Raw genomic sequence first — 72,089 nt, 5'->3', positions numbered from 1 at the left:
AGCAGGTCAAAGAAGATCAAATGACTGATTCAAGGCTACCTGACCAACAGAGACACCGTCACAGCCAGGAGACACCTTTGTGCTTCATTCACCAGTAGTTTATTGCAAAGTGAAGTTTTGGTTCAGAACAAAAGGGAAGTAAGTCCACTAAGAATGAACTACTGTACACAAATTACTGAAGTTGACGCAACAGATAGTAGCATGTATTTAGTATCAGCTGTAGGTGGTTCTCAAAGTCAAAATTTATTAACTATTCAAATGTTCAAGCTGTACAGACTTTTTTCAGATGTGCATACAACATACTTATAACAAAGTTAATTTTTATAAAATATTATTTCCTTAAGAACTGAAGATGCTAAAAAGCTCCAACCATAAATTAATCAAATATTTGATGCCCATTTAAAGATACTATTAAAGATCTGACAAATACTAAGTAACACAGCTGAATGAGGAAAGTTATGACCCAAACGACTGCATACTTTAGTAATCCCATATTAAAATAGAAAATGTCACATAAACTGAGCTGATTTGAAATATTTTTATTAGAAAATAAAAGCTATGTCCATTTAAACCATCATTCCTAAAACAGCTACCAAACAATATAATTATTACCTTAAATCCCAAATGATAATACAATCTTTTCTATCCACATTATCTTCCCCATTGGTTGATACAGTACCTCTGATCTTTCCATGACATATACAATGGCCATTAAGGATGACAGTTAACAGTAGTTATGTATATACAGTGAAAATAGTAAAACTGACCACACACACAATTGAATACTCTCATTGAGGATAGGGTCAATAAAAATAATGGTTAAAACCAATACGTATTTCATCTGTTCAATCACTTGCTGTCTTTAGCAGTAAAAGTCAAACAACACACACGTATTTTTTTTTCCATAAAATCTTCACATGTTGAAAATATTTTTTTAATCCAAGTGCAGATAATTAACAATGAAAAGACATTTCATCTTCTTTCTTACATCCAGGGACTTTATCAGACTTAAATTCACTAGGTGCACAGAAAGAGCAGTAACTGAAAAGGCAATTTGACCATAAACTGTTTGCAAGACAGAAGTGTTCTATTTTAAGGCAAGTATCTTTATCACACACATACATAGCAATTTATCCACTGATGAATTTTATCATATGACAGTATCAACCAAGAAAGTGAGGTATAACTTTACTCAATATAAGTACAAATGTCAGAAAATGTAAAGACATTCTCAATGTACTTAATGTATTTTACCCATAACTAAAGAACTCTTCTCAAAGTTCTTATATGCTCAGAAATACCCGAGATTCTCAATTCTAGAAAAAATACTAGAAATTAAATACTCTAATATCTTTGCATAAGGCTCTCCATATAAGGCTACCTTTGATATAAGGCTACTTCGATGTGTTTTCTGAAAATAGCAAAAATGCGCACCAAAATTCAAGGTATTCTGAAACTAAAGAAAGAGGTCTTGGTCTTGTGAGGGATAGTGAGGTGGTTAGTTTATTGATCAAACTTAAGCTAAAAATCAAATTTAAAATGCATCAAATAAAAATGCTTCCTGACAGGGAGTGGTGGCTCATGCCTGTAATCCTAGCACTTTGGGAGGCTAAGGGGGGTGGATTTGCTTGAGCCCAGGAGTTTGAGACCACCCTGGGCAACATGGCAAAACTCCATCTCTATAAAAAAATGCAAAAATTAGCTGGGTGTCATGGCATGTGCCTGTAGTCCCAGCTACTTGGGAGGCTGAGGTGGGAGCATCACTTGAGCCCAGGAGGTTGAGGCTGCAGTGAGCCATTATCTCGCCACTGGACTCAAGCCTGGCGTCAGAGTGAGATCCTGTCTCAAAAAAAAAAAAAAATTCTTTCAACATAAAACTGAACTATCATTGTATAAAAATGGTTGAATGCATAAGTTTTTTTAGTGCAAAACAGACATACATTTATCTTTACATAAATAATTTAAATAGAATATAATCCATAACTTGGTATTCATAATATATTTTAAAAATCTACATTCTGTTACCTTTACAAAAGTAGATCTGTTCTTTACTTTCAAGTTAAAGATGGCCTAAAAGTTTATCTTTGGAGATTTCAAGTCAATGGCTTTCTAAAATGAAGGATAATACAAATCTAAGTCATAGGTCATTTGGTACATTAACATGTAAGCCATCAGTTTGGGGCCCTAAAAGCAAAAAATAATTAACTACTACAAAAAGTGGAAAAAAATGTACTCCAGATTTATGCTCTAGTCCAAAGACTTATAGTGTCTACGTATTTTTAATTATTGAATAGTCTGATGCAATGACATTCAGTGCTAACTGAATTCATGTTCAAAATATTTTCCTTAAAATGAAAACAGAAAGTATTCATTATCCCAAATATGAACTAATAACAAGGTAGGTTTTTTCTTTTAAGTTTAGCCTGGGCATGTTGGCTCACATCTGTAATCCCAGCACTTTGGGAGGCCGAGGCAGGTGGATCATTTGAGATCAGGAGTTCGAGACCAGCCTGGCCAACATGGTGAAACCCCATCTCCATTAAAAATACAAAAATTAGCCAGACAATAGTGTTGCATGCCTATTATCCCAGCTACTCAGGAGGCTGAGGCAGGAGAATCACCTGAGCCTGGGAGGCAGAGGTTGCGGTGAGCTGCGATTGTGCCACTGCACTCCAATTGGGGTGAGAGAGACGCAGTCTTGAAAAAAAAAAAAAAAGAAAGAAAGAAAAGAAAAAGTTTGACAATTACTGCCTCATTTCCTCTACCAAACTCTCAATGACATTAAGAGAAAAAAACTCTGATTATTTTCACCTAATAATTTAATCAAGCACTCTAGAAAAATGTCCTTCTAATGGGAAGTTTGGTAGGAATTTCTTACTACATTTCCAAATTAGATCAAAAGAAGAGAAAAAAAGGGGATTCAAAAAGACTAGCTAGCTTAATAAATAATAACAATAAACATTAAAACAGCTGCGTACTAAGTAATCAGAAAGATCCACAACTCAAATACCACTTCCACAGTGATGTCAGGTGTCACCTGGTTGTGGGGCCTCCTGCTGATTCCTACAGAAACAGGCACGAGGCTGAGTGTGGTGGCTTGTGCCTGTAATCCCAGCACTTTGGGAGGCTGAGGTGGGCAGATCACTTGAGGTCAGGAGTTTGAGACTAGCCTGGCCAACATGGTGAAGCCCCATCTCTACTAAAAATACAAAAATCAACCAGGTGTAGTGGTGCACTCTTGTAATCCCAGCTACTTGGGAGGCTGAGGGAGGAGGATCACTTGAACCCAGGAGGGGGAGGTTGTGGTGAGCCAAGATCACGCCACTGCACTCCAGCCTGGGCGACAGAGCAAGACTCCATCTCAAAAACAAAAAAACAAAAACAAACAAACAAACAAAAAAACAGGCAAGAAGCACCCTCAAGTGCCAATCTCACAGAGTTGCTCCTTTGCAAAAATGTCCTAACAGTTGGGGGAAGAATGTGGTACGAGGGGAGAGGAACTTTAAGTGTAGATACCAAGATAGATGCTTCTTTATTTGAAGAGATCTAGAAATCTGCTTATTTAGCAATTAGCTGAACATGACAATGACTTCAATTCAAACACTCGCCCTTCTAGAGACTGCCACAAATCAGCCATGGCCTCTGCCCACAGAATGATCTATTTTTGTTATAACTGTGGCTAATCCCAACAGCAATTTGAGCTTAGAGTAAAATTCATTTTCTACTCTTGAGTATACCAAACAGGTCAATCACTGTGACATCTAAGTACTTGCTACTTCCTTCTCATCATGTCGAATCAGCAAAATGTCATTAACATGGTGGGCCAGGGTGTGACACTGCACAAAGTCTCTGTGGACCATAGGATGGTACTTCCAACACTTCCTTCTAAAAGAAACTGCCCTGCCCACAGCAATCACTTCACCCAAAAAGACTGCTTCCCCCAGGGCAGGGAGCCTAGCTTTTAAAACCTCTCCCCAACCCAGGTGATGGTAAGACTCAGCTAATGCTACTCTGGAATCTGAAGATGGAAAGTATGAAGAGAATCAACCAGTGGACCTCGAGTAGAGAAGATACAGGAAAAGAAGAAGAGAAATAATGCAGGTGAAAGTGATGCCAGACCCTGAGAGGGAGGAGGAAAGAGAACAGAGCCACCAGACTCAACCAGGCAGCTGCTGTTGTGTCCTTACAATAATCACCCCATTACCCCCAGTGACCTGTGTTTTCCTGTAACTAATGAGTCTATAAATACAGAGAGAAAGATATATTTTTGAGAGACTGCTGGCTACAATTTTTTTCTCTAAGCAAATTTTATTAAGGTAACCAACTAGGGGGGTGGACACGGTAGCTCACGCCTATAATTCCAGCAATTTGGGTGGCCAAGGCAGGCAGATCACTTGAGCTCAGGAGTTCAAGACCAGCCTGGACAACACAGTGAGACCTCATCTCTACAAAAAATAAATAAAATTAGCTGAGCATCATGGTGCACGCCTGCAGTCCTAGAGGCTTGGGAGGCTGAAGTGGGAGGATTGCTTGAGCCCAGGAGGTTGACGCTACAGTGAGCTGTGATTGTGCCACTGCACTCAGGCCTGGGCAACAGAGACTGTCTTAAAAATAAATAAATAAATAAGCTAACCAACTAGGATCGGAGGTTTATTTTCAAAATACTTAAAAATATTAAGCAGGCCAGGTAACGTGGCTCATGCCCATAATTCCAGCACTTTGAGAGGCCAAGGCAGAAAGATCACTTGGGCCCAGGAGTTTGAGACCAGCCTGGGCAACATAGTTAGCCCTTGTCTGTACAAAAAAGTTAAAAATTAGCTAGGTGTGGTGGCACGCACCTGTAGTCCCAGCTACCTGGGAAGCTAAGGTGGGAGTGGGAGGATCACTTGAGCCCAGATGGTCGAGGCTACAATGAGTCATCATGCTGCTGCACTCTAACCTGGGCCACCATGTGAGATTCTGTTTCAAAATAAAACAAAACAAAACAAACAACAACAACAACAACAACAAAGTATTAAGCAAAAATAAAAGACTGATTTTTAGGGCAGGAGTGGTGGCTCACACATGTAATCCCAGAACTTTGGGAGGCTGAGGTGGGCAGATCGCTTGAGGCCAGGAGTTTGAGACCAGCCTGACCAACATGGTGAAATCCCATCTCTACTAAAATTACAAAAATTAGCTGGGTGTACATGCACCTGTAATCCTAACTGCTCGGGAGGCTAAGACATGAAAATCACTTGAACCCGGGAGGCAGAGGCTGCAGTGGGCCAAGATCGTGCCACTGCACTCCAGCCTGGGCAGACAAAGCAAGACCCTGTCTCCAAAAAAAAAAGAATTATAAACATTAATACATTTTTTATGAAAAAGTTGCTATAATTTTCATTACTCTATATAAATTTTAGGAGTTGCCATTATTCAAGCAGCCAATGACTAATAATTGGGGATGCTGCTATTCCTAAGAATAGCTGTTATGAATAGTACTGAATACATTTATTTTACAGTTATGGCAAAGTACATCTCTCTTTGAAAGCTTTTTTTTTCCCTGAGCATTTAAAATAAATATGTAACATTAAAAATGTAATGTGCCCAAAATCTTGGATTATAACTCCGTTAGGTTTGATATACACATCTGCATTGAAGATTAATATTTGCCTAGAACATTCACAAGATTTATTTAAAATGTAGCCATTAACCAAAGGCCTTGGGGCATATGTACAAAATTAGAGAACTGTAAGTATTCAGTCAAAAACTACATTAGAAATATTACTCATGAGAAAATGCTAGTGGGGCTCTATCTATGAAAAGTTAGTCAAAACAGGAAAACTCGCAAGTGAGCTTCCAACCATTTGAGGAAATGTTGCTTGCAGATAATATTAAGCTTTTCCTCCACTGATTTTAGTAACATAATTCCCTAAAGGAATTTCACAGTGATTACACTCATGATGATGAATTACATTTAAAAATCTAGGCTTAGGGCAGGGCATAGTGGCTTCTGCCTTTAACCCCAACACTTCGGCAGGCTGACGTGGGCGGATCACCTGAGGTCAGGAGTTCGATACCAGCCTGGCCAACATGGCAAAACCCCATCACTAATAAAAATACAAAAAATTAGCCAGGCATGGTGGTGCATGCCTGTAATCCCAGCTACTCGGGAGGCTGAGGCAGGAGAATTGCTTGAACCCAGGAGGCAGAGGTTGCAGTGAGCCAAGATAATGCCACTGCACTCCAGCCTGGGTGACAGAGCAAGACTCTGTCAAAAAAAAAAAAAAAAATCTGGGCTTAGTATTAGTGTAAAGGACCCTCAGAATGGGTCTTTCGAGGGCTTTTTGCAGGTACAAGGATCTCTCAGAGCGTATTTGTCAGGGCGAGGCCAGTTGATTGTCATCTCTGTATACCCCACAGTGCCCAGCACAGAAGTGACACTTGTTAGGCAAATGCTCCTGCTTTGTGCACACAAAGGATTAAAATTCAACAACAACAACAAGAAAACCCAAAACTTTTCCTAGGGCAATGCTGAAGGTTAATTAACCATCAAGTCTTGTTTTTGGAACACCTCCTCCATCCCAGTAATTCAGTGGTACTTGTGCTTACTGTAAGTACTCTGGAAAGATAGGATTAAACACTGTTAGGAAATCCAGTTCCCGGAAATTCAGAGCTGTTTCTCAGCTCTTCTGCCAAAATATTCCCAAGACAGGTAAAGGAAGAAAACTGAAAGAGCTCTAACATTGACAATTCAAGGACACAGAGGCACCTTGTATCCACAGCCTCCAGCATTCTCCCAAGAACCTGAAATAACTGAGTTTGAGAAGCATGAGGTCAGGTAAAAAAGAGGCATTACAGTAAACCAACCAACAGAAGCAAGTGATCTTTTATCTCTCATGTCTGTGTGTCTCCGTATCTTTAGGCAAGTGAACACAAACTCAAATTAACTTAGGTTAATGAAGAGAATCAGTTTAATGAACTTAGAAACCATTAAATATATACCAATTGAAGAACTGTTTAAAAACCATCAACAAGTACTTCTATGGCTTCGACTTGGTAAATTTCTTGTAGAGACTTTAAAACTTCAACAAAATGTATTTCCTGATATAGACAGTACAACAACTCAACTCACGAAGTCTGTCCATTTCTTCGTTAAAACACAGAATCAATACGCTTTTATGATTAAAAAAAAAAACAGAATAGAAGGATACTTCCTCAACCAAGTAAAGGGAAATCTATGGAAAAACCCACAACTAATGTCATACTTAGCAATGAAGGACTGGAATTTTTACCCCAAGATCAGGAATAAGGCCAAGATGTCCACTTCTATTTGACGTTGTACTGTAAGTTCTAACTGGGGCAATTAGATAAGAGAAAGACGTAAGATACCCAGATTGAAAAGAAAGAAGTAAGATTATCTCCAGTTGCAGATGGCATGATCTTATATATAGAAAACCTAAAGAATCCTATTATAGCTAATAAAGCATTCAACAAGTATGATGGTTAATTTTAGGTGTCAACTTGACTGGATTAAGGAATAGCTAGAGAACAGGTAAATTATTACTGCTGGGTGTGTCTGTGAGGGTGTTTCCAGAAATTGGTGTGTGAGTCGGTGGGCTGAGTGGGGAACATCTACCATCAGTGTGGGCAGGCACCATCCAGTTGGCTGAAGGGCCAGGGGTGGTGGCTTATGCCTGTAATTTCAGCATTCTGGGAGGCTGAGGGGGGCATATCACTTGAGGTCAGGAGTTCAAGACCAGCCTGGCCAAAATGGTGAAACCCCATCTCTACTAAAAATACAAAAATTAGCCAGGCGTGGTAGCGCACCCCTGGAATCCCAGCTACCTGAGAGGCTGAGGCAGGAGAATCGCTTGAACCTGAGAGGTGGGGGTTGCAGTGAGCTGTGATGGTGCCACTGCACTCCAGCCTGGGTGACACAGCAAAACTCTGTCTCAAAACAAAACAAAACAAAAAAACAATTGGCTGAAGGACCAGACGGAACAAAAAAGACAGAGAAAAGGTAATTTCTTCTCTTTCCCTTAAAGCTGGGGACACTCTTCTCCTACCCTTGGACATAAGTATTCCAGGCTCTCTGGCCTTTGGACTGCAGTAACGAAAATAAAATACTTGGGAATAAGTTAAACCAAACAAATGCAAGACTTGTACACTGAAAACTATAAAACATTGTTGAAAGAAATTAAAGAAGACCTAAGTGAATCGAAAGGCACCTCATATTCATAGATTAGAAGACTTAATATGAATAAGATGCTATTCCCTAATTTATCTACAGATTCAATGTATTCACTGTCAAAATTCCAACTAAATTTTTTTGCAGAAATGGACATACCAGTCCTAAAATTCATATAGTAATACAAGGAATGGCCAGGCACTGTAGCCTACACCTGTAATCTCAATACTTTGGGATGCTAAGGTGTGAGGACTGCTTGAGCCCAGGAATTCAAAATCAGCCTGAGCAACACAGGGAGACCCTATCTCTACAAAAAAAAATTTTTTTAATTAGCCAGGCATGGTAGTACACACTTGTGCTTCCAGCTGCTCAGGAGGCTGAGACGGGAAGATCCTTTGAGCCCAGGAGGAGGTTGAGGTTGCAGTGAGCTGTGATCACAGCACTGCGCTCCAGCTTGGGCAACAGAGTGAGACACTGTCTCAAAAAAAAAAAAAACAGAGAGAGAGAAAGAGAAAGAAAGAAAGATAATAAAAAAGAAACAAAGAAATACAAGGGACCCCAAATAGCCAAAATAATTTTTAAAAAAGAGAATTGCTTGAACCCGGGAGACAGAGGTTGCAGTGAGCCGAGATCGCACCGCTGCACTCCAGCCTAGGCAACAAGAGTGAAACTCCATCTCAAAAAAAAAAAAAAAAAAAAAGTAAGAGAGACTCACTTCCTGATTTCCAAACTTACTACAAAGATACAATCTTTTGTGTTGTTCTGCCATAAAAATCAACACATAGATCACTAGAATAGAATTGAGAGTCTAGAAATAAACCCACACATCTATGGTCAATTGATTTTTGTCAAAAGTGCCAATATCATTACATGGGGAAAGACTGATCTTTTCAACAACTGGATATCTACATGCAAAAAATAAACAAAAAAATTGGACTCCTACTTGGTAACAGATGCAAAAATTAACGCAAAATGGATCAGAGACCTAAAGACAGGCATTAACACTATAAAACTCTTAGGAGAAAACAGGGCTGGGCACAGTGGCTCACGCCTGTAATCCCAGCACTTTGGGAGGACAAGGCGGGTGGATCACCTGAGGTCAGGAGTTCAAGACCAGCCTGGCCAACATGGGGAAACCCCGTCTCTACTAAAAATACAAAAATTAGCCAGGCGTGGTGGCACATGCCTGTAATCCCAGCTACTCAGGAGGCTGAGGCAGGAGAATCACTTGAACCAGGGAGGCGAAGGTTGCAGTGAGCCGAGATCACACCATTGCACTGCACTCCAGCCTGGGCGACAAGAGCGAAACTCCATCTCAAAAAATAAAATAAAATAAAATAAAATTCTTAAGAAAACACATAGGAGTAAATCTTTATGACCTTCAGTTTATTAGCTATGACACCAGAAGCAAAAGAGACAAGAGAAAAAACAGATAAATTGGGCAACATCAAAATTTAAAACGTGTGCTGCAAATGATACATACCACTAAGAAAGTGAAAAGACAACCCTCAGAATAAGAGAAAATATTTGCAAATCATATATTTGATAAGGATCTAGTATCCAGAATAAACAACTCTTAAAATCCAACAACTTTTTTAAAAACGTATTTTTTTTAAAGGCAAGGGTTTAAGTAGACATTTCTCCAAAGAACAGATGAAAAGATGACCAACAGCATTGTCATTAGGGAAATGCAAGTCATAACCACAGGGAGATAACCATTTCATACCCACTGTGATGGCTATTATTTTTAAAAAGGAAAATAACAAGAGTTGGGGAGGATGTGGAGAAACTGGAACCCTCACACATTGCTAGTGGGAATCAAATTGCTCAGCTGCTTTGGAAAACAGTTTGGCAGCTCCTCAAAAAGTTAAACATTAGCATCTAACCTGGCAATTCCATTCCTAGGTTTATATCCAAGAGAAAAAGAAACCTATGTCCACATGATAATTTGTACATGAATGTCATAGCAGCATTATTCACAACAGTCAAAAAGTAGAAACAAGACAAGTGTCCATCAACTAATGCATGGAGAAACAAAATGCAATCTACCCATACAAGGAAATATTATTCAGTCATAAAAAGGAATGACGTACTGATACGTGCTACAACATGGATGAACCTTGAAAACATGACACTAGGTGAAAGAAGCCAGACACAAAAGGCCGGCCACATGTCATATGATTGCATTTATATGAAATGTCCAGAATAGGCAAATCCACAGAGACAGAAAGTAGATTAGTGGTTGCCAGGGGATGGGTGGAGTGGAAATGGGTAGTGACTGCTAATGGGCACAGGGTACATGAAAATGTTCTAGAGTTAGATAGTGGTGATGGTTATACAGCTCTATAAATATATTAAAAACCACAGAGCTGTACATTTTAAGATAACAAATTATATGGCATATGAATTATATCTCACTTTTTTTAAAAAAAAGGCATTGTTAGGACCACTCCATATTTATTTAGTTCCATTTTTAAACTTCTCTAAAAACCCTTCCTAGATAGACTAAAGCTTGTCTACAGAGCCACAGTGCCAAGAACACTGACTGGTCAAGGTAGTCATGTACCCAGGAACTACCCTTATTTCCATCTCTGGCCACTCAATTGCCTCTTGGCAGGGTAAAGACATGCTTAACACTCACTTGTGTGGGATTAAACAGAGTGTGAGTCGCTGAACTGAGAAAGAGCAAAGCAGAAAAGAGCTAGAACAGGGAATAAAAAGAAGGTATCCATCTATCATCCCAGCTACCCCTTAGAAAACTTTTGTGAGGACCATAAAAACCACACTTTCTCAGTTGAAAAAATTCCTCATCCTTAGGTCAAACATTATAATTCCTCAAATCTGATTTTACACATACTGGCTTTTTAATAAAATCTGATTCTGTTTTGACCCTTATACAAGAATGCCCTTCTCAAAAGAACTTGTTCTTTCATACATGCATGAAAAATGAAATTTTTTTAACAATCTCCTTTAGGGGATGATAGGTAACACAACAGAAGGGTGACCCACAGGTTAGATTCCCTAATTGAGTTCCTGTACATATCTACCATTATGTAAAATATGAAGACATTTACAACCCTTTTTTCCCATACACATGTCTGGAAACCTATCTATTACATGAAGCATGGTGCACCTAATTATTTCTTACATGCTATAGTGTTCCTATCTCCACCTTGTACTACAGCACAAAAAGATGCATACATAAAAAATATATATTTGGCCGGGCGCGGTGGCTCACGCTTGTAATCCCAGCACTCTGGGAGGCCGAGGCGGGCAGATCACAAGGTCAGGAGATCTAGACCACGGTGAAACCCCATCTCTACTAAAAATACAAAAAATTAGCCAGGCGTGGTGGCGGGCGCCTGTAGTCCCAGCTACTCGGAGAGGCTGAGGCAGGAGAATGGCGTGAACCCGGGAGGCGGAGCTTGCAGTGAGCCGAGATTGCGCCACTGCACTACAGCCTGGGCAACAGAGCAAGACTCTGTCTCAAAAAAATACATATATATAAAAATATATATATATTTAAGAAAAAGACACACAAACATATGTGTGCCCAGTTTCTGATCTTTTTAAACAGGGTTAACTGGGAATCTAATAAAAAGTGGTTTTGATTAAATTAATATAAGTCAAATCTTAGAAAGAAAGCAACCATGACCCATGATTCTAACTTTAAAACTAGAATATTTATATGATTTGTATTATTCACTGATTTTAAGAGCCTTCCAAACGGTAAGAATTACTGGATAAAAAATATAGGTAAGAGATTAAGCAGTTTATCTCAAAGCAAAACATCTAAGTTTCCATGTCTGGCCTAGGAACAAAAATAAACAACCTTCACATAGATCTGCAAGTTAAGCCTTACACAGATTTTATGATTTGCATTTTACTTCAGAGTGTATAGTATAAAAGCATGGATATGGTTTAATTTTTTTTTTATTTTGCCAAACAGCACTGACATAGGTATGGTTTTAAAAAATAAGTATGTGGGCCGGGTGTGTTGACTCACTCCTGTAATCCCAGCACTTTGGGAGGCTGAGGTGGCCAGACCACCTAAAGTCAGGAGATCGAGAACAGCCTGGCCAACATGGCAAAACCCCATCTCTACTAAAAATACAGAAATTAGCAGGGCATGATGGTGGGCGCCTGTAATCCCAGTTACTTGGAAGGCTGAGGCAGGAGAATTGCTTGAACCCAGGAGGTGGAGATTGTAGTGAGCTGAGATTGTGCCATTGCACCCCAGCCTGGGCAACAAGAGTAAAACACTGTCTCAAAAAAAAAAAAAAAAATTGTATCACTACAATCACACAATAAACGTTCCACTTTTATCACAGCTCAGAATTTGTAACTATAAATATTACTCTCTACTAAGAAAGTAAAATTATCTTGCCCTCTACATTGTAGAGAAAGAAAGCATGGAATTCCATCAGAGCTATAAGATCGAGGTTGTAATATGCAGTTGAAAAACAATACCTAAGTTGAACAAATCATCGTATATTACTACAGCAAATGTCACTGCTTGAGCCCAGGAGTTTGAGACCAGCCTGGGTAACACAGGGAGACCCTATCTCTACTACGAAACAAAAACAAACCAATACACACTACAAACCGCCTCCACTCTGTCATGGGCAGAACTATAGAATTATTTCCAAATAACAGAAATAGTGATCCTATCTAATATAAAATTACAGGAAATTTTAGTTTTAGTTTTAATACAATGCTGCATAAATAAGTACATCAAAGCACTCCTTCAGATATAAATAACATAGAATCACTTACTCCTGGAAGGTGAAAGCCAAATAATATTCTCCCTTCACTTTCGTTTACTAAATATTATTATTATATTTGGTATAGTTTTGTTGATACTTTTAACGATAAACCAAAGAATTCCCACCAAAGCTACTTAAAATGTATTTGTTTAAATTACAGCATAAAGGCAGATTATCAAGTTCAATTTTCTAAGCAAATAATAATAGTAAACTGACAATTGAGCTTATGCTAATAGTCAAACGCTCCAGGACTTATTGAAAATATTTGGAAGATCTAGAAAAATCAGAAAGTTTGGGCATAAGTTAACCACAGAATGGGACAATATAATCATGCTTCTGGATGACATTTCACAAATCTATGGAAGGCTTCACTGCAAATGAGGCAGTAAATCATTAGTCTACTTTCAGAAGCAGAACTGATATGCCCAGGCCTCTGAGTGCAGATGGGCTCTGGAAAACCAGGAAGTGAAACACCATAGGAAAGAATGTTGAACAAACAGAGAAGTAAATGGATGCAACCTTTCCTGACCAAAATGGAACTTTCTAGAACATTCCATTAAAGCTTCAACCCATGTTCCTTGATATTTCTCAGCCTGGTTCTGAGAATGTCCTAAATAATGCAGTGACAACTACCAAATACTTGTACTTATTTGTATACATGTGGATGAGTGCACAACTGTACGGTAATTTTTAAAATTCTACAGAAAATCTGAGTTCCTTATGCATTTGTCTCAAGCCTTCCTTCTTGACATCTAAGGCTTCTAAAAGCAATATATATATATACATATATATATCTTTTATATTTTTATTATAAAAATAAATTGTCAGTTATATATTATTGTGTGTGTGTATATATATATATATATACATATATATATATATATATATATATATATATAATATTTTTGAGAGACAGAGTTTCCCTCTGTCACCCATGCTGGAGTACAGTGGCACGATCTCAGCTCACTGGAACCTCCACCTCCCAGGTTTAAGTAATTCTCATGCCTCAGCCTTCTGCATAGCTGGGATTACATTCATGTGTCATCAAGCCTGGCTAATTTTTTGTATTTTTAGTAGACATGGGGTTTCGCTATGTTGGCCAGGCTGGTTTCGAACTCCTGACCTTAAGTGATCTGCACACCTTGGCCTCCCAAAGTGCTGGGATTACAGGCATGAGCCACCATGCCCGGCAATAATTGCTTTTTAATTCAAATGTAAAAAAAAAAAAAAAGAAAAAGAAAAAAAACGAAAAACATGGGGAATGCCAAAGCCCTAAAGAAAAATTTTTCTTTTTTTTTTGAGACGGAGTTTCACTTTTGTCACCCAGGGTGGAGTGCAAAGGCGCGATCTCGGCTCACTGCAACCTCTGCCTCCCTGGTTCAAGTGATTCTCCTGCCTCAGCCTCCCAAGTAGCTGGGATTACAGGCACCATGATGCCCAGCTAGTTTTTGTATTTTTAGTAGATATGGGTTTTCACCATGTTGGCCAGGCTGGTCTCGAACTCCTGACTTCAGGTGATCCAACCGCCTCAGCCTCCCAAAGTGCTGGGATTACAGGCGTGAGTCACCATGCCCAGCCAAGAAAATATTTTTAAAAGAAATCCTTCATGGCTTCCAAAGTTACAAAATTCTTAAAGGAAGTATATCCAGAGTACTAAGCCAAAAGTCTGGAAATCAAGCTTCTGGGACCTAACCTGACACTAGAGTGACCATGGCTAAATTACAACCCACTGGGAGCAGAGTTCCCTGGTTGCTAACATTTGGATCGGACAAAAGGCATACAATTGGGCCAAAATAGACCAGAAGGTTTCCACAACCCCTAGTTCCAACTTCCTGTGACCCTATAAAATGATTAGACTACGTTTGATTGAATTGTATATTGCACACCATAAGGGAATGCACATTTATGAAGGGTCAGAGGACTCGAAATATTCTATGACACTATGCATTAAGTTTGGAGTTACATAGCTGAACAATAATACAGGGCTAGGAGCTTTCAATGTTTTATTTTTCATTTCTATGGAAAAGAGGTGAAGTGGACAGAAGGGATGTCTGAAATTCTATCCTGAGGCTTTAATATTTCAAATATTGTTTTGCATCTTTTTGTCTGTTTTCTTTAAAAAAAAAAAAAAAAAAGAGGAAAATAAAATGCTATTAGCAAATACCAAGCCAACAGGGAAAATTCTCCGAACACCAACATCCAAATTAATCCCATCTCCACCTCTTCCAGATCACAGGACATCTGGACAAAGGTTTAAAAGCAGACAAATAATTTTGACTTATTGACAGCCATTGTGGAAATAACTTTTCAGAAAGTACGAACTTACAAACGGGTACTTATAAGTAACGACCAAACACAAGAACAAATGCAACTGTTTCAATTAGCAACAAGGACAATACAGTAATAAAAGTCTTGAATTGTTAGTTTGTTCGCTTTCAAATATATTCCCTAATTTTGTGTTTGTAATCCTAAAACTCCCATTTTAGAGAATACAAAACAAGTTACATATTAGATCAAGTCATGTAAATTCAGGTGTAGTAAAATCAGATTAAAGATTAGGAGATTAGGGCTTTTTTCCTCTTTGGGTATTTTAATTTAGGATAATATCTGATTTACTGGTACCAATATAGATATTAATGAAAACATTTCTGCCATAAAAAGACTGAGTTATAAGAGATGCCTATATGTATAGCTAAGAAAGAAGTGATACTTAATGGTTTTTTTAAAAAGTGGCAACATGCCAGGCACAGTGTCTCACGCCCATAATCCCAGAGCTTTGGGAGGCTGAGGTGGGAGGACTGCTTGAGGCCAGGAGTTTGAGGCCAGCCTGGGCAACATAGTGAGACCCCTATCTCTACAAAAAAATAAAAATAAAAAAATTAACCAGCATGGTGATGCACACCTATAGTCCTAGCAACTTGGGAGGCTGGGGTGGGAGGACTGCTTGAGCCCAGGAGTTTGAAACTGCAGTGAGCTATGATCACACCACTGCACTTCAGCCTAGGCAACCAAGCAAAACTCTATCTCTAGAAAAAAATAAATAGATAAATAATGATAAAAGTAGCAACACTCAGGGAAAGTTACAAGAAAACGCTGTTCCTAAAAAAATACAACATCCATGAAGACAAAACCCTAATACATATTTTTTCATTTATGAATGAACTACTCTATCATGTCTCATCGTCTCCTTATAAATGGGTCTCTTCACTGCCACTAGTATTTATCCATTCTTTATGAAAATTGGTCCTTTGGAAAGTCTGGAATCACCAACAAGAAATTTCACACTTGTTACCTAAGGGTAGCATGAAGTCTGTGTGTATATTTGCACATGTACATTATATATATACATAAACACACCTATATATATACACACATATATGGGTGTGTATATATATATGTAGATATATATACACACCTATATATCTGTATATATACCTATATATGTGTATATATACCTATATATACGTATATATACACCTATATATTACATATATACGTGTATGTGTGTGCGTGTGTGTATATATATGTATATAGATATAGATATATAGATATATACCTATAGGTGTATGCTTCTCCTTGTCTCTTCACATAGAAGTTTCTCCCCTCAAATCAGTCAATTGTTTGTGCCTAAGTCTGTAACAGACATTGGGGATATAAAGGTGTATGCATGAGAGAGGATCCCAGCTCTCAAGACAGTTATAATTTACTTGGGAAGATAGGCCATATTCACATAAAGCGGTCCCAGTACCAGTAAAATTGATGGTTATCATATTTTTATTAGTAATATGGAGGTGCTATCATCTGCACATTGCTTGCATGAACCACAAAGCTTTAATCCAAATAGGTAAGAAAAAATAAATCCATGCCATTTATTTCAATTATATTAGAATACAATAAATATACAATAAATAATCGAATTTCTTTTGAGTATGTAAGAAGTAGCATACTAGCAGTAGTAGGGAAAATAAGGCAAGATATTTAATGGCCAAAGTATTACATAAGCTTAGGAAAGGAAATTAAGGGAAAGAAAACAGTTTTGCTATTATTACCTCAGCATGACAATGACAAAGAAGTGTGATTTTTCCAGGCTTTTCTCAGAACCCAGAGGTGTGTGAAGATCAAACTGCTGGGCTAGGTTTCTGGAGATCCAGGTGTTAGCCCTGACTCCTCCATAATTATATCCTCTCCTGCCCTGATTTTCTACCTGTTATAGTTGAGGTTTGAACTAGATGATGGCTAAAATTCCTTTAATGAACACTTCTGGTAACCCTTTATTTGATAAATATATCCAGGTCCTCCATCCTACCCACCATTTCCCAATCCCTGTCTTCTCTACCCCTGACAAAATTACTGTGTACAACATTCAATTTTTTATGAATCGGTCACTAATTATTTGTGTTTATATACACACTGACTTCTTCATGGTAACTGGTTGAAAAAGCAAAATTCTAATTCCTATTGCTAAAATTTAGGTACTAAACAATCATCACGTTTACATTATCTAGTCCTAATAATCTAGCCAGATTAACATGGCGTATTAGTCAATATTCTTACAAGAAGAGTTTTGGTGTAGCTGTGATTCACAATAGTTAAAGATCAGATCAAATAATTATGTATCCATTGCCTTTACTGGCTTAAAATTGACTTAGCTACACAGCAACTAAGAGTACAGTAATATTTAGTTTCTTCCTTTTATGATAATCCAGTGACAACACATAAGTATGACTTTGATACTAAAAGGCTATATAAATATCCTTTCATCTAATAAGTCTTATTAAACCTCTAGTGTTTGGGGGAGGAGGTTAAGAGAAGAAGAGGATGCGATATTGAGTCATCTCAAATTATTCCTATTATAATTTTTATGTTGGAAATATTCTTGTTTGGACATCTAAATATTAGGACAGTTATCACCTAGGAACAGCAATGAATTCAAATATTATCCAATAAGATGCTAAACAACACAAGCTCTCGTCAATTCTTAAATACCTTTTGAGTCATTTCAGTAAAGAGATAAATCCAAAATGGAAAAGGGAAAACATACTCAAACTTCCATGAAGCTGCACGATAAGGTGAATAATTGGCACAAAAATAAAGCAAAGAATTGAGAAGTATGCTGGAAAAGTCTTTCAAATACTATTCTTGCTTGTATCTAGCTCCATTATACAGTTTAAATTTTGGCCAAATTTTTAAAGTATTTGTTAAACAGTTCCTGCATGTGACATATGTTTCCAGGATACTTCTGACATTGATATGAGAAATTATAAAACATTTAGAAATAAAAATGTTACTCTCAAACAAAAAACACTATAAGTTCCAAGCTTCTTCTGAATTCATAAGATGGAAAAACATTGGGAAAATAGTACCTTTCTGCTTTAAAATGTTCAAATAATGTATTTTTTAAAAATGTGTAATCATTCAAGGAAACGGGAAAACAAGTCTAAATAAAACCAGGTCCTCAAGTTTACTCTAGGAGTCATTATTCTTCCTTTGCAGTCTCAATTCTATTTACTCCATAATAAGTAAACTGTTTTATCCCTTCAGCTGGGAAGGATAATTTTTACCCTACCAAGATGATGACAATGCCACTGCAGTGCTCACCCAGCAAGAAACACATAAATATGAAGCAGCATCAAAGTCTTTCTATGAAGTGTATGCAAGAATTGATCTGCAATGCATTAATTCAGGAATTCAGTGGAGAGGCTCCTACTATACCTAGCAGATCTAAACTTGAGCTCATGATAACACTGCACAAAGCTATGGTAGATAAAAGTGATAGGTAATGCCAACAGAACAATCCCACTGACAACACAAACTCCTCCAAGAATTCTTCCAGGCACTGTGATAGGATACATATCTCCATAGCCAACTGTAGTCATAGAGATAATCACCCACCAGCAGGCAGCAGGAATGCTGGTAAAGTCCTTGTTGGATGTTTCCAGGTCCAGCCCATGTTCAAGAAGCTGAGAAAGTGCACTAAAGATTGCCATGGCAACACAAATGAAGACAAGTAACATAACCATCTCTCGGTAGCAACGTTTGAGAGTCAAACCGAGTGTCTGAAGACCAATGAAGTGACGGGCAAGCTTAATCACCCAAAAAATCCTCATCATTCTAAGTACCCTCAAGGTGACTCCAGCCCTCTGGAGTTGAGAGTTCTCGCCTGTAAACACTGTCATCAACACGGAGATGTAATACGGTGTGATTGCCAGTAAATCAATGATGTTCAGGGGTCTCTTGACAAACTCACACTTGTTTTTGGAGACAATGAACCTCACGATGCACTCTGCAGTGAACCAACCTATGCAGATAGCTTCAATTATCCTGTCAAGAGAACAAAAGAAGAATTGATCATTTTATTTTTAAGCATTTTAATAGCTCTTAGATTTCTTCAGATAGTACTACACTGACATACTAATTCAGTTACTTTTCCAGAAAACATAAAGAACAGACAACATTACGAACATCATCAGACCACCAGGACGCACGCAACAGAACAACAAATCAATTCAGATGAAAATCGAGACCAGGTGCAGTGGCTTATGCGTGTAATCCCAGGTCTTTGGAAGGCTGAGGTGGGTGAATCGCTTGAGCCCAGGAGTTCAAGACCAACCTGGGCACCACAGCAAAACGCCGTCTCTACAAAAAAAAATAGAAAAATCAGCCGGGCGTGGTGACACACACCTGTAGTACCACCTACTTGGGAGGCTGAGGTGGGAGGATCACCTGAGCCTGGGAAGGTCAAGGCCAGAGTGAGCCATGACTGTGCCACTGCACTCCAGCCAGGATGACAGAAAGAGACCCTGTCTCAAAAATTAAAAAAAAAAAAAAAAAAAAAAGGCCAGGCGCAGTGGCTCACACCTGTAATCCCAGCACTTTGGGAGGCCAAGGCAGGTGGATCACGAGGTCAGGAGATCGAGACCATCCTGGCTAACATGGTGAAACCCCATCTCTACTAAAAATACAAAAAAAAATTAGCCGGGCGAGGTGGCGGACGCCTGTAGTCCCAGCTACTCGGGAGGCTGAGGCAAGAGAATGGCGTGAACCCCAGGGGGCGGAGCCTGCAGTGAGCCGAGATCACGCCACTGCACTCCAGCCTGGGCGATAGCGAGACTCCATCTCAAAAAAGAAAAAAAAAATTGAATTTGATAAAGTTCTTACTTCTATGCTACAATACTATTAAATTTTGTTTTTTACTTGTCACTAATACTTTTTAAAAATATCTCTCTTATTTGGTAGTTTGAAATTAACTTATCCTCAGTTGGCCGCAACATGAAATTTAACCTACTCTTGCAGGACAGTGGTTCTCGGCTGTGATACCAGTTCTGAGGTGGATCAGAAGGGCATTATTCCTATAGAATGTGGACCTATCTAAGTTTTTTGATGGGCTATTTCTTGGTAACTTACAATCAATGCAAGATCATTTCCTAAAATGTGAATCGTCCTTCCCTCCCAATAGGCTTGTATGGGAGACACTGGCACCAAGCAAGTTTATGGGGCACTGGGTGAGTGCCCTCACCAGGAACACACTAGGTCACAACTATCCTAAAAAGGCTCCCAGCAGAAACAAGGCTGAGGACTCCCACATTGGAGCAAAATGGCCGCTAGGATTTTCCCAAAGACCACAAATACTTTGTCTTCCATCATCATTTTTACACAGCACATATTTTTAAAAGACCACATTCTACCTAGAGCAATATTTACCAGCCTTTCTGCATTACTGCATGCACTGAAAATAATCGCATTTATACAGCACACTGCAGTCAAGGGATAGGATTCCTTTTTTTCTGAGACGAAGTCTCACGCTGTTGCCCAGGCTGGAGTGCAGTGGCACGATCTCAGCTCACTGCAACCTCTGCCTCCCGGGTTCAAGCAATTCTCCTGCCTCAGCCTCTCCAGTAGCTGGGACTACAGGCGTCTGCTACCACGCCTGGCTAATTTTTGTATTTCTAGTAGAGATGGAGTTTCACCATTTTGGCCAGGATGGTCTCGAACTGCTTACCGCAGTTGTTCCGCCCACCTCAGCCTCCCAAAGTGCCAGGATTACAGTCATGAGCCACCACACCCAGCCAACGGGTAGGATTCTTGAAGAAGCCAGCATCCTGGGAGCTCTAGGCCCCCAGCCCTCAGCCCACACACCCAAAAGCTGAGAAAATCAAATTTCAACACTTCTGGCCCTGTGAGTGGTAATTTGAAGGTAATTTTAAATTTAATTAACATTTTTAATTTTTTTTTTTTTAATTGAGATGGAGTCTCGCTCTGTCACCCAGGCTGGAGTGCAGTGGCACGATCTCGGCTCACTGCAGCCTCTGCCACCTGGGTTCAAGCAATTCTCGTGCCTCAGCCTCCCAAATAGCTGGGACTACAGGCATGCGCAACCACACCTAGCTAATTTTTTTATATTTTTAGTAGAGACGGGGTTTCACCATGTTGGCCAGGCTGGTCTCGGACTTCTGACCTCAAGTGATCCGCCCACCTCGACCTCCCAAAGTGCTGGGATTACAGGCATGAGCCACCATGCCCGGCCCAAAATTTTAACATTCTAAATTAAAATTTATAATTATTATACCATCACTTGTTTTTCTCCGCATAATTCTTTCTCACCACTAACTTAAACCCAAACATTAGAAGTACAATGGAGAGAGAAGAAACTGGAGTAAGTGGGAGGAGAGTAGGTGGGGCAACATTTTGAAAAGAATTACTCAAAGTGCATTCCACAGAACACAAGTGGTACTTGATGTTACTCATAAAAATGAATAAATACAATTAACCATGTTTCCCTATTGTAGGGCTTTACAGGGCTGTAAAGATTAACTTTATTTATTAACTTTTATTTTCTGAATAGGTATTCACATTCACATGGTTTAAATCACATGATTTTTAAAAAAGAGTATAGAAAGAAAGGTCTCAGGCCAGGCATGGTGGCTCATACTTGTAATCCCAGCACTTTGGGAGGCCGAGGTAGGAGAATTGCTTGAGCCCAGGAGTTCAAGACCAGCATTGGAAACATAGTGAGGCCTCCTCTCTACAAAAAATGAGGCAGGAGGATTGCTTGAGCCCAGGAGGTTGAGGCTGCAGTGAGCCATGATCACACCACTGCACTCCCACCTGTGTGACAGACAGCACACCTGCCTCAAAAAAAAAAGGGAAGAGAAAGGGAAAGGGAAAAGTCTCACCTCTCACACTATTCCAGCCACCCAGTTCCCCCCCTGGAGTCAACAAATATCATCACTTTCTTATGCATCCTTCCAGAGCTATTTGATGTATGCACAAACAAAAATTTTTACTTATGTGTGTGTATATATATGTATATACATGTATATATATACAGATACATATACACACACATATATATGTATGTATCTCCTTTTACACAAATAGTAGCATGTTACACTAATTGTTCTGCCTCATTTGGTTAATATATCTTGGAGATCATTCCAAATCAGTAAATAAAGAACTCCCTCATTTCTTAAACATGGGGACACAGTGTTCCACTGAATGTACTGTGATTTATTTAACCAGTCCACCAGATGAACATTAACAATGATGTAACGAACATTCTTTTTTTTTTTTTGAAACAGGGTCTTACTCCCGTCAACCATGCTGGAGTGCAGTGGCACCATCACAGCTCACCGCAGCCTCGAACGCCCAGGCTCAAGCGATCCTCCCACCTCAGCCTCCCAAGTAGCCACAACACTTGGCTAATTTTTTTTTTTTTTTACTTTTTGTAAAGATGGGGTCTTGCTATGTTGCCTGGAGTGGTCTCGAACTCCTGGGCTCAAGCAATCTGCCCACCTTGGCCTTCCAAAGCACTGGAATTACAGGCATGAGCCCAGCCAATGCAATGAATACTTTTATTTGTATATCATTTCCCACATGAGCAGATATATCTGTAGAATAAATCTGAGACTTGGAATTACTGGATCAAAGAAGACATATATGTATTTGTAATTTTGATAGATCTTGCCAAGCTACCCCTACAGAGGTTGTACTAAATTACCCACCCACAGGCAATGCATAGGAGTGTCTATTCCCCATGGCCTCACTAATGTAAAGTATTGTTGAACTTGGAGGTCTCTTCCACTCTGAGAGATGAAAAGTGCTAGCTTATTTTGAGCAACGTTGAGCATCTTTGCACATGTTTAAGGGCCTGCTCTGTGACCTGTCTGTATCCCTTGCTCACAAAGACTTTAATCTGCTCAGAAACAGCAGGAATATCCTTCAGAGTATCAGGCCAGAACTACTGTTCCTTGAAATACCAGTTTTGCAAAACGATTCCAGAGCCTTTACCTATAAATTTCTTAGTAACAGGGTTTGACAAACTTAGTAACAGGGTTTGATTTAGCCTGGGGTCTAAATCCTGCCCACTTCCCACTTACTATTTTTTTTTGTATGGCATGCAACCAAAGAATGGTTCCTAATTTTTTTCACCCACTGGTTTGAAATGGTGGCTTTTATCATACATTAAATTACCAATCATACCTAAGTAAAATTCTGGATTTTCCACTTTCCAGAGTGGAAAGTTCAGAACTTCACTCAGGTATATCTGATCAATCCATTCTATCTTATACTATGCTATTCTCAATTTGCATTACAGTTGACCCCTGAATAACATGGGTTTGATCACAAGGATCCACTTATAGGCAGTTTGTTTTTCAACTAAATGTGATCAAAAATACAGTATTTGCAGGAAGTAAAACATGCTTATGGCCGGGCGCGGTGGCTCATGCCTGTAACCCCAGCACTTTGGGAGGCCGAGGCGGGAGGATCATGAGGTCAAGAGATCGAGACCACGGTGAAATCCCGTCTCTACTAAAAAATACAAAAAATTGGCCGGGCGCAGTGGTGGGCACCTGTAGTCCCAGCTACTTGGGAGGCTGAGGCAAGAGAATGGCGTGAACCTGAGAGGTGGAGCTTGCAGTGAGCTGAGATCGCACCACTGCACTCCAGCCTGGGTGACAGAGCGAGACTCCCTCTCAAAAAAAACCAAAAACAAACAAACAAAAAACACGCTTATACAGACGGCCAATTTTTCATATACTTGGGTTTCCCAGGGCCCACTGAGGGACTTGAGTATGTGCAGATTTTGGTGTATGTGGGGGGTCCTGGAACCAACATCCTACATGTACCAAGAAACGAGTGTACTTTTTTTTTTTTTTTTTTTTTTTGAGACGGAGTCTCACTCTGTCGCCCAGGCTGGAGTGCAGTGGTGCAATCTCGGCTCACTGCAAGCCCCGCCTTCCAGGTTCACGCCATTCTCCTGCCTCAGCCTCTCCGAGTAGCTGGGACTACAGGCGCCCGCCACCAAGTCCGGCTAATTTTTTGTATTTTTAGTAGAGAGGGGGTTTCACCATGGTCTCGATCTCCTGACCTCGTGATCTGCCCGCCTCAGCCTCCCAAAGTGCTGGGATTACAAGCGTGAGCCACCGCGCCTGGCCTGAGAGTACTTTGTTTTGATGTCTAGTTGAATGTATCACTCAATTGTGTTCTTCCTTTCAAGACTGTCCTGGTTATTCGTAAGCACTTGCTCCTCCAACATAAATTTTATTTTTTTATATTTTTTAATGATTGGGGGAAAAAACAAAATCTAAAAAATTACATTTTATGACATGTACAAATTATGTAAAATTTGAATTTCAGTGGCTATAAAGTTTTACTGGAACACAGCCATGCTCACTTATTTACACATTGTCTATGGCTGTTTTCATGGCAAAGTTGAGTGGTCGTGACAGAGACCACACAGCTCTGCAAAACCTAAAGTACTTACTATCATTGAAAAAAAAAAAAGTCTGCTGCTGTGTTAAGCCATTGAGATTTCTTTTTTATTTTATTTTTTTTTTGAGACAGGGTCTCACTCTGTCGCCCAGACTGAAGCACAGTGGTACGATGTTGGCTCACTGCAACCTCCACCTCCCGGACTCAAGCAATTCTCCTGCCTCAGCTTTCCGAGTAGCTGGGATTACAGGCGCGCACCACCACACCTGGCTAAGTTTTGTATTTTTAGGAGAGATGAGGTTTCATCATGTTGGCCAGGCTGGTCTTGAACTCCTGGCCTCAAGTGATCCACCCGCCTTGGCCTCCCAAAGGGCTGGAATTAAAGGCATGAGCCACCGCACCCAGCCTGGGATTTCTAAATTGGTTGCTATCCTAGGTAGCAAACTGGTAAATATAGTAGGTAGTAGTAAGATGTGCACTTAAAAGGGATTGCAGGAGCATACAGCAGTGATAATAACAGTTTCCTTAGATTGGCTTGTGGGTAAGATGTACTAGTTCTCCAGCTAACATACTCTGTCTCTTCTCTAGCCAGACACAAGCAAGGGCACCGGACTTGACATCAGAGGCTCTGTGCTCTTATCATTCTGAAGGACAAGCCTCACCATCAAGTGGCAGATTTACATGGATCTTCTAAGGACCTTCCCAGCTCTAAAATCCTAAGATTCTATTAATTTCAGAAGAGTAAAAATGTCAATTGTGCCAAAAATACCAGAACATTTTCTGTCTAATTATTTCCAGCAGCAGCCAAAGTTGTTAAGACTAAGAAGGAGGAAATCCACATGGTGTGGAATAATCTCTCAGTAAGGGAATTTCAAAGAAGTAAGTTCGTCTGTAATGAGGTCCTCATGGTTCTGCCTGCCCACACCCTAGGTCAGATGCAGTTTATTCAGAATTCCACACCAAAGGGATGAATCAGTGAGAAACCCCAGGCATCACTTTCACCTTCAATTATGCCAAGGCAGTCTCTAGCAACAAACACCACCAAGCCTGCCAAAATTCCTCATGTTTCCAAATGGCACTCTCACCAATGCCACCACTGACAACTGCTGAAAAACTGAGTACTGTTCACTGAGCACAAGAGCACATAACTGGGTATTCCCAGAGGTTACTTCTGTAAAATTAAACAGGAAAAAAGAAACTAAAGATACTAAGAGACATCACATTCCTTTGAAGCCCATTCTGATTTCTTCTGAGGTCCAAACATACAGATGTTCATGAACGTATGCCTAATAAAAATATTCACCACTGACTGATGCCTTTCAGCTGGGCACTGTGCTAAGCAATTTACAGACATCATCTCATCTGATCCCTTTCAAGAAGTCTATGAAATATGTATTTCCCCTAGTATCTCCACTTTACAGATGACAAAATTGAGGCTGAAAGGTTAAGCAGTTTTCCAAGGTCACACAGCTAAGAAGTTGCAATTACACAGGTAATGAAACCCAGATCTATAAGATTTTAAAGCTAAAAGGAGCATTTGGAAATGCAAATGATTTTGTTAAGATTAAATGGGGCCAGGCGCAGTGGCTCATGCCCATAATCCTAGCACTTTGGGAGGCCAAGGCAGGTGGATCACTTGAAGTCAGGAGTTCGAGACCAGCCTGGCCAACATGGTGAAACCCTGTCTCTACCAAAAATACAAAAATTAGCTGGGCATGGTGGCAGGCGCCTGTAATCCCAACTACTCGGGAGACTGAGGCAGAAGAATTGCTTGAATCTGAAAGGCGGAGGTCACAGTGAGCTAAGATAGTACCACTGCACTCCAGCCTGGGTGACAGAGCAAGACTCCAACTCAAAAAAAAAAAAAAAAAAAAAAAGATTAAATGGTATATGTCAACCATTTAGTCTCTAGGGTTTACATTAGAATAGCATTTTTTTTGTGCCGGGGGCAGTGACACACACCTGTAACCTCAGCACTTTGAGAGGCTGAAGTGGGAGGATTGCTTGAGCCCAGGAGTTCAAGACCAGCCTGGGCAACAAGGCAAGACCCCGTCTCTACTACAAATAATGTTTTAAAATTAGCAGGGGGCCAGGCACAGTGGCTCACGCCTGTAATCCCAGCACTTTGGGAGGCTGAGGCGGGTGGATCACTTGAGGTCAGGAGTTTGAGACCAGCCTGGCCAACGTGGTGAAACCCCGTCTCTACTAAAAATACAAAAAATTAGCTGGGTGTGGTGGTGCAAGCCTGTAATCCCAGCTACTCAGCAGGCTGAAATAGGAGAATCTGCTTGAACCCAGGAGGTGGAGGTTGCAGTGAGCTGAGATCGTGCCACTGCACTCCAACCTGGGCGACAGAGCAAGACTTTGTCTTTAAAAAAATTAATTAAATAAATAAAATTAGCAGGGAGTGGTGGTGTGTGCCTGTAGTCCTAGCTACTTGGGAAGCTGAGGTGGGAGGATCCCCTGAGCCCAGGAGTTCAAGGCTGCAGGCAGCCATGATCTTGCCACTACACTCCAGCCTGGGCAACAGAGTGAGATCCTACCTCAAAAACAAAAACAACAACAACAAAGAAACAATCAAGAGTTAAAGAGCAACCTACAGAACGGGAGATGATATCTGCAAGTCATATATCTGATTAAGAGTTAATGTACAGGACATACAAAGAACTCCTGCAACTCAGTAACAACAACAAAAAAATCAACCCAATTAAAAAATGGGCAAAGAATTTTTTAGATTAATTTTTTATTTTTAATTTTCATGGGTACATAGTAGGTGTATATATTTATGAGTTACATGAGATATTTTGATACAGGCATGCAATGCATAATAATCACATCAGGGTAAATGGGGTGGAAAAAAATATATATATATATATAAATATATATATATATTTTTTCTTTTAGGAAACAGAATTTTGCTCTGTCACCCAGGCTAGAGCATAGTGGTGCAGTCATAGCTCACTGCAGCCTCAAATTCACCTAAAGCATTTATCCTTTGTGTTACAAACAATTCAATTATACTTTTTTAGTTACTTTAAAATGTAAGATTAAATTTTTTTTTACTATAGTCACCCTGTTGTGCTAGCAAATACTAGGTCTTAGTCATTCTTTCTAACTATTTTTTTGTAACCATTAACCATACCCACACTTCCCCACCACCACCGGTACCCTTCTAAGCCTGTGGTAACCATCCTTCTACTCTCTATATTCATGAGTTCAACTGTTTTCATTTTTAGCTCCCACAAATAAGTGAGAACACAAGAAGTTTGTCTTTCTGTGCCTGATCTATTTCACTTAACAAAATGACCTCCAGTTCCATGTTGTTGCAAATGGCAGGACCTCATTCTTTTTTATGGCTGAATAGTACTCCATTGTGTATAAGTACCACATTTTCTTTATACATTCATCTGGGTTTTTGTGTGTGTGTGTGTTTTGTTTTGTTTTGTTTGGTTTGGTTTTGAGATGAAGTCTCGCTCTGTCACCCGGGCTGGAGTGCAGTGGTATGATCTAGACTCACTGCAACCTGCACCTCCAGGGTTCAAGAGATTTTCCTGCCTCAGCCTCCTGAGTAGCTGGGACTACAGGTGCATGCTACCATGCTGGGCTAATTTTTGTATTTTTAGTAGAGATGGGGTTTCGCCATGTTGGCCAAGCTGGTCTCAAACTCCTGACCTCAGGCGATCCGCCTGCCGCAGCATCCCAAAGTGCTGAGATTACAGGTGTGGGCCGCCGTGCCCAGCCACATTCATTTGTTGATGACACTTAGATTGCTTCCAAATCTTGGCTAAGATGAATAGTGCTGCAACAAACATAGGAGTGCACGTATCTTTCTGATATGCTGATTTCCTTTCTGTTGGGTATACACCCACTCAACAGTGGGATTGCTGGATCATATGGTAGCTCTATTTTCAGTTTTTTAAGGAACCTCCAAACTGTTCTCCATAGTGGTTGTACTAATTTACATTTCCACTAACAGTGTACGACGGATCCCTTTTCTCCACATCCTCGCCAGCATTTGTTATTGTCTGTCTTTTGGATGAAAGCCATTTTAACTGGAGTGAGATGATATTTCATTGTAGTTTTGATTTGCACTTCTGTGATGATCAACAATGTTGAGCACCTTTTCCATATACCTGTTTGCCATTCTTATGTCTTCTTTTGAGAAATATCTATTCAGATTTTTTGCCCATTTTTAAATCAAATTATTAGATTTTTTTTCCTATAGAGTTGTTTGAGCTCCTTATACATTCTGGTTTTTAATCCCTTGTCAGATAGGTAGTTTGCAAATATTTTCTCCCATTCTGTGGGTTGTCTCTTCACTTTGTTGATTCTTTCCTTTGCTGTGCAGAAGCTTCTTAATTGGGTTTGATCCCATTTGTTCATTTTTGCCTTGGTTGCCTATGCTGGTGGGGTATTGCTCAAGAAATCTTTGCCTACTCAACTGTCCTGGAGATTTTCCCCAATGTTTTCGTGTAGTAGTTTCATAGTTTGAGGTCTTAGATTTATGTCATTAATCCAGTTTGACTTTTTTAATATAGTGAGATAAAGGGTCTAGTTTCTTTTGCCTATGGATGTCCAGTTTTCCCAGCACCATTTATTGAAGAGACTGTCCTGGACAAAGGATTTGGATAGATATTTCTCCAAAGTTAATAAGGCCAATGAGCATATGAAAAGATGCCCAACATTATTACTCATCAGAAAAATGCAAATCAGAACCACAATGAGATATTACCTTATACCTACAGGATGGCTACCATACCAAAAAAAAAAAAATCAAACCAGAAAAATCACAAGTGTCTTGGGCACTGTTGGTAGGATTGTAAAAGGGTACATCCACTATGCAAAACAGTATGGAGGTTCCTCAAAAAATTAAAAATAGAAATATCACATGCTGAAGTAATCACTCTTCTGGGTATATATCCAAAACAATTGAAAGCAGGGTCTTAAAGAAATATTTGCACACCCACGTGCACAAACACAAATGAAGCATTACTGACAATAGTTAAGATGTGGAAGCAACCTAAATGTCCACTGACAAAAGAATAAATGAAGAAATTTATTTGGAATTTAATGTTGAATTTAAAATTGGAATATAGCCAGGCGTGGTGGCTCATTCCTGTAATCTCAGCACTTTGGAAGGCCGAGGCAGGCAGATCACCTGAGGTAAGAGTTCGAGACCAGCCTGGACAACATGGCGAACCTCGTCTCTACTAAAAGTACAAAAATTAGCCAGGCGTGGTGGTGGGTGCCTGTAATCCCAGCTACTCAGGAGGCTGAGGCAGAAGAATCACTTGAACCGGGGAGGCAGAGGTTGCAGTGAGCCGAGATCGTGCCTTTGTACTGGGTGACAGAGCCTGGGTGACAAAGCAAGACTCTGTCTCAAAAAAAAAAAAAAAAAAAAGAAAGAAAGAAAGAAAGAAAGAAAGGAAATCCTGTTACGTGGATGAACCTTTAAGACATTACATTAAGTGAAATAAGCCAGTCACAAAAAGACAAATACAATGTGATTCCACTTATATGAGGTATCTAAACTGGTCAAATTCACAGAAACAAAAAGTAAGATGGTAGTTACAGGCAACTGGGAAAAGGTGAAAGAGAAGAGTTGTTTGATGGGTATAGAGCTTCAAATTTGCAAGATGAGATGAAAAAGCTCTGAAGATCTGTTTCATAGCAATATGAATATATTATACTTAACACTACTAAATGGTATACTTAAAAATTGTTAAGATGGTAAATTTTATATTATGTGTATTTTACTACAATTTTAAAAAGCAAACATATGAGCAGTGATGGAATTCAAATCTATGCCCCCAAGAAGGCTAGAGCCTTAATATAGAACTTTTTTATTTTTTATGTTCTTTATATTTTGTAGAGCTGAGGTCTCGCTATGTTGCTCAGGCTGGTCTCAAACTCCTGGCCTCCCAAAGTGCTAGAGGCTACAGGCGTGAGCCACCACACCCAGCACGTTAGACTGCTCAGCCACACTACCCATGGGGTCAATAGAAAAAAAAAAACAAAAACAGTGCTGACTTTGACATTAATTAATTTTTGACTTACATTCTGCTTTACCGCAGAAGAATTAAAGGAGATTGTTCCTGTCATTAACACCAAACAGAACCTGATTAAAATTTAATATTACAAGGACAGCTATGAAAATTAATACAAAAAACAGCTGTGGCTGGCCCCAATAGTTCATGTCTATAATCCCAACACTTTGGGAGGCCAAGGCAGGAGAATTGCTTGAGCCCAGGAGATCTTGGAATATAGTGAGATCTCACAATATAGTCAGATCTCATCTTTACTAAAAATTTTCAAAATATTAGCCAGTGTGGGGCATGTGCCTGTAGTCCCAGTTACTTGGGAGGCTGAAGTGGGAGGATCACTTGGGCCCAGGAGCTTGAAGCTGCACTGACCTATGACTGCACCATTACACTCCAGACTAGGCAACAGACCAAAATTCTGTCTCTTAAAAAAAATAAAAATTAAAAATTAAAAAATTATATATATGTACAGCTGAAAGCTGAATCTGAATAGCTGACTTGAAAAAGCTAAATGAATTACACAAGCAATAGGCCAACACAGAAAACTACCTAAAATAATAATTATATATGTATATTTATTATATACCTATAATATGTGCACATATAATTATAATACATTTAAAATAATATATAGTATATTTTAAAATAGTACAATATCACGATGTGTAAGAATATAAAATAAGGAAATGTTATATGAATACAAACCCCAATAACTTTGCTACTTATTAATTATATTTACACTGGAATAGAATTTTGAGATAAAACTTTGATTTTGTTAACTGATAAAAACATAGGCCGGGCACGGTGGCTCATGCCTGTAATCTCAGCACTTTGGGAGGCCGAGGCGGGCGGATCACAAGGTCAGGAGATCGAGACCATCCTGGCTAACACGGTAAAACGCCGTCTCTACTAAAAATACAAAAAATTAGCCAGGCGTGGTGGTGGGCGCCTGTAGTCCCAGCTACTCGGGAGGCTGAGGCAGGAGGATGCCATGAATTCAGGAGGCGGAGCTTGTAGTGAGCCGAGATCGTGCCACTGCACTCCAGCCTGGGTGACAGAGCGAGACTCTGTCTCAAAAAAAAAAAAAAAAAGGTAGACATCATCTTCTAGGAGCTAATTTACATAAAGAATTTCATCCATCCCATGCATCAGTGTTCGTGTTCATTACCCTCTAATAGAGGACTCGGGTTGCTTTTTCCTTAGCTCCATGGACAAACCAGAGGTGTTTCTGTGTGTGCCTTGCCTGAGGCTCTCAAGAGTCAGAGACATCATCTCTTTCTGACTGACCCAGAAATCAGGGTGCGCTTCTCTTCACCAGAGCCAGGGAGTGTGTTTTCAGAAGACTACCATGCTGTAGGGGACATACGCATACAGGCGAAGACATCAAAAATCTGTGGTTCTGACTCTCACTGCTAAAAACTCTCCAGAGATGACAGCAGCAGAAACCCAGGCCTGACAGCACCTGCGGTCCCCGGCCCCACACTCTCCACTCCAGGTGGGCCCCCTTAATCTTCAGGTGCCACAATCCCTTCCTGCACCTTCACCACCACCCCAGTGTACATATATTTGCCTAAATAACGCTACAAGAAGATCAATCTCAATAATCTGTTCCTGTTCCATATATGACTACCACACGGGTTCTATTCCCTTTTTATTTAACTGGCAGTTCATTAGTAAAAGAATTATGAGACTAGAAAGGATATCGAGATCTACCTCTTCAAACAAGATCTCCTTACCAAAAGTGATAACAATTCTTTTCTTTAATAGTATTTTACCATTTTGGCTTCAAGATAGTTTTTATCTACAGAACAACTTGGGAAGATGAATTTCAACAAATGATATTTTTAATTTTTTGAGGTTTCAATATTTTATTCAAGTTTTATTTTAAGTGATGTTAATTACAGCACTTGAAGGGGAGGATCTAATTCCACACAAAATGAAAGACTCTAAAATGTACCCATTAAACTGCTAAAAAATAAATTGAGTGGTAAGAATGCAACAGAAGTCCAATTTAGATTCTAAGTGTTGTCACCATGTGATTACAATCACACAACTTCTCCCCAGCTTATAGCTGGAGCTCCTGGAAGCTATTTCATACTCTGGTGCAAGGGCAAAAAAGCACAAGAGAAGGAATTCAGTCCTGAATTATCAGCTTCATCAGATCCACCCTCTCCACCCCAAAATGGTAGAAAAGAAGCAGCTATCACACCCTGCAGACCTTTTGGTATAAGACGGGTGATGAAGGACTGGGATGGGAACGGGTCATGAAGATCTGTCTAAAAAGGTCCCTTGGCCAGGCGCAGTGGCTCATGCCTGTAATCCCAGCACTTTGGATCACTTGAGGTCAGGAGTTGGAGACCAGCCTGGTCAACATGGTTAAACCCCGTCTCTACTAAAAATATAAAAATTAGCCGGGCATGGTAGCATGTGCCTGTAATCCTAGCTACTGGAGAGGCTAAGGCATAAGAATCACTTGAACCCAGGAGGTGGAGGTTACAGTAAGCCAAGATCACAGCACTGCACTCCAGCCTGGGTGACAGAGTGAGACTCTGTCTCAAAAATAAATAAATAAATAATAAAAATTAAAAAGTCTTTGTCAGATGAATTTGTACACACCATGAAGCAATGAGCCTCTGATCAACTGGGGTTAGGAAACCAAGGTTCAATTATCAGGAAGTCACAGTTTCATTCCTTTATTCAATACAAATTTACAAAGTGCCTATACATAACCAGCTTCCACTTGCAGCCATTGCAAGATTTTTTTAAAACCTGGCATCTCTAGAAGGGCTACCAAATTCCCCCCAAGTCTACAGCCAAAAGTACCTTTTTTGGAATTGGGTTTCTTCTGTATCTCTGAAAAGGTAGCACTCTTTGAATCATCTTTAACTGGAGGTCTAGCATGAAATTTAGCAATACTTGCATCTCAAATATATGTTAAAAGATACATTAAATTCTGAAGGTAGCTATACTGCAAAATAGTTTAAAATTAAACAACTGTACAGTATTCATTTGTGCTTGAAATTCTAGTCCGAGACCAAGCTCGTGGCCACCAGCATCAACGTTCTTGCCATCCAGCTGAGCTGACAGCATCAGCTTGATACTTGGCTTTATGGTCTGAGTGTATCCTAAACCTACCAGGCTAGGGTTGTACACTTTACCCAAGAAGCAGGCATCAGAGTCCATCTGATACTTGCCTGCTGTTCTGAAGTGAGTGTTACCATTTCCTGATGTCCAGGCAAGCTTAACAGCAGTCTCCAACTTCTTATTCACCTCTGGGAAACAGAGGTGCCAAACTCTACCCCGTCATTCATGTAAGTGTGAAGCTGGAATTCATCAGTCTCGTAGCCAAGAGTAAAGTCCCTCTGGGTCTCTTAAAACTCTGTGGTCTCAAAATTCATCCGGTAGCCAGCCAGCCAGCCCTCATAACCCAGCACTAGAGCACCCCAGATTGAAGGCTCAACGATGTCAAAATCCACAGTGCAACCCAGGTTGATATGCTCCTGCCTATAGCAGTTTTGATTTTAGCATTTTTTTCCCCCAGCATTAAGTGAGAAGAGATGAATCGAAGGTCAGCTTCAGTCCACATGCAAGCTGATCTTCCATGCAATCTTGGTGCCCAGTGTGTGGTCAGTGTTTCATTTCTCTGTAATTGTCAGGCCATATCTGGTCCATCTGTACTTGGTTCACAGGCTGCCAGTCACTTTGGTGGCCTCAGTGTTGGCTGAGCCTGAGTTTGTAAATTCCAATCCCTTCTCAGATTTTGTTTTCAAATCAAGTTTTATTAAGCCAAATCCATAGCCCTTGGTGAACACATCCCTGGCAGATTTGCCAAGATCAGCATACGTGGGAGGCATAACCATCTTCTGCTTAGAGGCGGTGGCGGTGGCGGTGGGCTCAGTGGTGGCGGCAGGCTCGGTGGTGGCTGCTGCGGGGGCTGTCTCAACAAATGACATTTTTGAAAAGTGAGGTAGTTCATTCTCATATCATTATTTGCTATTTCCTAACAACAGGTAACTAATTTGTCCAGTGCTCAACTCAGATTATTTTTACTTAACTACTGTGTACTAGGTACTCACTGCAAACATCAGGACAATGATATTTCTATGCACACGAAGTTTCCAATATGTACATTAAAACAAGTTGCCCAGGTTGGTCTAGAACTGCTGGCCTCAAGTGAGCCACCTGCCTTGGCCTCCCAAAGTGCTCGGATTACAGACCATGAGCCACTGAGCCCGGCCAAAACAAAAGATTTAATCAAAGTAGGGATATTTCAAAGTATCTTGACTGTAAGCTCTTCCTGAAACAATAAGCTAAGTGTTTTAGTCTATAGTCATGAATACAAAAACATTCTCAGTACTAAAAGCAGCAATACTGGAATACTCTGAGTACTGAGGTATTGCTGACTCCTAGCTCTCCAGAGATAAGAGCTAAAATTCATGAGTTATCATCCAAGGCTTCAGATCTGCCACTCTCCGCCTTGTACCATCTGCTCCAACTAATGGAAAGTAACACAGTCCCCAGTCTTCTCACGCCTCTTGCCTTTGCACATCTACCCTCCCTTCTTGGCCAGCATCAACCAGGCCTTCAAGTCTGAGCTCAAGGATCACCACCCCAGGGAATCCTTATCTTAGGTCCACTAGCATGGCTGAGTTTCTCCCTGATGTTCCTACAGCAGCCAGTGCTTATCTCTAGCAGTTCACATAGCACATCGTGTAGTGGTTGTACATTTAGCCGCCTGTCTCTCCAGCTAGGAGGCAAGTAGGGCTGTGTATCTTTAAAAAAACAAACAAACAAAAAACACTATATTGCCTAATCATGGCACTTAATAGGTACTCAGAAAATATGTTATTTGACTAAATTAATGGTACAAAAAATTTAATCATTAGAGAGTTCAACTGTTTTATCAGTCTAATGGAATATTTAGGACAAAATGATATATTTGGTGTGTTGATTTTAACAATTAGAGATAATGCATTACTATCCTTACTTCATACCACACACAAAAATTAATGAGAATGAGTGTAGTACCAAATGTAAAAGTGAAAACTTTAATATTAAGAGTATTTAATTTTTCTTTTTCTTTTTTTTTTTTTTTTTTTGAAACAGAGTTTGGCTCTGTCGCTTAGGCTGGGGTGCAGTGGCACGATCACGGCTCACTACAACCTCTACCTCCCGGGCTCAGGTGATCCTCCCACCTCAGCCTCCCAAGTAGCTCGGACTACAGGTGTGCACCACCACGCCCAACTAGTTTTTGTATTTTTAGCAGAGACGAGATTTCACCATGTTGCCCAGTCTGGTCTTGAACTCCTGGGCTCAAGTGATCCACCCACCTCAGCCTCCCAAAGTGCTGGGGTTACAGGAGTGAGCCATTGTCCTCAGCCTATAAAGATTTTAGAAGAAAACACAGGAGTAATGTTTGTGACTGAGCAAGTAGGCAAACTTTCTTATATAGGGCACAAAAAGTAGTAATCATGAAAGAAAATACTGATAAATTAGACTTCACCAAAATTTAAAACTTTTGTATAGTAAAAGACACCACTAAGAAAATGAATAGGCAAACCAAAAACTAGAGGAAAATATTCACAACACATTTATCTGACAAAGGACTAGTATCCAGATTGTACAAAGAACTCTTAAAACTCAATAGCCAAAATAACTCATTTTTTAAAAAATTGGCTATGTGGACAAACATTTCACATAATCAATTATGTAAAAAGCCAGTAAGCTAATGAAAATGATGATCAACTCTGTCATCAGAGAAATTAATACCACAATGAGATATTACTACACTCCAGACAGAATAACCAAAATTTGTAAAACCAATAACACCAAGTTTGTGAAGTAACTGAAACCGTATATAGTCATACACCACATAATGACATTTCTGTCAACAATGGATTGTATATATCACAGTAGTTCCATAAGATTATAATGCTGTATTTTTACTATACCTTTTCTCTATTTAGGTATGTTTAAATACACAAATAGGCCAGGCGCAATGGCTCACATCTGTAATCCCAACACCTTGAGAGGCCGAGATAGGTGGATCAGCTGAGGTCAGGAGTTCGAGACCAGGCTGGTCAACATGGTGAAACCCTGTCTCTAACAAAAATACAAAAATTAGTCAGGTGTGGTGGTGCCTGCCTGTAATCCCAGCTACTCGGGAGGCTGAGGCAGGAGAATCACTTGAAACCAGGAGGCAGAGGTTGCAGTGAGCCAAGATCATGTGCCACTGCACTCCAGCCTCAGCGACAGAGAGAGACTCTGTCTCAAACAAACAAACAAAAAAACAAAAACAAAAATGAAATACAATACACAAGTATTTACCACTGTGTTATAACTGCCTACAGTATTCAGTAGATTCTGCATAAGTTTGTGGCCTAGGAGCAATAAGCTATACCATACGGCCTAAGTGGTGAGGTATGTAGCAGGCAGTACCATCTAGGTTTGTGTGAGGATGCTCTATGATGTTCACAGAGCAAGGAAATCTCCTAAGCATCTCCCATCGTTATGCGACACATGACTGTGTACTGTTGGTGGGAGTACAGAATGGTAGATTGGTACAAAAGTTAACTGTGGTTTTTGCCATAGGAATTAGTGGCAAAAACTGCAAATACTTTTCCTTTTTTTTTTTTTTTTGAGATGGAGTCTCATTCTGTCATCCAGGCTGGAGTGCAATGGTGCGACCTCGGCTCACTACAACCTCTGCCACCTGCGTTCAAGCGATTCTCCTGCCTCAGCCTCCCTAGTAGCTGGGATTACAGGCACCTGCCACCACGTCCAGCTAATTTTTGTATTTTAAGTAGAGATGGGGTTTCACCATGTTGGCTGGGCTGGTCTCCCAACTCCTGACCTCAGGTGATCCGCCCGCCTCGGCCTCACAAAGTGCTAGGATTATAGGCAGGTGCCACTGCGCCCGGCCAAAAACAGATCTTTTATAAAAACATGAAAATACATTACACCACTCCGTGAAGATAAATGTGAAAATTTAGGTGAAATGGACAATTTCCCAGCAAAATGAATCAGACCAAAATTTTCAGTTTTAGAATAACTGGAAAAACTGAACGGTCCTACAATCATGAAAAAAATTGAATCTACACTTTGACATCTATTCACCAAAAGATGCACACCGGGTCCAGATGATTTTACAGGCAAGTTCTATCACATACCAAGCACGAATAATCCCTATTTTATATAACACTATCCCAAATAATTAAAAAAGCAGTCACCAATTCATTTTAAAAAGTCAGTGAAAGGCCAGTCACAGCAACTCACGCCTGTAATCCCAGCACTTTGAGAGGCCAAGGTGGGTGGATCACCTGAGGTCAGGAGTGCAAGACCAGCCTGGCCAACATGGTGAAAACCCATCTCTACTAAAAATACAAAAATGAGCCAGGCATGGTGGCGCATGCGTGTAATCTCAGCTACTTGGGAGGCTGAGGCAGCAGAATCACTTGAACCCAGGAGGTGGAGGTTGCAGTGAACTGAGATCACGCCACTGCACTCCAGCCTGGGTGACAGAGTGAGACTCTGTCTCAAAAAAAAAAAAAAAAAAATTAGAGCCAGGTGTGATGGCTCACAACAGTAATCCCAACGCTTTGGGAGGCCAAGGCAGGCAGACTGCTTGAGCCCAGGAGTTCAAGACCAGCCTGGAACATAGTGAAACTCTTGTCTCTACAAAAACTACAAAAATTAGCCAGGCATGGTAGCATGCTCCTATAGTCCTAGCTACTGGGGAGCTGAGGTGGGAGGATCACCTGAGCCTGGAGAGGTTGAGGCTACAGTGAGCCATTATCATGCCACTGCATACCAGCCTGGGTGACAGAATGAGACCCTGTCTCAAAAAAAAAAAAAAAAAAAGTTACTGAAATGTTGATACCAAACCCAGACAGACAGCACAAGAGAGAAAAACTGTAGGCCAATCTCACTTAGAAACACAGATGCAAAAATTCTACATAAATTAGCAAATGTGATCTAAAAATGCATTTAAAAATAAAAATAAAAAGACAAGAATGCCAGCTGTCACCATTTCTCATCAGTACAACTCTAGAGAGTTTAACCACTGCAGCAAGACAAAGGTATTATAAAGGTTGCAAAGACTGTCTTTATTTCCAGATAGTATCACTGTCTACATGACAACAAAAATAGACCCTTTGAATTATTAGAATAAATGAAAAGTACAGGTGCTCTTTGACATACAATGAAGTTAAATTCCAATAAACTCACCATAAAATCAAAAAAATCTTAAATTGAGCCATCATAAATTAGGGACAGTCTATACTGCTACAAGTAAGACGAAGGTACAAAATCAACTGTACAGCTATATCAGCAAAAGGCAGAAATTATAATTTTTAAAAAGGATATAATTAGCAATAGCAACACAAGTTATAAGGTACCTAGATATAAATCTAACAAAAGAGATAAAATAATTTTTAGATGAAAATCATAAAACTATTGAAAGACATTAAAGAATAGTGGAGTAAGTGGAATCATATACTATGTTCATGGATAATAAAACTAAATAATGTAAAAATGCCAACTCTCAGGCTGGTGCAGTGTCTCACGCCTGTAATCTCAGCACTTTGGGAGGCTGGGGCAAGTGGATCACGAGGTCAGGAGTTCAAGACCAACCTGGCCAAGATGGTGAAACCCCATCTCTACTAAAAATACAAAAAAATTAGCTGGGCGCGGTGGCAGGCACCTGTAATCTCAACTACTCCAGAGGCTGAGGCAGAGAATTGCTTGAACCTGGGAGGCGGAGGTTTCAGTGAGCCGAGATCATGCCACTGCACTACAGCCTGGGCGACACAGCAAGACTCCGTCTCAAAAAAAAAAAAAAAAAATACCAAATCTCCAAATCCATAAATTTAACGCAAAAAATTTTAGTGTAATGTGATCAAAATTCCCAAGAAGGGTTTTCATGTAATTAATAAGCTGATTATATTATTTCAGTAATTAAGACAGTATAGTGTTGATGCTGGAATTAATAGGATGGTGGGCCGGGCGTAGTGGCTCACACTTGTAATCCCAGCACTTTGGGAGGCCGAGGCAGCTGGATCACGAGGTCAGGAGTTGGAGATCAGCCTGGCCAACATGGGGAAACCCCGTCTCTACTAAAAATACAAAAATTAGCCAGGCGTGGTGGCATGTGCCTGTAATCCCAGCTACTGAGGAGGCTGAGGCAGAAGAATCGCCTGAACCCAAGAGGCGGAGAGTGCAGCAAGCCAAGATCACGCCATTGCACACCAGCCTGGGTGACAGAGCAAGAATCTGTCTCAAAAAAAAAAAAAAAAAAATAGGATAGTGAACCTAGAAGTAGATCCACATACCCACAGAAACAAGATATATGGCAAATGAGGCTCTTCAGATTAGTGAAGTACATACTGAACTATTCTGTAGTGCTGAGGAAAGTGTTATCCACATGAATAAAATTAAATTCCTCACATAAATAATAATAGGTGGACTAAAGACTCAATTTGAAATGTAAAAGTTAAATAAATTATTTATAAATATATTTAAAACTTTAAAGAAAATGTAAAAGAATCTTTATGATCTTGGAGATGATATTGGATATTTTCTCAGATAAGTTAAAAATCACACTAATCATAAAGAAAAAAATTGATAACTTTATCTGTTAAAATGTACAGCTTCTTCCTTTTGCTGCCTGACTGCTCCCATCATGGGTTGCATGCATGCTCCCAGGAAACGCCTGTCCCAGTTGGCTCTGCCCTATCACCGCAGCATCACCACTTGGCTGAAGTTTACATCTGATGAAATGAAGGAGATTTACAAACTGGCCAACAAGGCCTGACTCCTTCACAAATCGGTGTGATCCGGAGAGACACATGGTGTTGCACAAGTACGTTTTGTGACAGGCAATAAAATCTTAAGAATTCTTAAGTCCAAAGGACTTGCTCCTGATTTCCCTGAAGATCTCCACCATTTAATTAAGAAAGCAGTTGCTGTCCTCTCTTTTCCTTCCTTCCTTCTTTCCTTCTTCCTTCCTTCCTTTTCTTTTCTTTCTTCCTTTCTTCCTTCCTTCCTTTCTTTCTTCCTTCTTCCTTTACTTTTTCTTTTTCCTTCCTTCCTTCCTCCCTCCCTCTCTCTTTCCTTCCTTCTTCCTTCCTTTCTTCCTTTCTTCCTTCCTTCCCTTTCCTTTTTCCTTCCTTCCTCCCTCTCTCTCTCTGTTTTCTTTTTTTCTTTCCCTTTCTTTCTTTCCTTCCTTCTCTCTCTCCCTCTCTCTCTCCCCCTCTCCTCCTCTCCCCCTCTCCCCCCGCCCCCGCTCTCTTTCTCACGGTCTCCCTCTGTTGCCCAGGCTGGAGTGAACTGGCACGGTCTCGGCTCGCTGTACACTCCCTGACTCGGGCTCCCGTGATTCTCCTGCCTCGGCCTGCCGGGTGGCTCAGATTGCGGGCGGGCGCCACCACGCCTGGCTGGTTTTGGTACTTTTGGTGGAGGCGGGGTTTTGCCATGTTGGCCAGGCTGGTCTCCAACTCCTAGCCCCGAGTGGTCTACCAGCCTCGGCCTCCCGAAGTGCTGGGACTGCAGACAGAGTCTCGCTCACTCGGTGCTCGGTGTTGCCCAGGCTGGAGCGCGGTGGCGTGGTCTTGGCTCGCTGCAGCCTCCGCCTCCCAGCAGCCTGCCTTGGCCTCCCAGGGTGCAAGGATTGCAGCCTCTGCCCGGCCGCCGCCCCGTCTGGGAGGTGGGGAGCGTCTCTGCCTGGCCGCCCATAGTCTGGGATGTGAGGAGCGCCTCTGCCTGGCCGCCCCTTCTGGGAGGTGAGGAGCGCCTCTGCCCAACCGCCGCCCCGTCTAGGAAGTGAGGAGCCTCTCTGCCCGGCCGCCCATCGTCTGGGATCTGAGAAGCGCCTCTGCCCGGCCGCCACCCCGTCTAGGAAGTGAGAGCGCCTCTGCCCGGCCGCCGCCGCGTCTGGGAAGTGAGGAGTGCCTCTGCCCGGCCGCCCCATCTGGGAAGTGAGGAGCGCCTCTGCCCGGCCGCCCATCGCCTGGGAAGTGAGGAGCGTCTCTGCCCGGCCACCCCGTCTGGGAAGTGAGGAGCGTCTCTGCCCGGCCGCCCCGTCTGGGAGGTGAGGAGTGCCTCTGCCCGGCCGCCCCGTCTGGGATGTGGGAAGCGCCTCTGCCCGGCCGCCCTGTCTGGGAGGTCTACCACGGAGGCCAGATGCAGTGTGGGGGCTGGACGTGGTGGCTCACACCTGTAGTCCCAGCACTCTGGGAGGCCGAAGCAGGTTGATCACTTGAGGCTAGGAGTTCGAGACCAGCCTGGCCAACGTAGCGAAACATATGAAAAATACAACAAACCAACCAACCAACCAACCCAGCAACAACAAAACAGGTCTACCCTGGAGTCATACTCTAATTTTTTCTATTTTCCTCCCTTTCTGATCCTTTACCCCACTTTCTTTCTCTTCCTCTTCCTTCTCCTTCTTCTTTGTCAAAGACATAGAGGATTGAGTTATTATCATTGAGCCATACAAAGTCCCTCTCTCATTTATTTTCTTTCATTGCCACCCCCCATTTCTATTCCCGGTCTTCCCATGTGCAGCCTTCCTAATATGTTTGATATGCATCTTTTTGTTTGTATGTATTTTTAGAAAATGTTTATTGTTTTGTGTGCAAAAAAAGAAAAAATTAATAAAAAAAAGAAGAAAAAAGCAGTTGCTGTTTAAAAGCATCTTGAAAGGAACAGAAAGGATAAGGATGCTAAAATTCTGTCTGATTCTGATAGAGAGCTGGATTCACCATTTGGCTTGATATTATAAGACAAAGCAAGTCCTCCCTCCCAATTGGAAATATGAGTCATCTACAGCCTCTGTCCTGGTCGCATAAATTTGTCTATGTACTCACACAATAAAATAAGTTTAAATTTTTAGAAAATGTACAGATTCTATAAGCCCCAAAACACCATGAACAAAGTAAAAATACCAGCCACAGTCAGAAAGATATTTGCAGTCAGGCATTGTAGCTCATGCCTGTAATCCAGACACTTCGAGGTCAGTACAGGAGGACTGCAGGAGTTCAAGACCAGCCTGTGCAACATAGTAAGACCCTGTTTCTACAAATATTTTAAAATAAATAAAAGAAGATATTTGCAATGCACAATCAGTACCTAGGATGCATAATTAACCATTAAGAAAAAGAAAAGTCAGGATCAAGCATGGTGGCTCACAACTGTAATCCCAGCACTTTGGGAGGCTGAGGCAGGCAGATGGCTTGAGCCCAGGAGTTTGAAACCAGCCTGGGCAACACAGTGGGACCCTGTCTCTACAAAAAAATATAAAAATTAGCCAGGCGTGGTGGCATATGTCTGTAGTCCCAGGTACTCAGGAGGCTGACATGGGAGGCTGAGGCTGCAGTGAGCCATGGTCACATCACTGCACTCCAGCCTGGGCAACAGAGCAAGACCTTGTCTCAAAAAAAAAAGAAGTGGGGGCCAGGTGGGGTGGCTTTCACACCTGTAATCCCAGCATTTTGGGGGGCAAAAGTGGAAGAATCGCTTGAGGATCGAGACCAGCCTGGGCAACACAGTGATCTCCTAACTATACAAAAAATGTTTAAATTAGCCAGGTGTGGTGGTAAATGCCTGTAGCAACAGCTACTTGGAAAGCTGAGGCTAGAGAATCACTTCAGCCTAGGGCTTCAAGGCTACAGTGAGCTATGATCGTGCCACTGCACTCCAGCCTGGGCAACAGAGTGAGACTGTCTCAAAAAAGTGTGTGTATGTATATATATATATACACATTATGTGTGTGTGTGTGCATGTGTATATATTCACACAAAAATTTGGACACAAATGTTTATAGCAGTCATAATAATCAAAAAGTAAAAACAATACAAATGTTCAACTGATGAATGGGTAAACAAAATGTTGCATAACCATGCAATAGATTATTATCCAATCATAAAAGGAATGAAATACCACATGGATGAATCTTGATAATAAACTAAGTGAAAGCAGCCAGACACAAAAGGCTCCATGTTGTATAACTGTATTCATATGAAATGTCCAGAATAGGCAAATCCATGGAGATAGATAGCAGATGGTTGTCAGGGTATGCGAGGAGGGGGAACAGGGTGTGACTACTAACAAGTAGGTTTCTTTTTGGGGTGATGAAAATGTTTTGGAATAGTGATGATAGTTGTACAATGTAGTGCATATCATAAAAACCACCAAATTGTATACCTGAGATGGTAAATTTTGTTACATGAATTATATCTTGATTTTTTAAAAAGGAATGAGCAATACGAACAACATGCAGATAAATGTTTTTAAACATAATGCTGATCAAAAGAAGCCAGACATGAGGCTGGGTACAGTGGCTCGTGCCTGTAATCCCAGCACTTTGGGAGGCTGAGGCAGGAGAATTGCTTTAGCCCAGGAGGTTGAGGCTGCAGTGAGCCATGACTGCACCACTGCACTCCAGCCTAAGCGACACAGCGAGACCCTGTATCACAAAAAAAAAAAAAAAGAAAGAAAGAAAAAAGAAAAAAGCAAGATATATTTCATATCTACCAGATTAGCAAAGTGTTAAAGTCTGACAACATGTAGAAATGGCAAGGATATTGAGCAACAGGATTTCTATTCACTACTGTTAAGAATATAAATCAGTAGAACTACTCTGGAGAGCTATTTAGCAACATCGAGGAGAGACGCGCATACTTTTCAATACAGCAACTCCAATCCTAGGTAGATACATTAAAGGTCTCCTACATGTGCACTGAGACATTAACAAAACTATTCATTGCAGCACTACAGTAATAGCAAAATTTCTATGAACAAAAGAACAAATAAATCAATTCCTACTACATTACGGTTAAAATGCAAGGGCTACAGCCATAGAAATCAAACATGAACATGAAGTTGAACTAAAAAGGCAAGCTGCGGACTCCATTGATTATACCATTTATAAAAACAGTTTATGCAAAACAATGCTATATTTTGTGTACATAATCATATATTAAATGTATTTTTAAGTACATGGGAATAACATCAAAGTCAGGAGAGTGCCAGTTTCTGTGGAAAATGAAGGGATTTCAATGGGAAAGAGGCATTCAGTAAACTTCGACTGCATTTTTTTTTTTTTTTTTTTTGAGACAAGGACTCATGCTGTTGCCCAGGCTGGAGTGCACTGGCACGATCTCGGCTCACTGCAACCTCTGCCTCCTGGGTTCCAGCCATTCCCCACCTCAGCCTCCCCAGTAGCTGGGACTACAGGCATGTGCCAACACGCCCAGCTAATTTTTGTATTTTTTGGTAAAGACAGGGTTTCACCATGTTGTGCAGGCTGGTCTCAAACTATTGGCCTCAGGTGATCTACCCGCCTCGGCCTCCCAAAGTGCTGGGATTACAGGCTCAACGATATATATCTATATATATAGATCTATATAGACATATAGATCTATATATATATAATTTTTTTTTTTTTTGGAAACAGAGTCTCGCTCTGTCGCCCAGGCTGGAGTGCAGTGGTGCAAGGTCCACCTCCTGGGTTCATGCCATTCTCTTGCCTCAGCCTCCCAAGTAGCTGGGACTATAGGCACCCACCACTATGCCCGGCTAATCTATTTTTAGTAGAAACGGAGTTTCACCGTGTTAGCCCGGATGGTCTCCATCTCCTGACCTCGTGCTCTACCCACCTCGGCCTCCCAAAGTGCTGAGATTACAGGTGTGAGCCACCGCATCCGGCCCTCAACGATATTTTTAATGTCTTATTTCTTTAATTGGGTAGTGGGTAAACAGGTGTTGTGTTATCATCTATTGTTTTTTATATGCCTGAAAGACTTTATAATGACTTTTATGCATAATTTCCTCTTCTACCTTTGTAAAGCATGTGTTTCTTTTTTTTTTTTCTTTTTTTTTTTTTTGAGACAGTCTCACTCTGTCTCCCATGGTGGAGTTCAGTGGCCCGATCTCGGCTCACTGCAACCTCTGCCTCCCAGGTTCAAGGGATTCTCCTGCCTCAGCATCCTGAGTAGCTGGGACTACAGGCACGCACCACCATGCCTGACTAATTTTTGTATTTTTAGTAGAGATAGGTTTTCACCATGTTGGCCAAGCTGGTCTCGAACTCCTGACCTCAAGTGATCTGCCTGCCTCAGCCTCCCAAAGTGCTGGGATTATAGGAGTAAGCCACCATGCCTGGCTGTAAAGCATGTGTTTCTTTTATTTCACAGATTGATTTGTTCTGCTTCTTAGGTTTTTGATAGATGGAGTCAAGAAAAACACATTTTGATTGGCATAAGGAATTTGGTTTTTAAATGCTTAAATTTTGCTTTATTTTCAACACTTATATTACAAAAAAAAAAATCTTCAGAGCATTTGCTGTAATGGCTTAGCACCAATATTTAAATAAATTATTCAGGTTAGGCCAGACGCAGTGGCTCACGCCTGTAATCCCACCACTTTGGGAAGCAGAGGCGGCTGGATCACTTGAGGCCAGGAGTTTGAGACCAGCCTGGCCAACATGGTGAAACCCTGTCTCTACTAAAAATACAAAAATTAGCTGGGTGTGGTGGTACACACCTGCAGTCCCAGCTACTTAGGAGGCTGAGGCAGAAGAATCGCTTGAACCAGGGAGGCAGAGGTTGCAGTAAGCTGAGATCGCACCACTATACTCCAGCTTGTGGGACACAGCAAGACTCTGTCTAAAAAAAAAAATTAAAAAAATAAAAAATTATACAGGTTGATTGAGAAATAGGGACAATTTGTTTTAAAAAACCATTGTATAATGTAATGTCAGCTAATAAAACTTAATTTTTATCTTTTTAAGGGCTGAAAAATTATGCTTTTTCACTTACTTGGCTCTAAAATGACATATATAACAATAAGTATCAATTAAAGTCAATTTGGCCCTTAATTTGGTGCTTGAGATGTGACTCAAAGTTCCCCATACATCATTACAAAGATGGAGCTGCTGTTGCACAAAAAGAAATGGAGTTTCTGCTGGGCATGGTGGCTCACACCTGTAATCCCAGCACTTTGGGAGGCCAAGGTCAGTAGGTGACCAGAGGTCAGGAGCTCGAGACCAGCCTGACCAACAGGACGAAATCCCATCTCTACTAAAAATACAAAAAAAAAAAAAAAAGTTAGCCAGGCATGGTGGCATGTGCCTGTAATCCCAGCTACTTGGGAGGCTAAGGCAGGAGAATCGCTTAAACCCTGGAGGCGGAGGTTGCAGTGAGCCAAGATACACTCCAGCCTGGGCAACAAGAGTGAAACTCCGTCTCAAAAAAAAAAAAAAAAGGCTGGGTGCGGTGGCTCACACCTGTAATCCCAGCACTTTGTGGGGCCGAGGTAGGCGGATCACAAGGTCAGGAGTTAGAGACTAGCTCGGCCAATATAGTGAAACCCTGTCTCTACTAAAAATACAAAAATTAGCCAGGCATGGTGGCGCACACCTGTAGTCCCAGCTACTCGGGAGGCTGAGACAGGAGAACTGCTTGAACCCAGGAGGCAGAGGTTGCAATGAACCGAGATCACGCCACTGCACTCCAGCCTGGGCGACTGAGTGAGACTCGTCTAAAAAAAAAAAGAAAAGAAATGGGAGTTTCCGTCAAGCACGCAAGCTCTGTGATCTGACCTGGGCCAATTCCCCTTGGCCATATTAAGTCAGTCACTAGACTTCTCTACCACCTTGCCTGTAACCTGAGATACTAATAACCTCAGAGGGTTTTCTATGAATCAGGCAATTCATGTCACTGGTGGGCATGAGGGGGGAATGCCAAAACATTTATTTCACCTACTCCATCTCACACACATAAGGAACTGTGCACAATGCAAAGGTGCTCACAAGATGGCATGCAGACTGTGGTCTTACTGTTTCAGAGAGTTTTGTTTAAATGGAAAAAAATGGAAATGTTTCCATTTTTCTTCCAAATGCATTATGAATATATCATGCAAACATATACTTAGGGATCACAAATAAGGACTCATTACAAGCAAATGAATATAGGGGTGGATAAAACTCTGCCATGAAGTCTCTTATAAAAAGAATTTTATAAAAGTAAAAATCTTAATGTTAGCTGGGCATGGTGGCTCACGTCTGTAATCCCAGCACTTTGGGAGGCCGAGGTAGGCAGATCATGAGGTCATGAGATCGAGAACATCCTGACTAACACGGTGAAACCCCGTCTCTACTAAAAACACAAAAAAATTAGCCGGGCGTGGTGGTGGGCGACTGTAGTCCCAGCTACTCGGGAGACTGAGGCAGGAGAATGGAGTGAACCTGGGAGGCAGAGCTTGCAGTGAGCCTAGATCGCGCCACTGCGCTCCAGCCTGGACGACAGAGCAAGACTCCATCTCAAAAAAAAAAAAAAAGCTTACTGTTATCTCCTGGTTTTTCAATATTATTATCTAGGGTTTAAATGCTTCCATGGTATACTGTCCCCACCTATAAATCTACAGTTACTTAACATGTCGATTGGGGAGCTGCTGCCCAACCTGATCCCCCCTTGATGACCATCTTTATGTTCTGACTCCTGGTGACGCTATTTTGTCTTAGTGACCTATAGCAGTGGGATCCCACAACCCTTGCCTGGCTAAAGCACAGTAAAGGCACAGTGGTCTACAAACTTTCTGCTGACCCCTGAAAGAATTCAGAAAAACTACGTACCCTGTTCATTTTTATTCTGTATAGTTGCAAAGGATGCAAATTCTGACAAATGCAACATTTAAAAAATAAAACTGGCTGGGCACAGTGGCTCATGCCTGTAATCCCAGCACTCTGGGAGGCCGAGGCGGGCCCACGAGGTCAGGAGTTCGAGACCAGCCTGGCCAACATGGTGAAACCCCATCTCTGCTAAAAATACAAAAATTAGTCAGGCGTGGTGGCATGCTCCTGTAATCCCAGCTACTGGGGAGGCTGAGGCAGAAGAATTGCTTGAACTCAGGAGGCAGAGGTTGCAGTGAGCTGAGATCGCCCCATTGCACTCCAGCTCTGGGCTGGAGTTCATCTCAGGGGGAAAAAAAAGACACTGTTCGGCCAGGCATGGTGGCTCGTGCCTGTAATCCCAGCACTTTGGGAGGCCGAGGTGGGCGGATCACCTGAGTTCAGGAGTTAGAGACCAGCCTGGCCAACGTGGTGAAACCCTGTCTCTACTAAAAATACAAAAATTAGCTGGGCATGGTGATGCGTGCCTATAATCCCAGGTACTCGGGAGGCTGAGGCACGAGAATCGCTTGAACCCAGGAGGCAGAGGTTGCAGCGAGCCAAGATGGCACCACTACACTCTAGCCTGGTGACAGAGCAAGACTCCATCTCAAAAGAAAAAATAAATATATTTAAAAACAGTTATGAATCCAAATATTATATATATTATGAATCCAAATATTATAAATATTTTGATATACCTACCAACTCTCATTTTAAAAAATATATACTAATCTTTAACAGAAAATTTACATTGCTACTTTTTCTCATATACTTTGTATTTCTATTCTGCTTCTCCCACTTAATTTTGCCCTCATATATTTTTTAAACATTTGTCAAATTTTATCAAATCTTACACTTAAGTTTTATGCACTACATTGTAATTTTCACCTAAAAATTTTTGTTGTAAAACAAACAAAAAGAGAATTAAATATGGACAAATTAAAGAGAACACATAAAGGGGAATTCTTTTGTTTTGATGAATCCTTTGAAAGCAACAGGTGTGGGAGGAGCCAGCCTGCCTTACTCCAGTGGCAGCTGACCCAATGTACACGATTTCTGCAAACTAATCATAATTAGACCAGGCTACACAAGGACAAGGAAGCCACCTTATTTCCTCTCTTCTCATCATTGTGTCCTTAGCACACAGTACACAGGTGTTCAGTATATTTGCTGAACAAACTTCTATAACCAAGGTTTAAAATGACCTACTGTAATATATTTTTATACTTGAAATTTTGTAAACACCCCATTACCTTTCTCTGCAACAACAAAAAATAGGCTTACAATTTAACTGTTTAAAATTTCCTGTGCTACTGGGTGCAGTGTAGTCCCAGCTACTTAAGAGGCTAAGGCAGGAGGATAGCCTGGGCCAGGACTTTGATGCTTCAGTAAGTTACGATCACACCACTGTACTCCAGCCTGAGTGACAGAGCAAGCCTCTGTGTCTTTTTTTCTTTTTCTTTTTTTTTTTTTTTTTGAGATGGAGTCTCGCTCTGTTGCCCAGGCTGGAGGAGTACAGTGGTGTGATCTCGGCTCACTGCAACCTCCTTCTCCCAGGTTCAAGTGATTCTCGTGCCTCAGCCTCCCGGGTAGCTGGGATAAGAGGTGCACATCATTATACCTGGCTAATTTTTTTATTTTTTTGTAGACACGGGATTTCGCCATGTTGGCCAGGCTGGTCTCGAACTCCTGGCCTCAAGTGATCTGCCCACCTCAGCCTCCCAAAGTTCTGGGATTACAGGCATGAGCTGCTGTGCCCGGTCTTAGACTCTGTCTCTTTAAAAAAAAAAAAAAAAAAAATTCCTGTGACTGTAAACTGTGTCAAATTTTTTCATCAAGTTACCATTCCAAGTATTAATAGGATGTAATTGATCAAACCATGACTATTACAAAATTCAGTATAAAATAAATAAAATAGGGCCAAGCGCAGTGGCTCAGCCTGTAATCCCAGCACTTTAGGAGGCCAACATGGGTGGATCACCTGAAGTCAGGAGTTTCTGAGACTAGCCTGACCAACATGGTGAAACCCTGTCTCTACTAAAAATACAAAATTAGCCAGGAGTGGTGGCACATGCCTGTAATCCCAGCTACTCGGGAGGCTGAGGCAGGAGAATCACTTGAACCCGGGAGGCAGAGGTTGCAGTGAGCCAAGATCGCGCCATTGCACCCCAGCCTGGGCCACAAGAGTGAAACTCCGTCTCATATAATAATAATAATTAATAAAACATTAAAATTCTATTGAAACTATTTTTTTAATAAAGTAAGTACAGTTTTTTAAAAATTTTTCAATTATTCATGTCTCTTTATCTGTTACAAATTTTACAACCAGGCTGGGCACAGTGACTCAAACCTGTTATCCCAGCACTTTGGGAAGCCAAGGTGGGAGGATCGCTTGAACTCAGGAGTTCGAGACCAGCCTGGGCAACATAGAGAAATCCAGGCTGTACAAAAAAAATACAAAAAATTAGCCAGGCACGGTTGCACAGGCCTGGAATCTCAGCTACTTGAGAGGCTGAGGTGGGAGGATTGCCTGAGCCCCGGAGGTTAAGGCTACAGTGGGCTGAGATCATGCCACTGTACTCCAGCCTGGACAACAGAGCGAGATCCTTCTCAATAAAAATTTTAAAAAACAAAAAATTTTGAGACAGAATCTTGCTCTGTCACCCAGGCTGGAGTGCAGTGGCATGATCTCAGCTCACTGCAACCTCCACCTCCTGGGTTCAAGATTCTCATGTCTAAGCCTCCCAAGTAGCTGGGGTTATAGGCGCACATCACCATGCCTGGCTAATTTTTTTTTGTATTTTTAGTAGAGACAGGGTTTCACCATGTTGGCCAGGCTGGTCTCGAACTCCTGGCCTCAAGTGATCTGCCAGCCTCAGCCTCCCAAAGTGCTGGGATTACGGGTGTGAGCCACCATGCCCGGACAAAATAAAACATTTGTAAAAAGCAAAGAACTGATAATCACATAACTTTGCAAAAGAATTTGTTGCCCATCATTAGAGTCATTCACTTTCTCATTTCTTCAAAAGTACTGCTTAAGGCCGGGCGTGGTGACTCACGCCTGTAATCCCAGCACTTTGGGAGGCCGAGACGGGCGGATCACGAGGTCAGGAGATCGAGATCATCCTGGCTAACATGGTGAAACCCTGTCTCTACTAAAAAATACAAAAAAAAAAAATTAGCCGGGTGTGGTGGCAGGTGCCTACAGTCCCAGCCAATCAGGAGGCTGAGGCAGGAGAATGGCGTGAACCCAGGAGGCAGAGGTTGCAGGGAGCTGAGATTGTGCCACTGCACTCCAGCCTGAGTCACAGAGCAAGACTCCGTTTCAAAAAAAAAGTACTGCTTAAAAAAAGATACTTAGATCAAAAGGTTTCCAGTGACTGCTAAATACACTAGTTACTCTTCTGCTTAAAGGCAGAAAGGGATGACACATTAAAATATTTTAATACAAATTTTTCAATACTATATATATACATATATATGTGTATATATATATGTGTATATATATGTGTATATATGTATATATGTGTATATATGTATATATGTGTATATATGTATACATGTGTATATATATGTATATATGTATATATATGTGTATATATGTATGTATATATGTGTATATATGTGTATATATGTGTATATATGTATATATGTGTGTATATATATGTGTGTATATATATGTATACATATATATATATTTTTTTTTTGTTGTTTTGTTTTTGAGACGGAGTCTTGCTCTGTCACCCAGGCTGGAGTGCAGTGGCGCAATCTCGGCTCACTGCAACCTCCACCTCCTGGGTTCACGCCATTCTCCTGCCTCAGTCTCCCGAGTAGCTGGTCAGTACAATATTTTTATTAAATATTTGTGTCGGGGTCGGGCATGGTGGTTCGGGCCTGCAATGCCAGCACTTTGGGAGGCCGAGGTGGGCAGATCACCTGAGGTCAGGAGTTCGAGACCAGCCTGGCCAACATGGCGAAAATCCGTCTCTATTAAAAATATAAAAATTAACCAAGCATGGTAGTGCATGTCTGTAATCCCAGCTACTAGAGAGGCTGAGGCCAGAGAATCGTTTGAACCCAGGAGGCGGAAGTTGCAGTGAGCCAAGATCGCGCCACTGCACTCCAGCCTGGGTGACAAAGCAAGACCCCGTCTCAAAAAATATATATTTTTTTTTTGAGTCATCTCTTTCACAGGCATCCCACGGGGTTTTATACCCTGAGACAACGCACCTTAGTAAGATTCTGGATGAGTGAGAGGAGTGTTTTTCGTTTGTAAAGTTGGAGTTGGAATTGTGAAAGGAGAACCTGGAGCCTTTACCACAGGCAGGATCTCAGGCCTCCTTGTTTTAAAGGTGTCCACACTGAAGTTGAGGACTTGGAAACTGGTTGCCTTTAAAACCATGGTTCTCAAACTTTTGGGGCTCAGGACCCCTTTACACTCAACAACTCCTGAGGATCTAAAGGAGCTTTTGTTTTATGTAAATTACATCTATCAATATTTATCATATTATATATTAAACTAGAATTTTTTTGAGATAGGGTCTCACTATGTTGCCCAGGCTGGAGTGCAATGGCACCTTCATGGCTCACTGCAGCCCCGATCTCCTGGGCTCAAGCAATTCTCCCACTTCAGCCTCCTGAGTAGCTGGGTGTAGTGCACATCACCATGCCTAGCTAATTTTCTTAATTTGTAGAGAAGAGGTCTCATCATATTGCCCAGGCTGGTCTTGAGCTCCTGGGCTCAAGTGATCCTCCCACCTAGGCCTCCCAAAGTGCTGGGATTACAGGTCTGAGTCACCACACCTGGCCTGTCAAAGACATTCTTAGGTAAAGTTTAAAAAAAAAAAAATTGAGTACATGGTAGTGGAGGATATAAAAACTAACACAGTTTGGTGTCACTCAAATGACATGACCTCAGAAGCCCTTCTGGGACACCCCAGGCTGTGTTAGTTCTGTCCCCCACCTGCACTCCCTTCCACAGCGGCACCATCTCACCTTCTCTCATGGATGGCTCTATGGCTACTTGAGGGCAAGGGTCCCACCTTGGTTATGCCTCAGGAGTTACTGGGTAATATTAACACATATAACTCACTTCCTTTCTTAAAGTGTGCGTCCCAGTTTATTTCATATAAAATCATAAACTTGTAATACATTACTAAAACAGCTGTCCTTGATTTAATACAGGTTGAGTATCTCTTCTAACATGCTTGGGACTAGAAGTATTTCAGAGTTTGAATTTTTTTTTTTTTTTTGGATTTTGGAGTATTTGCATAATACCACTTGAGTATCCCAAATTCGAAATCCAAAATACTCCAATGAGCATTTCCTTTTGAGTATCATGTCAGCACTAAAAAAGTTTCAGATTTTGGCATGTTTTGGATTTTCAGATTTGGGATGCTCAATCTGTAGGACCTATCTCCTGAATCCCAGTTTTCATCACCCATTGCCTCCCCAGCCACCAGATTTACTAAGTCAGACTCAAGGATAGCTAAACTTTCTTTCTCTAGGATGGATACAAAGCATAAAGCACTTACTAGAACCCAGAAGTACCTTGCCATCTCACAATCAGCTCCAAGTAGTGAATCCTGGTATTTTCCAAGGTGGAGCTCAAGCATGAATATCGTCATATAAGAGTGGAATAGCCAGGCTTAGTGACTCACACCTGTAATCCCAACACTTTGGGAGGCCAAGGTGGGCAAATCCCTTGAGCTAGGGAGTTCGAGACCAGTTGTGGGCAACTGAGCAAAACCCCATCTCTACAAAAATTCAAAAAAATTAGCTGAGCATGGTGGTGCATGCTTGTAGTCCCAGCTACTTGGGGGGCTGAGGCGGGAGGGTCGCTTGAGCTCAGTAGGTCAAGGCTGCAGTGAGCCAAGATAGCACCACTGCACTTCAGTCTGGGTGACAAAATGAGACCCTGTCTCAAAAAAAAAAAAAAAAAAAAAAAAAAAAAGAAAGAAAGAAAGAAAAATAAAGAAAAAAAGAGTGGTATAAATGAGGGTTAAACATCTCTGAAATTAACACAAATCAGGCAGGCAGGGTGACTCATGCCTGTAATCCCAGCACTTTGGGAGGCCAAGGCGGGCAAATCACTTGAGGCCAGGAGTTCGAGACCTGCCTGGGCAACATGGCGAAACCCTGTCTCTACTAAAAATAACAAAAATTAGCCAGGCATGTTGGCGCATGTCTGTAACCCCACCTACTCGGGAGGCTGAGGCACAAGAATTGCTTGAACCCAGGAGGTGGAGGTTACAGTGAGCTGAGATTGCACCATTGCACTCCAGCCTGGGTGACAGAGCAAGACTCTGTCTCAAATTAGAAAACAAAAACAAACAAACAAAAACACACACAGATAGTCCTTAACTTCTAAATACTTGATATCCCACACCAACCATAAAAGCCCCTGTTCTACCAGAACTATCAAGATTTAATAATAAGTTCTAATTATTGTTTAGTACTTCGGGGAAATAGAACACTCTGTAAGTCAGGGTGGTCCTCAGTGGGATCCAAGGGCGTTTAGCATGGCTGGTTAGAAGACTAGAATCAGGCATCACTTCCTGATCCTGGAAGCCACCAAATAACACAGGTACTCTCATTATCCCCATCTTACAAACAAGCAAACTCAGCCTTAGGGAAAGAGCGTGCCTGAGGTCCTGCAGCTAGACAGTGGTAAAGTGTTAAGTCCAGGCCTGGGCGACACCACCATTCTAAACCAGGGGTTGGCAAATGTTTCCTATAAAGGGCCAGATAGTAAATGTTTTAGGCTTTTCAGGCCATACAGCTTCTATTGCAACTACCCACCTTTGCCAAAGTAGTAGGAAAGCTGCCATAAACAATATGTAAAAGAATGAGTGTGGCTGTGTTCCAATAAAACTTTATTTATGGACACTAAAATGTGAATGTCATGTAGTGTTCACAAGTCACAAAATATTCTTTTGATTTTTTTTCAACATTTACAAAATGTAAAAACCATAACTACTCGTAAGGCTGAGACAGGAAGAGCCTTTAAACTCGAGTTCAAGACCAGCCTAGGCAGCATATTGAGACCCCATCTTAAAAAAAACAAAAACAAACAAAAAAGTAAAATCCTTTTTTCTTTGAGATGGAGTCTTGCTGTGTTGCCCAAGCTAGAGTGCAGTGGCGTGATCTTGGCTCACTGCAACCTCCGCCTGGGTTCAAGCAATTTTTGTGCCTCAGTCTCCCTAGTAGCTGGGATTACAGGCATGCACCATCACACCCGGCTAATTTTTGTATTTTTAGTAGAGACAGGGTTTCACCATGTTGGCCAGGCTGGTCTCGAACTCTTGACCTCAGGTATCTGCCCACCTCACCCTCCCAAAGTGCTAGGATTTCAGGCGTGAGCCACCGCGCCTAGCCAAAATCCATTCTTACTTAGTTCAGAGGCTATACAAAAACCAGGCAGCGGGCCTGAGTTCGTCTGCAGGTTATAGTCTGCCCACCCCAGCTCCAGACTCCCACTGGTCCTGCAACAAAGTGTGTGGGGGATGGATGAGTAGAGACCCTTGTCATACCATGAGGCCAGAGGCTCACTTGGCTGATTATAACAATATCTTTACCCAGAAAAAGGGAAACCCTGACACCACAGACTAGATCAACACGATCTTTAGCTGCCCGAACCCAGGACTCAAGGAAGTCCTTGACCATCCAGAAGAAACCAAATACCAGTACCAGAGGCTTCTGTGAGCTAACCAAGAAACCCACCCTGCATCTCTTACTGCAGTCCTAACTGGCCTCACCGGTTCCACACTTGCAGGACCCTGGAATCTACACTCCACACGCAGACCAAAGTGATCTTTCAAAATTAAAATTAAGCCAATTCTCTCTTCTCCTCAAAACCCACATTCAGATACAAATCCAAAATCCTTACCAAATGGTAAAAAGAAAACAATCAAACCTAAATCCTTTTAGTTGGTGCATCTATAAGGCGTTTCATGAGCCCCTTATGAAACGCCCCTGCCTTCCCCCCCATTCCCCACCATTCTCACCTCTCTAGGTTTCCTTCCTTGTTGCTCCAATTGACCAAAGACATATCCACCTCAGGGATTGGTTTGTGCTTCCTCTTCTCTATGCTTAAAACTCTTTCACCCAGCTATCTTCCCAGGTGCCTCCTGCATCCCTCCAGGACCCTATTCAGGCATCACCTACCACAGAGGGCTTTCCTAATCATGGCGCACACTTACACTCTGCACACCCCTTATTCTGACTTATTACTTCATAACACTTATCGCCCTCTGGGCTTTTCTTGTTGTTGTTTTTCTCTAATCCCATGAAAGATAACTTACATTGTGCTTTTTCTTTTGAGATGGGATCTCACTATGTTGCCCAGGCTGGCTTCAAATTCCTGGGCTCAAACTGCCTGCCTCAGCCTCCCAAACAGCTGGGACTACAGTGTTATGTATTGATTTATTAGAATAGGTGGTCATTGAAAGCAAGGACTTTGTTTTATTCACTGCTATATCCCCAACACCTAAAACAGTACTAAATACACAGTCGTGCTCAATAAATGTTTGTTGAATTTAATGAATACATGAATAGGGAGCCATAAAACCAACTTGCAATTGATTTTTAAAAATATAACCTACAGATCGGGCATAGTGGTTCATGCCTATAATCCCAACACTTTCGGAGGCCAAGGCAGGAGAATTGCTTGAGGCCAGAAGTTCCAGACCAGAATGGAAACACAGAGAGACCCTGTCTGTACAAAAAATTTAAAAATTAGCCAGGCAGTAGGCCGGGCGCAGTGGCTCACACCTGTAATCCCAGCACTTTGGGGGGCCAAGGTGGGTGGATCACGAGGTCAGGAGTTTGAGACCAGCCTAGCAAACATGGTGAAACCCCGTCTCTACTAAAAATACAAAAATTAGCCGGGCCTGGGCATGGTGGCACACGCCTGTAATCCCAGCTACTCGGGAGGCTGAGGCACAAGAATCGCTTGAACCCGGGAGGCTGAGGTTGCAGTGAGCTGAGACTGCACCACTGCACTCCAGCCTGGTGAACAGAGCAAGACTCCACCTCAAAACAAAAACAAAAACAAAAACACTGTGGATAGTGACGGTTGCACAATCTTGTAAATATTCCAAAAACCACTGAATTTTATGGTATGTGAATTATATCTCAATAAAGCTATTCTAGGCCAGGCACAGTGGCTCATGCCTATAATCCCAACACTTTGGGAGACTGAGATACATGGATCACTCAAGTCCAGGAGTTCAAGACTAGCCCAGGCAATATAGCAAGATCCCATCTCTACAAAAAATATAAAAATTAGCCGGGCATGGTGGTGTGTGCCTGTAGTCCCAGCTACTTGGGAGGCTACGGTGAGAGGACTGCCAGAGCCAGGGAGGCTGAGGTTGCAGTGACAGGAGATCGTACCACTGCACTCCAGCCTGGGTGACAGAGCAAGACCCTGTCTCAAAAAAATAAAAATAAAAAAAAGCTGTTCTATTTTTAATTATGTTGTTTCCAGATGTTTGCTATGAAATGTGCTATTAAATGTGTTATTAATATAGGATCCTATTCATTACTAACTGCATATGATGATGGTTATTATTATTAATAAAGAATAGTTCTGACTTTCATATTTTAGAGGGAAATTTAGCAGTATCTATCAAAAAATGTTTAAAGCACAATCCTTTTAACTCAGCTATTTTCCACTTTGGAATTTAGCCTAAATATATACTCACACCAATTTGCAAGGATATATGGAAATGATCGTGCTCTGTGCCACTGTTTGCACTTTTGAAAAACTAGTATTAAACTAAACATTTCTCAGCAGAGTAGAGTGAGGGCATGGGAATCAGAGCCCAGGACGCCACCGACCCACTGTGAGTCTGGACATATTGGATAAAGTACCTAAATCTCAGGCATAAAACTGGGTAACAGCACTACTTCATAGGACTGTAATGAGACTTAGACGACAAAACACATGTCAGTATTCAATAAATATTAACTGTTACAATCATTACTATTATCATCAGATGAGACATTTATTAAATGAATTATGGCCCATCCATGCAATGGAATGGTATACAAATATTTAAAGAATGGAGGAGATTTATAAGAACTAATACGAAAAGAGTTTCTTTTCTCTCTTTCTTTTCGAGACAGGGTCTTGCTCTGTCACCCAAGCTGGAGTGCAGTGCCACGATCACGGCTCACTGCAGCCTCAACCTTCTGGGTTCAAGTGATCCTCCTACCTCAGACTCCTGAGTAGCTGGGATTACAGGAGCACGTCACCACACCCGGCTAAATTTTGTAGAGATGGGATTTTGCCATGTTGCCCAGGCTGGTCTCAAACTCGTGAGCTCAAACGATCCTCTCGCCTCAGGCCTCCTAAAGTGCTAGGACTAAAGGCCTAAGCCCCTGCTCCTGGCATGAAAAGAGTTTCAAAATGTATCGTTAAGTAAAAAAGGCCAATTGCTGAACAAGATCGTAGAACAATCCCAATTATGTATTTAAAAGAGAAAATCTGACAGAGTGCTGTGGCTCACACCTGTAATCCTAGCATTTTGGGAGGCCGAGGCGGGTGGATCACCTGAGGTCAGGAGTTCGAGACCAGCCTGGCCAACATGGTGAAACTCCATCTCTATTAAAAATACAAAAATTAGCTGGACATGGTGGTGCATGCCTGTAGTCCCAGCTACTCGGGAGGCTGAGGCAGGAGAATTGCTTGAACCCGGGAGGCGGAGGTTGCAGTGAGCCGAGATCGTGCCACTGCACTCCAGCCTGGCAACAGAGCGAGACTCCGTCTGAAGGAAAAATAAATAAATAAATAACAAAAGAGAAAATCTGTATGTGTATATATATGTAATGGTATACACTTGCATGTATGTATGTGTTTGTGTGTGTGTGTACACGCACATGTGTATATATGTTTATATGTGCATGGAAAGTTTCTCGAAGAATACCCAGAAACTGGGTGGTGGGATTGAAGAGATAGAGCAAGTTAACTTTTCACATTTTAACACTTTTTTTCCAATGAAGAAAGTTTTAATTTTACAAATATAAAAAGAATAATGTTGAAAATAACTTGCTTACCAAAAAGTAGGGAAAAAAGAAGCACTCTGGTTAGAGAAAGGGCATTGACAAAAGAAAGTTTCCACTGAATTCTAAAATTGGCAGCAGCCTATACACATTAAAAGAAACACTCTACTGTGAAAGAACAGAATTTAACTGAGGTTCTGGGTTATGTTCAATCCTATCAGAGATCTAGTAATTACTGACTTCTGAAAATATCCACCTTATCTGCACAGTAAAAGCACTAAGACTTTCATCTTCAGTTTCAAATATTGCTTTTTATTTTTAAAGTACTTAAAACCTATTGGATTTATATAGTATTGAACTGAAAGGCAATCGAAATAATATAACTGAAATTTAAATTTCCATCACCTGGCGTTTCATTTTGATCATTTAATTTTCTTTAACTGAGGATTAAAATAACACAAGAAATTTTAACATTTTAAAAATCTCCTCAAATTCTCACCACCACAACACAAAGCAATACCAATTAAAGATCAAAATTCCAACATGAAGCAACTTTTAGAAAAAAATTTCTTTTTTTTTTTTTTTTGAGACGGAGTCTCGCTCTGTCGCCCAGGCTGGAGTGCAGTGGCACGATCTCGGCTCACCGCAAGCTCCGCCTCCCGGGTTCACGCCATTCTCCTGCCTCAGCCTCCCAAGTAGATGGGACTACAGGCGCCCGCCACCACGCCTGGCTAATTTTTGTATTTTGAGTAGAGACGGGGTTTCACCGTGTTAGCCAAGATGGTCTCGATCTCCTGACCTCGTGATCCGCCCGCCTCGGCCTCCCAAAGTGCTGGGATTACAGGCTTGAGCTACCGCGCCCGGCCTAGAAAAAAATTTCTAAAGAGCAGATCAAAATTATAGCAAGACTTTGCCTGCTAAAGAGCTTTAAAACTCAAGAACACTTCAGCTGAGACTGAGGAGACAAAGTGTTATAGGCAAAAGGGACCAAAAAATAAAAGGGGCCACTACTCTATATCTGACCTTTCAGAAGTCACAACTTCTCAAAGGCTGCCAGCAAAGAGTATCTTTTTTTTTTTTTTTTTTTTTAAGACAGAGTCTCACTCTGTCACCCAGGCTGGAGTGCAGTGGTGCAATCTCGGCTCACCGCAAGCTCTGCCTCCCGGGTTCACGCCATTCTCCCACCTCAGCCTCCCGAGTAGCTCGAACTACAGGCGCCTGCCACCATGCCTAGCTAATTTTGTTTTTGTATTTTTAGCAGAGACAGGGTTTCACCGCGTTAGCCAGGATGGTCTCGATCTCCTGACCTCGTGATCCACCCACCTCGGCCTCCCAAAGTGCTGGGATTATAAGCATGAGCCACCGCGCCTGGCAAACGCTTAGTCATTTTAAAAAACAACTTGTCTATATGTTAAAATGCGAAAAAGAACATTAATCTTCTTGGAAGTGTCAGAATAATACTCAGATGTTACTAGAAGGCAAACTGCCTGAAAAATCTAGTTTATCTTAATAATCAGATAAAACATTAAGAACATCACCATTCTAAGATTAATTTGTTACTAGAATTGTTTATCAAGGGAGATTTATGAATGTGTTCACTATTATCTTTAACAGGTGAGACAGTCCTCTCAATGAGGACTAAACTCAGTCGTAAAGTAAGGAAAGACGTCTATGATCCTTCTCCCACCAACATGCTGGAGATCCCTCTTCCAGAGTCTCCTCCCCACAGTATCCCCAAATGGGAAGCAGATCCTGTAGAAAAAGAACTGGATTCAGGCTTACTGTGTGTGAGCCAAAGTAGTCAAGTGAGAGGGACCCCAATGCCTGTCGGCCCTAGCACAGCTTCACACAATAAATATCTCACACACTCTCCTAGTCCTCGTAGGTGAGCTGTCATTAATGACATAGTAACACCCACATAATTCACCTGAATCCAGTCACTTCTCACTGTCTCCACTGCTATTCCCTTAGATCAAGGTCCATATGCTCTCAGCTGCCAGGTCTCTCCACATCTACTGTTGACCCTCCCTTCATTCTCAACCCAGTGGTGTTTTTACAACACATATCATAGCTTTCCTCTGCTTAAAACCTTCCAAAGACCTCCCTGTTACACTTGGAAGAAAATCCAAACTCCTTCCCATGGCACACAGGCCCTGCCTGATAGGCCCCATTGCCCTCCAACCTCATCTACCCTTGGACAAAACTATAGCCCACATGGGCCTTCCTTCTGTCCTGTAGACAAGCCCAGCCCATTGCCATCTCAGTGGCATCTTTGCATTAGCTGCTCCCTCTACCCAGCACACTCTTCTCACTCAACTCATGTCACCTTTTACAATCTGAAATTCTTATTTGCTTATTGTGCTGTCTGCTACTATCACCGCTAACTGCCCAGCTCCATGACAGCAGGAACACTTTGTAGGAACCTCTGTGCCCATACTGTCTGGCACAGCGCCTGGCACAATCACAGGAGCTCAAGAGTTGATGAATGGTTAGAATTCACAATTATTGGTTGGGCATGGTGGCTCACTCCTGTAATCCCAGCACTTTGGGAGGCCGAGGCAGGTGGATCACGAGGTCAGGAGTTTGAGACCAGCCTGGCCAATATGGTAAAACCCCATCTCTACTAAAAATACAAAAATTAGCCGGGCATGGTGGCGGATACCTGTAATCCCAGCTAGTTGGGAGGCTGAGACAGAAGAATCGCTTGAACCCAGGAGGCAGAGGTTGCAGTGAGCTGAGATCGTGCCACTGCACTCCAGCCTAGGTGACACAGCAAGACTCTGTCTCAAAAAAAAAAAAAAAAAAAAGAATTCACAATTTTTTAAATCATTATGCATTTTTTCTCAACAAATAGTGAAAGTGCAGCTACTATGCTTTAGGCAATTGTAGTTGTCTTTTAATGGGGTCCTAAATTAGAAAACAAAGTATTTGCAACTAATATCATAAAAGGAGCTAATTTCTTTTTTTCTTTTTCTTTTTTTTTTTTTTTTTTTGAGATGGAGTCTTGCTCTGTCACTCAGGCTGGAATGCAGTGGTGTGAGCTCAGCTCACTGCAACCTTAATATTATTTTTAGTCTTCAAACTAAGAAAGTCACTGACAAAATGAGAAAAAGGTATAAATATCTCATTTTTAAAAGCAAGATGAATGACTCCTCAATATATGTAAAGATGCAAAATCTTGCTCAAAATAAAATAAAACTACTGGATACCATTTTTCACTTTTCAGCATAGTAAAGATCAAATACTTTGTAGAGTATGCAGAAACATGCTCTCTCCTATATTGCTGGTGGGAGTATAAATTGATACAGTACAATCTTTTTGGAGAGTAGTTTGGAATTATCTGTGAAAATTACAAGTGTGTATCTCCTTTGACCCAATGATTTAACTCTCAGGAATGTATCCTATGGATATACCTGCATAAAAGAAATAAAATATATATGAACAGGATAATCACTGCAACATTTACTACTGACAAGAAACGACATAAATGTATAGTGACTATGGGCCATCTCTACAGTAGAGTACTACGAAGCTGCAGAATCAGGGAGCTCTTTATAGACTCACATGGAATGATCTACATAACACATTGTTAGTTAAAAAGCAAGTTTCAGGACAGTGTGTATTACACTGGATTTCTGGCTTTTGTAAATATATATAATGTACTTACAAACATATAAAATGTCTCTGAAATGACAAACCAAAAACTACTAACTTTGGTTACATCTAGGGAAAAGAACTGAATGGCTGGAAGAATGGAGAAAAGCTTAGTTTTGTAGCTTTTAGATTTTGAACCGTTCTTACATGATTATTAACCATCTAAAACAAATCAATTTAAAAGGATTATCCTCATACATAAAAAGTTCTAAAATATTGCTTTGGAAGACCTAAGATTTCTTCCAAACTTTAGATTTTGCACTGTGCCAAAATTTCAGAGGTTCATAAAAGTACTCTTATCTTTATTCCTTTTGTACCATTAAGTACTTGATAAATAATTGTTCCTTGATTTTTTTTATTGTTGTTTCGTTCTGAGACAGGGTCTCCCTGCTGCCTAGGCTGGAGTGCAGTTGCTGAATCATAGTTCACTGCAGCCTTCAACTCCTGGGCTCAGGTGATCCTCCCACCTCAGCCTCTGGAGTAGCTGGGACTACAGGCTGTTTCCTGATAGACCTTTTTAATTTTCTTTTTTTTTTTTTTTTTTTGAGACTCAGTCTCACTTTATGGCCCAGGCTGGAGTGCAGTGGTGTGATCTCGGCTCGCCGCAACCTCCGCTTCTCAGGTTCAAGTGATTCTCCTGCCTCAGCCTCCCAAGTAGCTGGGATTACAGTCACCCACCACCACGCTCAGCTAATTCGGGGTTTCACCATGTTGGCCTGGCTGGTCTCGAACTCCTGACCTCAGGTGATTCACCTGCCTCGGCCTCCCAAAGTGCTGGAATTACAGGCATGAGCCACCGCGCCCGGCCCCAAACAGCATTTTAAACTATGCAATAGAAGATATAGTTCTGATGGCCGGGCGCGGTGGCTCACGCTTGTAATCCCAGCACTTTGGGAGGCCGAGGCGGGCGGATCACGAGGTCAGGAGATCAAGACCACAGTGAAACCCCGTCTCTACTAAAAAAAAAAAAAATTAGCCGGGCGTAGTGGCAGGCGCCTGTAGTCCCAGCTACTCGGAGAGGCTGAGGCAGAAGAATGGCGTGAACCCGGGAGGCGGAGCTTGCAGTGAGCCGAGATCGCACCACTGCACTCCAGCCTGGGTGGCAGAGCGAGACTCCGTCTCAAAAAAAAAAAACAAACAACAAAAAAAGAAGATATAGTTCTGGAAGGTTATATTTTGAAACGTTATATAAACAGTAGATATTTATAGTGCCTGAATAGCAATTTTTGCGGTAGTGGAGAAATGACAACTCTGGCAAGTACTAAGAATTATTTCCTAGTATTTCAGCTGGGCACAGTGGCTCACACCTGTAATCCCAACACTTTGGGAGGCCAAGGTGGTAGGATTGCTTGAAGCCAGGAGTTCAAGACAGGCCTGGGCAACATAGTAAGACCCCATATCGAACTCCTGACCTTGTGATCTGCCCACCTCGGCCTCCCAAAGTGCTGGGATTACAGGTGTGAGCTACCACGCCTGGCCTGTGAGACCCCATGTCTACAAAAAATGTTCTTAATTCACTGGGCGTGGTAGCTCATGCCTGTAGTCCCAGCTACTCTGGAGGCTGAGGTGGGAGAATCACCTGACTCCAGGAGTTCCAGGCTGCAGTGGGCTTGATTACACCACTGCACTCCGGCCTGGGTGACAGAGTGAGATCTCTTCTCAATCAGTCAACAAAAATACAAAATAAAAGATGTTTTAATAACAAATAGTATAAGAGAATTTACCTGCGTTCTATGACTTTTTATCTAATCTAGCTTGGGAGCCAGGATATGTTTATATGAAAATATAACCATCATGCTAAGAAGGATATCATAGATGCCAAATAAATAGTACAAATAAGCAATGCCTTAAGGAGTTCAGGAGGAAACATCACATCTACTAGGGTAATCAGTAAATGCTTCAAGAGAGGAATAGAATCTGAATTGGGCTTGATGAATAATCCAATTTCAGCAGGCTAGGCATTGCACAGTAAGGGATATTTGAGCGGCTCAGGAAGAAGTAAGCAGGCCAGGCTGGACAAATGAAGACTGCAAGTGGCAAGGGATACTCTTAACTCCTGGAAAGTCCACTTCATCAGTCCCTGATGCCTGTGCCCTTCCAATGCCCTGGATTAATTTTGACTCTTCCTGGTATTTTCGAGTTGTCATTTCTCCTCCATTTCTCCACCTGCACAAAGCCATCCAAGCTCTCATCCCCTCCCTCTGGGAAGATCTCCAACTCATCTTCCTGTGTACCATCTTCCCTCTCTCCAAATCACGCAACACATGCACCACATGTACTACTTTATATGTATAACCCATTTACCCCAAACACAAAACTGGCCAATGGCTAGCCACTGCCTGCAAAATAAAATTATTCTCCCTGGAATTCAAGGCCTTCTATCATCTGCTCTCTATCCACCTCTCACTCCATCACTAGACTCAAGCTTCCATAAACATCATATACAAGTTTCTTGCCCATGATGTTCCTTTTATCTTAAAAAAATCTCTTTTATTTTGTTCCCAGGCAGGGCACACATGGTTGTACAGGTTGCATTAACTAGAATTTATACAAATGACACTCCCTGGCCAGGCGCGGTGGCTCACGCCTATAGTCCCAGCACTTTGGAAGGCCAACGTGGGTGGATTACCTGAGGTCAGGAGTTCGAGACCAGCCTGACCAACATGGAGAAGCCCCATCTCTACTAAAAATGCAAAAAATAAAATAAAATAAACAACACTCCCTGCTAGTTTGGGCAGTGCACAACCTCTGCAACCTTCCAACCATGGTTTGTTTCCATCCTCCACCACCTTGAAGGCCTTCTCCAAACAACGGAACTCTCAGAGATCAATTGTGCCTCTGATTCCTACACCACCAACTTGACACCAGCTTTTCTTTACAACAGAAAGTTACAATATTTGGAACACCAGCAGTGCCTTGAACATAACAGATACTCAAAAGATGTTTGCAAACTATGATGGAGTAAGTCAAGAACGGCAGGTTGTCATCAAACTGTAAAGAGCCTTGAAGGCCAAGAAAGAAGCTTTGGCTTTATTTGGCAGATGTGAAATATGGTCAAATAATGAGAATGATGTTTTAGAAAGTCTAATTTCAGCAACCACAAGCAAGCAGGGTTTTAGCGACTATACTTAAAGTGACAGGTTAAGGGCCTTCTCTGTTGAAGGGCAGAGGGGAGCTTCCTCTGTAATGAGCAGCATCCTCATTCAGCCATCCTGCAGTTTATCTGTTTGGGATTGCAGATATTGGTTTTCATATACCTACACTCAGAGAGTGAAGCTAAAACTGGGCCATTAAGCCAAGAAAAACATGCTTTTGCCTGAAATATCTAAGTATCTAGGAAACAGCTCTGACTTGAATAATTATACACATACATAAAATACATATACACAAATAAGCATTACTTTTCTTTTCTCCCTTCACATCTTTTGCAGTCTCCCTCTTTTCCATCTCTGTCTTCCCTTTTTTGTTTCTTGTGTTTCTCCCCCTAAAATTACTATGCATGTCTCTCATTTCTTTACAAATGCTTTACATTAATGATCTCCATATGGCCCTTTCCCTCTCCCAAAACACCCTCCCTCCCCCTAGGATTATATTTGAGGTATTTTACTGATTTTGCTCATATACTGGTTCAGTCAACTCCCTCATTATCTGTACTAATAACAATTCAATTCTCCTGTTTCCTTTGCTAATGTAGCTCAAACCTTCACTAACCTTAGAATTCTACAGTTACTAGAAAATCAAAATTGCAAGTCCATTTTCCTAAAGCCCTCCTTAAAAAAAAAAAAAAAAGGCATTTAAGTATTTAGGTAAATAAATTAATTTCATTGTATTGTTGGAGAACCAAATAAGTAACTCTTATCTGTAAATTCAAAACTGTTAGAACCTAATTCACTAAACAAAATGAGTTTCCTAATGAACTTCCTTTCAAAGCATGTATCTTCGATTTCAAGCCAAGAAGAAATAATAGACTCCGTGGCACTAGACAATTTTATTTACTTCTTAGATTTGTATAAAAATCCTTACTCCCTACACGAAGAATATTATGTAGAAGTAATCCACTGCAATAGCAAGGCCGCCGTTCCGAACATGTACATGCCTGTCAGTAAAAGATGACAGGGCACAACCTTAAATTTAAAAAATGAATGGAAGGAGGATCTTAAGACAGTATCAAACAGATAAACTATAATATGCAGTTTGGGTTTTCTGCCCCAAAAGGCTGTCTTCTTTGAAAGTCCACCCTTAGTCTGCTTATTCCTCCCACTGAATATGCTCACTTGTACTAAAAACAGGAAAGCGCTATCACCACTTCAAGGTAAGACAGTCTAAGAAAAGACTGCAATATTTTCCCATTCATCCTAGTAAAGTGGAAAAAAAAATTTACCCAAATACTGTTTTCCAGATTTAGCACAGTTTAGATTTTTCTCTGCTCTCAAGGTAATGGTTTTTTCCCTTCCCATATCATAGACCCTCTGAAAGTCGCAGTGTGGATCTTTGATACCAAACGGTGGACAAGAGGTTTGCTAACTCCACACTTTGTAGGAAAAGGGGGGAGAAAAGGGCACAGACACCCATTATTTAGAGTCTATCGGTAAATTAACTTGCTTTATAATATAACAATTCCATTACAGCACATAGTATGCCGGGGGCAGAGTGTATAGAATGTGTGGAGAGTGCACATTTCACCATAACAAGAATCCATCTTTCCAAACACTACCAAAAATTGGCAAATAATTCAAACTGCGCTTAGTTCAAGGCTTAATTGTTGAACCCTAACAATAAAAGTTCAGAAAAATATAATTAGCAGGTTGCTCTCTGCGCAAAAGTAAACTACAAAGAGGGGACGTTTGTCTATCTCCACACGCCCCTCCCCATGCCTGAGGATTTCGCCCTCAAGAGGTGCGTCTAGTTTAAGGGCCAGACCTCGCTGGTGCCCCGGACAACGGGGTGAGAGTAGGGACCGACCCGTCCCGTAGTTGGCCGCGCCTGGGGCCTCGCTGGGCCGCGCACCCCGCTGGCTCGGTCGCCCGGAGGCGGACAGGACGGAGACGGGACGGATGGACGGGACGGACAGACGCGACAGGACGGACGGGACGGGCAGAGAAGCAGTGCGTCCTACCCGGAGGGCTCCCTCCCAGGGCCGGCGGAGTACCTGCTCCGGTCATCCAGGCTGCGGTTGTCGGCGGCTGCGTTGCGCCAGTCGGGCAACGTGCTGGCGCACAGCACCACCATGGACACAATCACGAACACCACCGACACGCTGGCCAGGATCTGCGCGGCCAGCGACGACGTGGGCTCCTCGAAGGTCCGCCGCATGCGCTCCAGCCAGCGCCTGGAGGGAGCCGCCTCGGCCCCGCCGGGGCGCGCCTCGTCGCGGCCCAGCACCCCCGGCTCGTCGGCCGAGTAAAAGGTGTAGGTGTCGGACATGCGGTCGTCGAGGCGGCGCTGGCAGCAGTACTCGAGGTGCGCGCCCTCCAGGCCCCAGTAGATCATCTCGTTGTAGAAGGAGAGCTCGCACATCCGCGGCGCGAAGCGCAACTTGCCGTGGCCGCGCACGTAGAGCAGGATGAAGCCGAAGGCCTCCGAGTGCCGGTCGAAGAAGTACTCGTTGCGCTCGCGGTCGTAGTCGTCGCACACCTCGAGCACGTCGCGCTCGGAGCGGCAGCCGTGCAGCCGGCTCACGCGGCGCAGCGGGAAGTCCTTCAGCAGCTCCCGGGACAGCGAGTACCGGGCGCCGCCCACGTTCAGCACCACCGAGGCCGCCCCGCTGCGCCCGAAGGTCATGGCCGCCCGGGAGACCTTCGGCCCTAGGGCCCGGCTGCAGCCCCCCACCCGAAGCCGCCACGCGAGGCCTGCCTGCCCGTGGCTGACGGGGGAGCGCGCCGTCGGGGCCCGCGCTCCCTCGGGGCTCCGCTCCTGCCCTCCGCTGGCCCGGGGGTCCCTGGGCTCGAGTATCTCCGGCGTTGCTAGCAGCGCGCCCTCCGCCCGGCGGTACCTGCGGGTGGCCGGGGAGTCCTCGCCGGCGCCAGCGCTGCGCCCCACCGGCTGGGAACGCGGCTGTGTCCGCGCCGCCGCCCCTCGCGCCCGAGGGCTGCCCACACCGAGGCCGCGGTGCCCTCTCCCAGGCCGCGGCGCCGACCCCCTGGGGGGTGCGGGCGCCGAATGGAGGTGCCGGGGCGGGATAGCTCCCCGTCTCTGGCGCTCCCTGCGGCCGCGGATTCGGCGGCCGCCCCGCCGCCGTCCAGAGGCGAGAGGCAAAGTGAGCGGGTTCGGAGGCGGCGAGGAGCCGGCTCGCGGCGGCGGGGGCGGGGCCTCTGTGCAGTCCTCCTCCTCGCCCGCCAGCTCCGCGCGCGCCGCTCACCTCCCTCCGCGCCGCCCTCCGCTTCCCTCCCGCGCCCGCACCTCCCGGGCTTGCTCGGGCTGGGATTCCCGGGCGCCCCGCCCTGGACCTCGGGCTCCCCGCCTCGTGACGCCGTCCTCCTCCTCCGCTCCCGCCCGTAGTGGCGGGGAGGGGTCCGCAGGGTGGGGGAGTGGGGAGCCCCGCGCCCGGGATGCCTGCTCCCGCGTCGTGCCCCCGGCCATCGGGATGACTTGGGCAGTACCCAGGGGCCCTTTTAACAGCCCTGGTTCAAAGCCCAGTGTGGACTCGGGTGCGGGGACAGACGGCGTTTGGAGAGCTTTTTCCAGAAACTGTCCGGAGCCCAGCTCGGGTTCTGACATCGCCCCTAAGGATTTCTCAGAGAAGGCATGCCAGCCACGGCTTTTCCTGCCGACTTTGCTCTTCCTACCGCCGCGCGGGGCGACCCACGTACCGCGTGCTCCGAGGGCGGCTGCACGCCCCATCCCCCAGCCTCGGTGCCGCCTGCCAGCCCGTGAAGGGGAGCGGCCCCCGACCCGGCCCCGGCCCCCACGTTCTGGGGCGCGGGTCCTGAGAAGGCGCCTATGTGTAGCGCGCCTGGACCCTCTCGAGATGCTGCCCTTAGAGTGGGATGAAAGTCTGGGGAGGAACGCCTTGTCACCGGCAAAAACAGCCTTTCTCGTGGTCTTCGTCTGCATCCTCCTTTTCAAAATATCTTGATTTCCCCCGCGCACCCCAGACCCGGCTGCAGCACCGGCCCTCCGAGCGGGAAGAGCCCCGTGAAGGCTCCACAGAGCGATCTACCCCGCGCTCTTGTCTGTGCCCAGAGAGTGGGTTCAACTTGGCAGGGATTATTTTAAACTGCTACCAGCAATTCATTCACCTGTCACCCGACACCAGCAGCCCAGCGCGCCGGAGGCGAGACAGGTGAGTTGTAAGGCGAACCGTGTTAGATGCAAAACAAATACTAGAAGAAAAAAATAAGGGTGGGGTAGGGTGAGATGCGGTCATCTGACCACAGGGTAACCTGGCTGGTTAAAGGGAAGAGTTTTTCTTTGCCTTCCACTTTTCATAATTTTGTAGGATTGTCCGGTGCCCGCTAGAGGTCACCAAACGGAGTTCTTTTGCGCTGGTTCTTAAGTGGATTCCTAGCGAAAGGCAGGCAACTGAAAAATGTGAGTGCTGTCTCACATAAAGTAAAATCACTCTGGGTGGCTTCTTAAAGAATGAAAATCTCTGTGAGTTGTTTATCCCCAGACTTGGATAATTTATCTTAAGAGCACTAAATGTGAGGCCGGGCGCGGTGGCTCACGCTTGTAATCCCAGCACTTTGGGAGGCCGAGGCGGACGGATCACGAGGTCAGGAGATCGAGACCACGGTGAAACCCCGTCTCTACTAAAAATACAAAAAAATTAGCCGGGCGTGGTGGCGGGCGCCTGTAGTCCCAGCTACTCGGAGAGGCTGAGGCAGAAGAATGGCGTGAACCCGGGAGGCGGAGCTTGCAGTGAGCCGAGATCGTGCTACTGCACTCCAGCCTGGGTGACAGAGCGAGACTCCGTCTCAAAAAAAAAAAAAAAAAAAGCACTAAATGTGATTAAAAGCTCAAAAACAGGAGTTATTTGCTACTTTAGTATCTACTAAATACTTTGCTATTTAGCATCTATTTTGCTATTTAGTATCTACTAGGTAGATACTGCTACTTTGCTATTTAGTATCTACTAAGTAGATACTAAACAAGAAAAATATCCGTAAGAAAGTGAGTTTCAAGACAGAATTGGAGGTGCTGATGGCCATGAGTTGGCACAGAGAAAGGGCAAAACATTCCTAGTAGCAAAATCTCGAATGTGGAGGTTTAAAGTCTGTGAAGAAGTATAATGCACTTGCCCACTGAAACAATAGGGATCTCAACTGCATCATTTAAATTGGATCCTATAAGCAGTGGAATACCTGGAGGTTTCAATGGCAGAAATGGCTTGATGAAAGCTTTACTTCAGGAAGATGCCTTTGCACTTTGGGTCATTCTAAGGAGAAGGTGATTTCAGCAACCCAGGAATGGGATCCCCAACCCCATGTCTGTGAAGATGAAGAAGGGTCTGTTCTGAGAAAGGCTGAGGCCAAGAACTTTGCAGGTCTTGAAGATGGATTTGTTGTAGGACGTGAGGATGGGGAAAAGTTTGCAGATGTGAGCCAGAGATGAGCCTGGCTTCACACCAAGAGCCAATTCATCAGGAAGCCGTTAAAAAATACTTTCTAGAAGCATCACAAGCAATAGAAGACAGAACTATAGTGCCAATTGTTTGCTCCAACATTATTATAGGGTTTATTTCCTGTGTTCTCTCCGTAGAATCCCTCCACTGTCTGTTGATTGAACCAGTTGAAGAAATATCTCATTTTAAATTACATTTGAGCTTAGAAAACAAATTAATTTGATGACAATACAATGTGTGCCTCCTAGGTATATTTTCATAAGATTTCTTAGAGAGATAGGTTTAAATCATTTCATTTGTTTCAAGAGTAATATTTTTATTTGATTTTAATATCATCAACCACTGCTGCAGCAGCAATACCCAAATCATTTTCTTAAACAAAGAAAACAGTGATGCAGAAATGATAGGCTTGTCTCAATATAATCTGGTTTAGAGAGCATTCTTAAAGCCAATTCTATTCCTTTGTACTTTGAGAAGATAATGTTGAGAAGTATTACACCCGAATTCTCTC

The 72,089-nt window shown here is 42.3% G+C and overlaps 1 protein-coding gene, 1 non-coding gene and 2 pseudogenes across 3 annotated transcripts; 2 read left to right on the top strand and 2 right to left on the bottom strand.

The window, feature by feature from the left end:
* Positions 1 to 14,948: 14,948 nt before the first annotated feature.
* On the top strand, positions 14,949 to 15,008 carry LOC129463338 (small nucleolar RNA SNORD75). Its single transcript, XR_008651127.1, has one exon. It is a non-coding gene; the product is annotated as a small nucleolar RNA SNORD75 (small nucleolar RNA).
* A 1,581-nt stretch (positions 15,009 to 16,589) lies between these two features.
* KCNG3 (potassium voltage-gated channel modifier subfamily G member 3) lies at positions 16,590 to 69,273 on the bottom strand. Of its 2 annotated transcripts, none has more exons than XM_055243656.1 (2): positions 68,132 to 69,273; positions 16,590 to 19,257 (listed from the first exon to the last, which is right to left on the bottom strand). In XM_055243656.1, exons 1-2 carry the CDS (start codon positions 68,794 to 68,796, stop codon positions 18,612 to 18,614), a joined length of 1,311 nt encoding a protein of 436 aa, XP_055099631.1. In that variant the 5' UTR covers positions 68,797 to 69,273; the 3' UTR covers positions 16,590 to 18,611. The 2 variants fall into 2 exon arrangements, with proteins under 2 accessions (XP_055099631.1, XP_055099632.1); XM_055243657.1 differs by having other exon boundaries at positions 68,165 to 69,273.
* LOC129462183 (voltage-dependent anion-selective channel protein 1-like) lies at positions 32,195 to 34,530 on the bottom strand (annotated as a pseudogene).
* LOC129463130 (small ribosomal subunit protein uS15-like) lies at positions 40,369 to 42,535 on the top strand (annotated as a pseudogene).
* Positions 69,274 to 72,089: the final 2,816 nt, after the last annotated feature.

The sequence above is a fragment of the Symphalangus syndactylus genome, chromosome 14, assembly GCF_028878055.3.
Source record: "Symphalangus syndactylus isolate Jambi chromosome 14, NHGRI_mSymSyn1-v2.1_pri, whole genome shotgun sequence".
NCBI lineage: Eukaryota > Metazoa > Chordata > Mammalia > Primates > Hylobatidae > Symphalangus > Symphalangus syndactylus.
This window is presented reverse-complemented; position numbering and strand designations above follow the sequence as displayed.

Bases quoted from the DNA above. Each gene is read 5' to 3' on its own strand.
- KCNG3 (XM_055243656.1), bottom strand. From the start codon at position 68,796: ATGACCTTCGGGCGCAGCGGGGCGGCCTCGGTGGTGCTGAACGTGGGC. The intron at 19,258-68,131 runs GTAGGACGCACT...TTCTCTTGACAG, and splicing joins CCTGGGAGGGAGCCCTCCGG to GATAATTGAAGCTATCTGCA.